Source organism: Pipistrellus hanaki (genome assembly GCF_964339955.1).
Source record: "Pipistrellus hanaki genome assembly, chromosome: 3".
NCBI classification, from domain to species: Eukaryota; Metazoa; Chordata; class Mammalia; order Chiroptera; family Vespertilionidae; genus Pipistrellus; species Pipistrellus hanaki.
This window is the reverse complement of record NC_140505.1, coordinates 83027914-83088861: the sequence shown is the minus strand read 5'-3', so window position 1 is coordinate 83088861 and position 60948 is coordinate 83027914. Positions and strand designations below refer to the sequence as shown.

General features: G+C 41.4%; 1 protein-coding gene and 1 pseudogene across 2 annotated transcripts in view; one reads left to right on the top strand and one right to left on the bottom strand.

Annotated features, from left to right (window-relative positions):
• Positions 1-8201: 8201 nt before the first annotated feature.
• On the bottom strand, positions 8202-54106 carry SUCLA2 (succinate-CoA ligase ADP-forming subunit beta). The gene is made up of 11 exons (XM_084879427.1): positions 53938-54106; positions 47662-47842; positions 39991-40090; positions 39650-39812; positions 31402-31530; positions 30400-30538; positions 22394-22555; positions 22156-22298; positions 14653-14773; positions 12777-12865; positions 8202-8342 (listed from the first exon to the last, which is right to left on the bottom strand). The coding sequence occupies exons 1-11, from the start codon at positions 54025-54027 to the stop codon at positions 8268-8270; spliced, it is 1392 nt and encodes a 463-aa protein (XP_084735553.1). The 5' UTR covers positions 54028-54106; the 3' UTR covers positions 8202-8267.
• Positions 54107-58743: 4637 nt separating this feature from the next.
• The window catches only part of LOC311619660 (putative E3 ubiquitin-protein ligase UBR7), an 11717-nt pseudogene continuing 9512 nt past the window's right edge, over positions 58744-60948 (top strand). The window contains exon 1 of the transcript in view: positions 58744-59616. The product of the transcript in view is annotated as a putative E3 ubiquitin-protein ligase UBR7 (transcript). The remainder of the gene's footprint in view (positions 59617-60948) is intronic.

Here is a 60948-nt window from a genome sequence, read left to right as displayed (position 1 = left end):
GTGGCCCAATATTTGGTCTACCTAAAAAATATTCTATGTGTGGTTGTAAAGAATGTATATTCTGATGATTTGTGATGAAATGCTCTAAAAATATCAATTAAATCTATCTGGTCTATGTGCTATTTAAGGCCACTGTTTCTTGTGGATTTTCTCTGAATGATCTATTCATATCAGTGGGGTATTAAATTCCCCTACAATTACTATAATACTATTGATTTATCTTTTTATGTTCATCAATATTTGCTTTATAAATTTAGGTGCTTCTACATTGGGTGTGTAAATGTTTACAAGGCTAATACCGGTTTTGTTAAAATGTTCTTCTTATCACTAAGCAGTGTCCTTTCCTATCTCTTGTTATAGCTTTTCTTTAAAATTTATTATTCTATATAATAAAACCCTAATATGCAAATCAACTGAACGGTGGAATGACTGGTCACTGTGATGCGTACTGACCACCAGGGGGCAGACACTCGATACAGGAGCTGCACCATGGTGGTCAGTGCATTCCCACAGAGGGAGCACCACTCAGCCAGAAGCCGGGCTCACAGCTGATGAGCACAGAGGTGGTGACAGGACCCTCTACCACCCTGAGGCAGTGCTAAGGACCCTTTTCGGGATGTCCACCTGCCAGCTTAAGCCAGCTCCCAAGGGGTCCCACATTGCAAGAGGGCACAGGCCTGGCTGACGGATGCCCCCTACACCAAGTGCACAAATGCTGTGCACCAGGTCTCTATCGTCTTATATAATTACAAGAGACCCTATGCATGAAATTCATGCACTGGTGGGTGTGTCCCATAGCCCAGCCTGCACCCTCTCTAATCTGGGATCCCTCTCACAATCCAGTACTGATTGCTCCCAACTGCTCACCTGCCTGCCTTCCTGATTGCCCCTAACCGCTTCTGATGGCAGCCTGATCAATTAACCACTACCCTGCCAGCCTGATTGCCCTTAACTGTCCTTCCCTGCAGGTCCAGTCATCCCCAACTTTCCTCCTCTGCCTGCCTGGTCACCCCTAACTGCCCTCTCCTGCAGCTTGATCACCCCCAACTGCCCTCCCTTGCAGGCCTGGTTGCTTCAAACTGCTCTCCTTTGCTACCCTGATCACCCACAACTGCCCTCTCTTGCAGGCCTGGTGCCTCCCAACTACATTCCCCTACTGGCCTAATGGCCCACAACTGCCCTCCTCTGCTGGCCATCTTGTAGTGGCCATCTTGCGTCCACATGGGGGCAGCCATCTCATGTGTTGAAGTGACAGTCAATTTGTATATTACTCTTTTATTAGATAGGATAGAGGCCTGGTTCACAGGTGGGGGACAGCTGGATTTCCCTCAAGGGTGTCCCAGATCAGGGTGGGGGTTCCCTTGGGGCGTGGGGCGGTCTGGGTGAGAGGCCTTAGTGGTAGAGGTGGTAGTTTGCAGGCTGGCCACGTCCCCTGGTGACTCAAACTGAGGCCCTGGTATCTGGGATTTATTTATCTTCTATAATTATAATTGAAACTTTGTAGCCTTGAGCGGAGGCCAGGGCCTGCCAGGCTGGGCAGGAAGCTTGGCTTCCTCCATTCCTGGTGAAACCCAAGCCTCCTGCTCGCTCAGTGGCCACAGCCATCTTGGTGGGGTTAATTTGAATGCTCACTCCAAATGGCTGGTGGGCATGGCTTCTGGGTGTAGCAGCGACCAGTAAGTACCCTGTTTCCACGAAAATAAAGCAACTTCTGAAAATAAGACCTACTTACAGGTTTCCTTCTGAGTGAAATATAAGGCATCCCCCGAAAATAAGCCCCTACCCCCTAGGTTAAACATGAGAGTTCTGGTCCACTGATTCTTTAAGAAACGGAGTCACAAGAAATTCACCAGGAAATTCAGGATTTGGATTGTTATGATGATGTTCCAGAAGATGTTGACGTGATTGTCATTGAATCACTGAGTAAATTTTTGATACTATAGAATTCAAAGTTTGTCTGGTTTGTGTTGACAACTACCGTACTACCGTACCATGTACAGGTAATAAATTCCCTTTATTTTCATTTAACAATAAATGTGTACCGTATTCTTCTTCATGGAAAAATAAGACAACCCCTGAAAATAAGACCTAGCGCATTTTTGGGAGCAAACATTAACATAAGACAATGTCTTATTTTCGGGAAAACAGGGACCCTCAGGAGGGGCGGGTCAGTGCCCCCAGAGTGGAAAGTGAATTTCTGGGACTTGACACAGCTCTCTCCCCGATGTCCAAGCCCATAGACAGAGCCCTGGGGGTCGCAGAACTCTCCCTTGCGAGATGCCCCGAGGTGGTGGCGATGGAGGGGGGCGGGGGGTCCGAGGCTCGTGGAGGCCCATGGCTGTCCAAAAGGGGGGCTGGTCTCCCCCTGCTTGTGGACCTGAGCCCTGGGTGGGAGGCAACCAGTGAGCAGAAGGCCCTCTGCCCTCAGGGCATTTAGGCACCAAACAACTCTTCCAGAGGTGGGGCAGTAGGCCCCCAGGTGAGGAGCAGGGCAGTCTGGCCAGTGCTGCTCACTCATTGGTCCAATGAATGAGGGGCGGGGTTTCTGGAACAAGGGGGCGTGGCTAGGCCCAGAGCTGAAGGTGCTCAAGTCAATGAGGGGCGGGGCCAGGTGAACAGCTGAAGCCAGTCATGTCAACAAGGGGGCGGGGATAGGTGAGGAGCAGGCAGTTGTGACCTAAGCAGGAGAAAGGCTGGTCGCCAGGGAAACGGGCCAGGTTGGGAGGGGGGGTAAGGCCTACTGGCAGTGAGGCCCACCGCCAGGCAGCAGTGACCCAAACAAGGAGGCTGGGGAATTTGGGGGCTGGCTCCATCATTAACCAGAGTGGCCAAGCCAAGAATGGATTGGGGCCAGAGGCAACAGCCGGAAGTGGTCCAGTGGCTAAGGCCTAGGGGCCCTGTGAATGAGGATGGGGGTCCCCAGTGGCCACAAAAGCCCCATCTTCCCGATTATTTTTTAAATTAAATAAATGGATCAAAATTAAATAATTCACCCCCTGCCTTATAATTGAAATTTTTTTTTAGTATTGTTTAGCAAAAAACAATAAAAACCCAATTTTTTTTAACCATCAAAATAAATAAATAAATAAATTTAAAAAATTAAAAAATACTAGTTTTATCAAACACATATATCAAAAACAGAATAAAAAGATGCTTATCTGCTTTTGGAAGTGATCATAGGAATAATTACTACCTATACAAGATTTGTCTCGTTTCTTCTAATGAAATGATCATCCCATCATTTTGATACTGTCACTCAGAAAGGGCCAGGAAAAATGCTTCCACCAAGCCTTCAAGACTTTTTGTAGATACTGCAGTTGATTTGTCAATCTCCCATTTTTCTTAGTATTTATACACTCTGATGATGGAGGATTAATAATAGCTATTTGTCTTCTTAGCAGAGACATGCTCAATTGCTTCAAATCCTGATATTCTAATGTCTACAAGTACATGTCCTTTTTCTATAGAAGTACTAGAAGTTGTTTCATTATGTATGCCTTAGTTTGGGATGATTTGGGTTATTTCAATCTTACACAGTATTTCTGCTTTTCTAAGACACAAATTGACATCTTAGCAGGAAACGTCTGTAAGTTTCTTTCAAGTTCATGATAAAGGATGCAGCTCAGGAACAGCCACGTGGAAGTGGGCAGAGGCTAGGGGTGGGGAAGGTACACGCTCTCTCCCGGTAGACACCATCTCAGCACCTTCACGTGCTCACCCCCAAGGAAGCATTCTTCTTTTTCTTTCTTTTCTTTTTTTTTTAAACTTTATTTTTATTTTTTTTATAATATATTTTTTTATTAAATTATTACATTCTTTGATACTGTCACTTTGAACTGCGCGACTGCAAGGTCTTGATGGGTGGTCAGTCCAACCTACCAGACATGCTGATGATGTTAGTGTTCAATTAGCAATACACCGGACATGAATCTCAAGCCACCTTGCCCCTTCAATGCCTCCCCCAAATTGCTGAACTGATTGATTTCTGTATTATCATCTAGACTCTGGAACATGCAACAGTCACGTGGCTTCTTAATTTAATGTTAATCTTTATTGTTGAATGTATGACCTATTTTCCCCCCATTGACCCATTCTAGCCCTTCACCACATGGCCTTTTTAGTGGCAACTGCTTCATAAATGTACAAAGCTGTGCGTACCATAATGTGAACTAGAAACTATTAATGCAGAGCCTCTCAGCCTTAGATGTTTGTTTACATCCTACTTCTAATTTGTGTGTTTACATTCTCACAAACTATGTGATGAAGCTATTCATAGCCCTACTCAAAATGTGATCTGTGGTCCAATGCCAACCCACAGTTCACAAACTTTCAAGACAATAAGTAGGTATTTAAGATAAAGCACTTAGAAACTTGTATAGCAAATTGAAAGATTAATTTTGTATTGTTAAAAAAACAAAAGAATTAGGCCTTATATTTCCTGTTTTAATTTCATTTTTCTAGTAATTGTTTTTACTGCATGCTATAAAAGAACCAGTCCCCCGGCCCCAAATAATCAGTCCCTGACAGAAGTTTTAAAATCTCTAAGTCTGTAAAATGGCTCTTCACCCGAGTTTCAGAGTTGGCTTCTATAACTCTTCTATAACTAACATACAAGAGTATGGATGTGTTAGTTAAGTTTCCCATTGCTGCCATAACAAATTATCACTGATTTAGCAGCTAGAAACAACACAAATTTACTAATCTCACAGTTTTTGGAGATCAGAAGTCCCATTAAGCTTATCTGGTTTCTCTGCTCAAGAGTCCCACAAAACCAAAAGGTATTAGCCAGCTATGATCAGGAGGCTCTGGAAAGAAATCTGCTACAATCCAGGCCTATGGCCAGTAGGACTGAGATTCCCCTTTCCTGGCTGGCTGTCAGCTGAGAGCCACCCTCAGCTAGTTTCTCCCTAGTCTTAACACATGTGTTCCCACATCTCAGCAGCACAGGGTGCACTGAATTCTCATGCTTGGAATTGCTCAACTGCCCCTTCTGTAGCACGTTTCTGCATCCAGCTGGAGTCAATTCTCTGCTTTTAAGGGCTTGTGATTAGACAGGATCTTGCTACGGACTTAATATTTGTACACTGCCCCTCCTCCCAATTCTTATGTTGAAACCCAATATCCAACACTGTATTTGAAGGTGGGGCTTTTGGGAGCTGGTAGATCGTAAGTGGAACCCTTATGATTAGGATTTGTGCTCTTTCTAAGACTCCAGAGAGCTCCCTTGCCTTTTCTACCACATGAGGACAGCAAGAAGGCCTTGTCTATGAACCAGGAAGTAGGCTCTTACTAGACACTGAATTGCTGGTGTCTTGACCTTAGATTTCTGAGCCTTCAGAACTATGAGAAGTAAATTTCTGTTGTCTATGGTGTTTTGGTACAGAAGCCCAGAGACGAACACAGGCTTACGCAGATAATACAAGATAATCCCCCTATTTTAAGGTCCACAGCTTTAATCTCATCTGCAAAGTCCCTCTGCCATGTAATATAACATATGCACAGGTTCCAGGGATTAGGGTGTGGACCTCCACAAAGGAGCCTTATTCCACCTACCACAAACAGAATGGCAAGCATGTCAAACTCAAAGGCTAACATGGGCCAAATAAACAAGGCTTAAGTTTATGTGGAACGCAACAAACAAAAGCTTTAATTCTGATAGAAATGTAGGTTTATTTCGATAAAGACATGCTAAATACAAAGGGTTGAAATCAATGAGTAGTCGTTAACATAAAATAGAACATTTTAATAAAAGTATTTTTGTTGAACATTAACTTACCAGACACTGAATAACTCTACAAATTAATAAGCATAACGCAAATAAACCTATTTTTGTTGTTCTCCGAAAGCGAAATATTTCCTGTTGCCCACACCAAACAAGTCAGTCCAATACTAATGATGTGGTTGCTAAAACATTTGCTGCTGGTATTAGTGGAGAGAAATGGTAAGCCTGTGCATAAGGTGTGTAAGGGAAATGAATGCAACATGATTATAGTAATCAGTCATTAGTGAATGTTGTAGTTCATTATTAATAATTATGTATAACAGGTATATATTGTAAAAATGTAGTTATGAAATTTTAATGAAAACGCTTCTTACATATCGTTATATTGGCTAGGCCACAAAAATAATTGCCGTGGGCCACAGGTGGCCGTGGGCCGTGAGCTGGACATGCTTGGAGTATGGTTAAGTCCAGGAGTCCTTGTGCTATTTTACAAATTGAGAATAACCTAAGTGTACAGTGATGTCCTAGGCCTTCACATTCATTCACCAATCACCCAGAGCAACTTCCAGTCCTGCAAGCTCCATTCATGGTAAGTGCCCTATACAGGTGTACAAGTTTTTAATCTTTATACCTTACTTTTACTGTACCTTTTCTATGTTTAGATACACAAATATTAGCCATTGTTTTACAACTGCCCACAGTATTCAACACCAATTTGTTGTACAGGTTGGTAGCAAATGAGCAATAGGCTGTACCATGGCAGGTATAGGTGGGTGTAAGTGCACTCTGATGTTGGCACAATGAAATCCCTTAAGCACACATTTCTTAGAATGTATCCTGTCATTAAGCGACTCATGACTGTATTATGCAAGAATAGATAAATAAAACACTAATGTCACCAACAGCATGTATTATATCCTCTCCGAAATACCATGCATTGTTTTTAATGCCTGACTAGATCCCGACTAATACAAATGCCAATCTTTTCTGAACTAATCATTCATTGTCTGGCATTCCTTGGCATGAATTTTTTTTTTTAATTTAAATTAAAAGGTAAAGGCTTAAACTTTTAATTATAACTTTATCACAATTTCAAATAGTTCAGTGATTCCATTTAGTCTTTAATATGGTAGAAAAAATAGGTAGGTAGGTAAATACGTGATCAAACTGGACAGATAATAATATTCGTGTAGAAGGTTTGAGTATATATTTTATATGTTCTCTTGAATAAGTTTCTCTCCCTCTCCCCATTAAATAATTCCAGAGATCGGGAAAGGGGATAAGGAAACAGAGGTACACTGAAATTTAGAACTTGCTTAAACTCATATAGCTAGTAAGCAGTGAAGCCAAGATTCAAGCCAGGTGGTCTACTTTCAAATTCTCTGCTCATAATCACTATGCTATGTACGACACCTCTCACAACAGGGATATCTGATCACACTTTATGACCATCCAAATAAGTAGAAGTTCTCAAATTCATCACTACTGCATTCATAGTCTACTGCTTGACTGATATTTCTTTCCATGGTATATATATACTGTTAATATCACCCAGTATTAACCCTATTAATAGTTATCACTGCTCCACACAGTGAAAAAAGATTATACACACACACATAGAGACACAAGACCAAAGTGTTATCTTTGGAGAAGGTACCAGATGGCACACATAAACAGAAATCAAGTGAAATATCCACAGGCAGCTTAATAATACGTAAGGTAATGCCATGCCTCAGTACATGATCTACAAAACCAGTTCCTAAAGGTTTTTGGTGCAATAATAAATACAACACCTTCCTTCTACTGTGTTTACCTAAAAAAAGAAAACATTAATCAATTATTTGTTAACATTATCCAGATTTTTATTAACTTAAATTGACATGATTAATTTAGTATGACAAGTCCTTAGTATATATGTCTTTATTTGGTGAAAACCTACAGATTCTTCTCAATACCACAAGATCATATAGACTTGCAGTTATTGGTGTTTTGTAACAATTAAGATAATGTTCAAATAATTAAGTTACTTCACTGAAATATTTAAAAGAATATTCTGAGGAGTGTTTGAAAGCTCTGTTTATAAATAGTGACTGATATATTTAGTTAGATATTTGGTGTTGAAGATAAGCACTTCTTACATAAAACATTATTTTATTACATTGCTCTACTAATAAGGCTAGTTATTAGATATATTTTTAATACTAAAGAATAAACCTTTATCTTTAGATTTATTTTATTCATAGGACTCATATTAATGAAGAATGTTATATCCAACAAAAATAAACTGGCATACTGCAAATGGCATTCTGTAGAAATGAAAAAGGAGGCTGCAACAAAAGAAAGATAACTGCATTACACATTCTCTATACAAACAGCCCACTCTCAATAGAATTAAATGCGGACCAAATGCTTTAAAAGTTTTTATGCCTAGATGGCAATTATAATCTTCACACATGAATGAGAAAAGGAACAATAACAACACAGAACACAGTATTTTTAATGATTATAGCACATTAAACCTTCAGCCATCCACTGGATTCTCAGATCAGATCGGCAACTGGAATTTCACATCCACCTGGGCTTGTTTGGCTAAGTTCACTATTTCAGAGAGCTTTACAACCTGAAAGAAAAAACAAAATGAAAAACCATCTTTGTCTCTATTTTCACTAGAACATAAAAATAAGAACTGCTGGTCAATTGACGCACATTCAATCTTTTTCATTTGAAATGTGAGCTATTCTGACATCAATCACTTCACATTCTTATAAGCATTTGCCATTCAAATCTAACCTTCTTATAACCCACACTTCAATGCTTTCAATAATATCTATAAAATTATAAAGTACTAAAAAAATGTACATACATCTGCTTTTTATTGCCTAATTTTATCTTTCTTAAATACAAAATTAGTATCTTTAAGTACTACACAGTGCAAACCACATATAAATAAGTTTGCCTTTTTTTTTTTTTTTTTAAGTATACAATCTTAACAATATTGGATAGGAGTTTGGTTCTAGAAGTTAGATTTTTTGTTGGTACCATACAAAATATTATACAATTAATGTTTAAAACCAAACAACGAATTCAGCTTCTCTCCTCTCCTGTAGAGTGGATAAGGTTTAGTTAGCCACTTGGTTTCAAATCCTTTCTCTAATACTTATGATCCTGAATAGGTTTATTTATCTAGCCTCTGTTCCCTCATATATAAAATTGAGATTATATCACCAAACATATTAAATAATATAATACTTGAAGAAAAGAAACTTAGCATTGCAAGCACAGTAAATACTTGATAAATGGTAACAGCTGCTAATATCATTACATTATTATTATAATTGTCATGACTTCCATAATCTCTTAGTCAGTAGAAAAAGATAGCAGTCACAACTTAAGCCAACTGTTCACTTTTATCTTTCATGGTCTATCTGAGTCTTCTCCTTTCTTTCCATGTCCACAAAGCTTTTCTTAATTCAGGCTCTCACTGAAAACAAGCATATTTTCAAAGACAAGTTATAACCTATCCATAACCTTCACCTCATATCACACCTAATTATTGCCCTCCAGACTCCTACTATCCTTCACTTTTCCCTTCAATAGTTTAAACGACATCTCAAAGTCAAAATAGGCTTTCTCCCTACCATTCCCTTGCTCAAAAATCTTAATTTAAACTTAGGATTGAGTATAAGACCCTCTGTCTCTAAACTGCAGTTGAATTACATTTACTAATGGGTAATTTCCTAGAGTATGTCCCAAAGAAAAACATAAGACTTTTATTATTCTTACAAAATGATATTATATTAACTTAGCAAATCTCAAAAGCCTATTACTGATTAAACCATACAGCTCTTCCATGAATTGTCCTTAAACATAGGTGGGAAAGAACAAATAGTTCTCATTTAGGAACATCTCTGTGTCTACTATGGACTGTGCACTAAGATATAATGTTAAATAAAATGAGGCAAAATATATGTGATAGTCATATAATAAGGGAAAGTGGACAAATATATGTGTGTGCATACAACACATACATATGTATTATACACATACACATACAATTTTCTTGAAGAATGAACCAAAATTCTTTTTTTTTAAAGATGGTTACCTATGGGGAAGGAAGAAACATATAGGTATAAAAGTTAGATTCTCTGAATACACTTGGCTTTATAGTTATGATTTTGGGACCATGTAAATATTTATATAATATAAAATAAAAATTGGTATTTTTTAAAGAGCAATTTCTTTTAAAAAAAATATTTTATTGATTTCCCACAGAGAGGAAGGGAGAGGGACAGAAAGTTAGAAACTACGATGAGATCGATCAGCTGCCTCCTGCACACCCCCCATCAAGGATGTGCCCGCAACCAAGACACATGCCCTTGACCGGAATCGAACCTGGGACCCTTCAGTCCGCAGGCCAACGCTCCATCCACTGAGCCAAACAGGTTTTGGCTAAAGAGCAATTTCTGAAAAAAATTAAATGATATTATAATTATATACCACGCTGGGATAAAACAGAACTATTTTATGTGAATTTTAAAATCTAATAAGTTATGAAAAATACTTCAAAGGACAGATAGAACTGCACATATCAATCTTAAAATGCGTTCAGTAATCATATTGTTGGTATTATTACTATACAATTATTTTATCTGTTTTGAGGGATAAAGTAAATAAATATTTATATGTATGTCAATATGACATGGGAGAGAGAAGAAAAGACCTATACTACTGGATTTGCTCTGGAAATATCAGTATATACTCATATACTTATCTCTTTAAAAAATACATATTTTCCTAGATTTACCATTTTAAAAGCCTGGAAACAACGAACAACCCTGAGTATCCTTGTGGTCTCTAAAAACCATTTTGCTGATTTCAGATCTTAAGGAAAAAAATGTAAGCCTAGGACATCTTATCAAACCAGAAAGCATATCACAGGACATGTGAGAAAGACTCAGGAGTCAACCTGAAGAGGTTCCCACTGACTAAAGATGGCATCATAGAGCTTCAGTAACAATTACTGAAATGGATTAAACCACATCAAATAAGTTTAAATCCACCGAGTGCAAAATAATATGTGCATATGTGCATACACAAACAACACAAACCTAAGAACAAACAAAAAGAGAAATAAAAAGCCTTTGTCATTTTTGTAGGACATTAATGGGAACAAACCCATTATTTTGAAAACTCATCAATAAAAACAAAACAATCAAGTCACTGTCCTGCTTTCCCTATGCAAAATTTACTTCATAATAATAAGTAGTTGATATAAAGGATTTTACTTTTTTTAAGTATTTCATCTAATAAATGACAGAATTAGATTATCACCACTTTGTATTTATGAAATTTTATACTTAAGCTATGACTGTCAATGACTGGCAGTATCACAAAAAGAGAAATAATCTGACATTAACTATATACTTCCTTATAGAATTACACAACAGCAACTATAAAATATTCTTGCTCCCCCAAATCAGATACATATATGATCAAGCCTACAGACCAAAACTACCAGTTTACAGGAAATACAGGTATAGAGGACACCCCAGGGATTAGAATAATTAATATTCTGACTACAGGAAACACTGTAAGACCATCAACTTGTCTTTTCAAAAATAAATTCCAGGAAAATAAACAAAGGTGAACCTGTAGGTTAACAGAAATTTAGTAACATATTAATCAACTGTAATACATAGAATTACTGTGATCCTAATACTAATGAAGAACCTAGACAAAATATATTTCAGAGAATCCCAAAAATGTCAACACTGACTAGACTCTTTTTTATAAAATAGAAACATCACTATCCCACCTGAAATACTTTCTTTTTATCATTATCAATATCACTACATTATCACTACTTTTATCTTTTATAGATACACTAGAGGCCCAGTGCATGGTTCCTGGGGTCTCTCTGCCTGGCCTGCACCTTCTCGCAATCAGGGATGTCAGATAGCCAGTTTTGGCTCGATTTCTGATTCTCGCAGGCCCAATCCAGATAGGAGGGAGCCTGATCCTGTGCTTTGAGCATCTGTCCCCTGGTGGTCAATGCGCATCATAGCAACCAGTCGACCAGTCATTCAGTCGCTTAGGCATATATATATATATATTTTTTTGAAGCAAACCCCAGACATTATATCATTTCACGCATGTCATCATATATGCGTGAAATGATATAATGTCTGGGGTTTGCTTCAAAATAATCATGGGCAAGGAAGGAAGTAGGCAAATGAAATAAGATTGATGACAAGATGGGTGATAGGTATAATCACATCTAAATAAATGAAAACCACATCTAAATAAGTATTTTTTTTTTAAAATACACAATCTCAATTTACAATATTGGGATAGGAGTTTGGGTCTAAGAGATAATACTTTATTTTCTATTACTAAATGATAGAAAGCAAATACTATTATTTATCTGAAACACATTTTTAGTGATATTAGATGGTTTGTTTTAGAATCTAAATGTTTACATTAGATAGGATGTTAGACATGAGCAGCTGGGGCGAGGCCTGCCCTGGGTCCTGAACAGGGATGGGCCAGCACTGCCTTCAGACCTCCTCTCTTCGGGCAAACCAGCCAGCAGTCCGCCAGGCAGGTTCAGACCCAGCCGGTTCTTGGCACAAGCTCAGAGGAAAATGACATGCCTTCAATGCCAATGTGACCATACTAGGGCCCTGGACTAATTGTAATAAAATTTGCATTGTGGTTTTTGACAGCCCCCTGGGGTTTTTCTGTATGCATTATGGGTAAGGGCATGTGCAGAAGAAATATAGTTATATAACCCGTTTCTGTCAATCATCCCTGAATGTAAATGAGTTTCCACCCAGAAAATCCCTCATTAAAACCCAGGAGTTTGGGGCCATTATCCTTGCTTGGAGTGTATCTCCTATAAGCCCCACTTTGCTTTACTCTCATCATTGTTGACCTTAAAATCTTTTCTTTGTCAATGAGAACTCAGGAACCAGCCAATAATCCCGATCAGGAACATTTATACATCATTTATACACTTTGCAAATTTGCTCTCAGATTAACATAGCCTGTTTACCATTTTAGCAGCTTCATCCAAGTCATCACAAGCAAGGATTTTAAGTCCACTGTCAGTTATCAGTGCCTTAGCATCATCCACTCGTGTACCTGAAAATGAGATATGCAAATATAAAGAAGTTTTAAATATTGACACAAAATCATACACAAGTAATTTCATAAGAATAGTTCATTATTTAGTATAATACATGCTCTAAACCAAGAAAATACAGTATGTAAAAACCTAGTTACCTCATGAAGTACCATGCCATACCTTATCAATGGCAATTCAGAATTCACAACAAAGCACAACAAATAATGTATCAGATCATATGAATCAAAACTATGAGCAATTGCCCGAATGTTAGAAAGTTTTTAATACCATTTAAAAAAAATTTCCTATTACATAATACTTTTGTGGACAAAAAGGAGCCACATGCTAACGTGATTCTAGCTCAGTGGAGGCCTGCATGATGGCCTTGCAAACTCAGAGACAGAAAGTATTAATAACTACAAATCATGGTCTAAAATTAAAACTTTTAAAAACTAAGAGCAGTGTGTATGGTGTGCAGTCATGTTCTAAGGCAATATTTTTCCTTAACGAAAGTTAATCTTCACATTAACTAAGCCTGATTTGTCTTTTGGCCTCTAGGATACTATGCCCTTGCAAAAACAAAGTAATTTTCCTTTTTCAGAGCCCTCTAAGTACAGAGTTGAGACCACAAATACTTTCATTATCACAGTTATCATTGCCATGTTAATTCTGACTGTTAACTATCCTGCACTCATCTAAGTAAAAGAAGTGTGTGCTTATCATTTCACTCTTTATCCAATCCTAGAGGTTTTTCTGCTTTGCTTTCTCCTGCCTCCCTAATCTATCAGCAATGGATTTCACAATAACCCACTTACACCAAACACCTCCTTTATTGTAATGTATAAAATAAGGCACAAAACTGCTATTCTCCTGAGCATTAACTCAATCCATTGAGATTCTGCTTCCCAGCATCGGTTGACGGTTTGGCTCAAATAAATTCACAAAAATTCTTCACAGGTTTGAATGTTTCTTATATTAACACTTTCAAATTTAAAAGATACAGCTATTTGAAAACTAATTTAAAATAACTAAACTCCTTGGAATTGTGGTAGGCAGTTAGACATGAGCAGAGCAAGGAAGATGGGCTGGATACAGAAGGTCACCAGGAAGGAAAGCCCCAGGTGCAAAGGACAATTGTAGGGTGGGGCCTCACCCGCAGAGGACCTTTCTCCCTTAGCAGTTTGCACACTGACCTTTCCTCCCCAGATAATACCCAGACCTCAGTAGTATTTCAGCTGATAGCCCAGAAAAGCAGCAAAACCAGACAAGCTGATCTCAGGACCAGATCCACTGGATAAAAACCCCTGCCCCGGCACCAACCAATCAATAGTGGAACTCCAACTCTGAAAGAACACACCGGAAAAGTGCTACATATTCATTGAGATCCTCCCCTGGGACCTCCCCTAAAATCGCCACCCTTAAAACCCTTAAGACAAGGACCCAGAGCGCTCTCCCTCCCAGGAGCATGCCTGCACCTTTCCCTCTCCCTCACCCAAGCACCTTCCCATTTGCTTCCCCACTTCCAAGCTCCAATGGCCCGCCCTTTATTTTCCTCTATAACTCATTTCCTCAACAAATATTACTTCTGTCTCTGCAATTTTAAAAATAAATGCTCTCTTATAGCTTGAGCCTTGGTTCTGAATTCTTCCACGGCTAGAACTCAAGTATGGAGGTTGCTGCACTCAGGTCTGGTCCGACCTGACTGATCTGTCACCTGGTGCCATTCCCACCGCCTACAGCAGAATCATGGACTTATAAGCAATTAGGGTTCATAAAACAATTGCAAGATATCTGTTACACTCACCTTGTAACCGTACCACAATAGGTATTTTAATTTCCAAATCCTTTACGGCCATGACTATACCCTGTGCAATAACATCACACCTCATGATTCCTCCAAAAATGTTGACGAGAATAGCCAGTACCTGTGAACAGAATGTTTTTTGTCGATTAAAATTTTAAAGAAATGAGCCGAAGCCGGTTTGGCTCAGTGGTAGAGCGTCCGTCTGCGGACTGAAAGGTCCCAGGTTCGATTCCGGTCAAGGGCATGTACATTGGTTGCAGGCACATCCCCGGTAGGGGGTGTGCAAGAGGCAGCTGGTCGATGTTTCTCTCTCATCGACATTTCTAGATCTCTATCTCTCTCCCTTCCTCTCTGTAAAAAATCAATAAAATATATTTTAAAAAAAATTTTTTTAAAGAAATGAGTATGTGTCCTTCCTTCCCAAGAAAATATTTGTATTTATACCTTATGATGAAATTTAATTCCATGGAACCATTTTCACTCAAAACAGCCATCACTGAAGTCTGTGCAGTCCACCACACACCAGAACTTACTTCCCCTCTTCGAGTAATTCCAACACCTGGCTCATATTCTCTTCTCTTCGGTCTCATATGAATAAGACCTGATTACTTTACTTGCTTCCTATTAAACACAGCCATTCACCAACATGATATCCCAGATCATGTTGTAAGACAATGTCACATACAAGAGCTCCAATTTATGTTCATTGACTATCATCTCTTCTTCACTTAGCCCCACCAGTTCAACAAACTCTTCACACAAACCAGGCCCTCAAAAATCACTGAATTTCTGTATGCCCACTACTAGCTATGCATCACATCCAAACCTCATGGTCTGTTTGGGTCACACTGATAATCTGAATCACTGTTTTTCTATCATTTACAATTTTTTTTTCACTTCTCATTTAAAAAAATATTTGTATTGATTTCAGAGGGAGGGAGGGAAGACTAAAGGGAGAGAGGGAGAGAAAAAAAGAGAGAGAGGGAGAGGGAAAGGGGGGGAAGGAGGGAGAAACATCAATGATGAGAATGATTGATTGGCTGCCTCCTGCACACCTGACACTGGAGATCCAGCCCGTAACCAGGTGGGGAATTTTACCGTGACCTCCTGGTTCATAGGATTATGCTCAACCACTGAGCCCCAATGGCCGGGCTACTTTTCATTTCTTAATGAACTTTACTCTGATGAAGTTCATTCACCTATACCAGAGTTTCTCAGCCAGTGCAATATAATAACTTATAGACACCAAGATATTGTTCCCCTCAATCCTTAGGAAGCTGGAAGGTTCTAGGATAGCTGTCATCTCTGGGCTAGTGGCCTCTGACCACAAGCAACCTTCTCTATCTACCTTTAGGCCCCATTGAAATACGCTCTCTGAATGCCATGACATGGAAAAGGTTGAGACACACTGAGCTATGCTACTATTCCTCATATTTACCACTATTATTTCTAGAAATTATAATGGACTAGAATTTATAGTGGACTCTGGCACTTTCTTAGCTCGCTTCCTCCCACCTCATTCTAGATAGCTACAATATGCACCATAGGGCATTATCTAACTCCCTAGCCTTAAAGTTACTATTACCTCCAGTCCATTTCAACTAATTATTACCAAGGACAAACCCTTGACCAGAAAGAGAATCTCTACAATATTGAATGTGTAAATCCCACTTTCTGTTCAGCCTCCTCTTTCACTACTAATTCCTTTTATCATTAACTCTATCAAACCCAATCTTTTCCTTTTAAAAGTCTCTGATCCCTCAACTCCTTTTTAACCACTGGATATATCAGCTCTATACGAACATGACTTTCTTCACTATACCAGGGGTGGGGAACTTTTTTTCTGCCAAGAGCCATTTGGATATTTATAACATCATTTGAGGTACATGCCCTTGACTGGAATCGAACCCGAAACCCTTCAGTCCGCAGGCCGACGCTCTATCCACTGAGCCAAACTGGTTTCGGCCATACTAAATTATCGGGTCTAGTAATAATTAATGTCGTTTTTAAACATTCGTTTAAAATCTTGCTTGGCGTTGACTTGTATTGACATAACCTTCAAACACGTGGTATCTACAGAACATGTGAAGTGCAATTAAGAAGTTTTGCTTGAAAAAGTTTGTGTTTGGTTTGGTTTTTGTTGCAAAACTAGGGCTAAGAAGATGGCGGATGAAGAGCATATTCGGCACTGCATGCTTTACGAGTTCCAATTAGGAAGAAAAGCAAGTGAGGCTGCAAAAAAACATCTGTAGTGCTCTTGGTCAAGATGCAGTTAGCGCCAGAAAATGCCAGCGTTGGTTTGAGAAATTTCGCGAGGGAAATTTTTCGTTAGATGACAAGAGTGGTCGAGGCCGTGTGTCCAATTTTGATCAAGAAGCTCTTCAAGCTCTTTTGGTGCAAAATCCTCAAATTACCCAACAAGAGCTTGCGACAACTTTAAATTGTTCACAAAAAACAATTTCCAATCAATTGCGTGCACTTGGCAAAGTCCAGAAGTTTGGAAAATGGGTTCCTCATGAGTTGACCGACAACAACCGAAATCAAAGAGTCACAATTTGCAGTTCGCTCCTCTCTCGTCAAAACCGTTTGCCGTTTTTAGAGCAAATTGTTACCGGAGATGAAGAATGGGTGCTGTATGTTAATTTGAAAAGGCAGCCTCAATGGTTGGACAAAAATGAGGCTCCGCAGCCCACGCCAAAACCTGACTTGCATGCGAAAAAAGTATGTTGTGTGTTTGGTGGAATTTTAAAGGAATTCTTCATTATGAACTTTTACCATCTAACCAAACCATTACAAGTGCAGTGTATAGTGCCCAATTGGAAAGGTTAGCCCAAGCTTTAAGAGAAAAAGAACCCGCGCTGATTAATCGGAAGGGCGTAATTCTTCACCACGATAACGCATGACCGCATACAGCAAGAATCACTGCTGAAAAACTGCGCCAGTTGGAATGGGAAGTTCTCCCTCAACCTGCATATTCTCCTGATATTGCCCCTTCCGATTACCATTTGTTTCGTTCTTTGCAAAACTTTCTTCTTGGAAAAAAATTTAATAATGAAGAATGCCTCAAAAATGCATTGACAGAATTTTTTGCATCAAAATCACAAGAATTTTACAACAGAGGGATTAAAATGCTTCCTGAGCGTTGGGCACAAGTAGTAGAAAACAACGGCAACTATACTGTTGATTAAATTTTGTTGTATTGTTTAAATAAATTCGATTTTAAAAAGTATTAGAAAACGACATTAATTATTACTAGACCTAATATTAACTTAAAAATTAGACTGCTATATTTGGTCAAACATTTAATTAACACACCCCTTAAGTTAGAGAGTGGGGATTTTTGAGCATGCTTCCTCTTAGTTGACTTGGCCATAAATCCCAGCTGCAACTAACAAAACAGCCTTACAGGACAAATTATTGTCAGTTTTCTTGAGAACAGGATGCCAGTAAGCCAAAGATCACTGTCAACTTTCCTGAGAACGGGATGCAGGACCTTTCAGTCCGCAGACCGACACTCTACCACTGAGCCAAACCGGCTTCGGCCAGCTCATCTTCTTAGTCTCCCCAGCAAGCAAACATATACCACACAGTTCTCTTCAACCCTACTTCTATTCAACCGCTAGCACTACGTCCTTCGGTGCCTTCATAAAAAAGGCCCTGAAAAAGTATCTCAACTCAGTCTATTACAGCCTGACGGAAGCTGGTCCCCTCTCCTATACTATTTTTACTAAGGTTTCTAATAATTTTGTTTAGTACTTACTGTACTTGATTGTCCCTACAACATCTGTCACTGTTGCCCATCCACTTAATTCTCAAAATTCTTCATCCAGGCCTTTAATGTCACCACTCTCACCTGTTCGGCAACTATCTCTGTCAGTTTGTTCTCTCCCTCTTATTATTCTACTAGGGGCCCAGTGCATGAATTCATGCACCTTGAAAGGAACTGTGGGCCACGAGGTTGCGGCCGACACAGGGGCAGGTTTCGGCCCATCCTCCACACCCTCGCCCAGCTCCTGCTGCTGTGGCCCCAGGTCCCCTCTCTGCTGGCAGCCCCGCTCCCGTTGTCCCCATTCCCATGTGCTGACAGCGCCAGCCCCACTCGCACCCGCTGACGGTGCAGAGCTATTGGGGCCAGCATCAGCAGCAGGTGTGAGTGGGGCCAGTGCCGACAGCGAATGCGAGTGGCAACTGCTGCCCCAATTGCCCCTCGGGAGCAGGGGTGGGTAGAGAAACCCTCAGGGATGATCGGGGCTGGCAGCTGCCACTCGCACCCGCTGAGGTCGACAAACAATGGGGGCTGGTGCCAGCAGCAGGTGCGAGAGCTGGGTGGGACCGCAGTACATGGGAACAAAGAATTTTCAGTGACCACCAGAGGCTCTCCCCGATGACAGCGACCAGCACCCTGCCTTGGTCTAGTGCCCCCGCTGACCTGCTCCACCATCCTGCTGCGGCCAGCACCTGCCATGTTCCACATGCACCCCCAGTGGTCAGCACACATCATAGCGACCAGTTGTTCTACCGTTCGGTTTATTTGCATATTAGGGTTTTATATATATAGATTTTATCTCCTGCTTTATTCAATCCTTCAACACAGAGGAAAGAGATAGGTAAAGAGCTAGGTTCCATTCTTGGTTTCCTCATTTGAGTCATCTCACCAACTCCTAACACTTCAACTTTTTTCAATATACTAAGGACTCTCAAATATATATCTAACAATTAGAGGAAATATATCTTTATAACCATCAACTAGATATAATCCCCACAGTGCAAAATTAACACAGTCAGAAATACATATTTCCCCATTTTGCCACTAATGGCACAAAGGGCATCATCACCACCCGGTGATTCTCTCCAGCCAAAAGTCCAATCCCTGGTTGGTTAATCTAACTAAGCTCTCTCCATGCCATCCCCCAGCTACCCAAAAAAGAAGTGGAATAAATTTAATGATTATATCTCAGAAATGCCTCTAAATATCTTTGCTTTATTCTTATTGACACTACCTTTGCCAGAACCTCTTTGTCTTTTTTATCAATGAGGAAAACAACCAAATTGATCTATCCTACCAGTGCCTCTGTACTCTACATTTCACAATCTACTAGCAAAGTTATCCTTTTTAGAAAATAAAAAGATAAGGAACACACACACACACACACACACACAGTAGAGTAGAGGGGTTCAATTCCAAACTCCTTAACTATAGGTACAGGGGTTTTCACAATATGGACTCAACATTATCTCATCATTCGCCCCCCAAAATGTTATTCTTATAATGTTATTCTTATTCCATGAACATAGTGGTTGTCTCTAAACTTCATGCCTTTAAATAACTTATTCAATTCTAGAGATAGCTCAAGGTATCATCCATTCAGTGAACACCATTGTGATTCTCCCAGTTACTGACTTGTATTCTCCCACAGAACACATTCAGTATCAGTCAGACTATAAATGCCTTGAGGGTATGGACCATGCATTCCCAAATCCAAGCACAGTGTCCATAGAGATATAATATGTATACAGCTACTTCAATGCTATCCACATTGTCTCCCTGGACTACGGGCCTGTTTCCAACTCCAATGCTCTTAATGTCAGTCCCTAACATTGGAATTCTTCATATGCATCTATCCATTCTTATACTAGGCCCTAAAAGCCATGCTTAAAAATATAACAAAAATTCCAGTTCACCTTCAAAAAGACTCAGCAGTTAATTACTCCACTTTTAGAGTTTATGCCAAAAAAAGCTATATAAATATAGTTCCAATAAAATTTGTTTTTCTTTTTAAAAAATGTTATTCAACAAGGAAAAGCAGTTTGTGTCTCATTTTAGTTTAATTCTTTTTATAAAATTGAAGATGGCAAATAAGTCTATAAGCTCAAAGTGAAAGAACAGTAAAATAATTTTTCAAACAATTCTAGAGTCTAACACAACAAAAATGTACTCTGTCAACATCATCAATAATAAGTATTTATTGCCGAAATGGGTTTGGCTCAATGGATAGAGCGTCGGCTTGGGGACTGAAGGGTCCCGGGTTCGATTCCGGTCAAGGGCATGTACCTTGGTTGCGGGCATATCCCCAGTAGGGGATGTGCAAAAGGCAGCTGCAGCTGATCGATGACTCTCTCCCATAGATGTTTCTAACTCTCTATCTCTCTCCCTTCTTCTCTGTACAAAATCAATAAAATATATTTTTAAAAAATAATAAGTATTTATTAATGACCTATCCATGTACTGTGCATTGTGCCAACCATTGCCAGAGGCAACAATAAGTAAGATATGATCCCTATTAATGAGGAATCCTCAGTCTTAATTCAGTAAGATTAGTTCCAGGGAGGCCACTATCTTATTTTTCCATAAGCCTTAAAACCCACATTGGTCACATAGTAGATATACTGCTTAAAAAATATCTGGTGACTGATAATCTGTATGTCTTTTGGATAATGATGCTTCACATCCCTTGTATACTGACAATAATTCACAAGTCTACATTATGGCATATCTGCATATGACAGATATGCAAACATTAAAAGTAAAGCTGTTTTAGAAGAGTACATTAGTAAATGCAAAAAAGTACTCATAATGTCAGCAAAAATAAAAGACTCAAAATATGTACATTAAAAGACATATACATGAATGGCTGAACTATGTAAGTTATCTATATTAATAAAAAGGTAATATGCTAATTAGACCAACATCATTCCAGACCTCCTTCCTGACAAAGCCAGGGCCAGAGGGAAGCCAGCTCAGGTCCTGGGTGCCAGAGGGAAGTCTACTGGCAACTAGGGGAAAAAGGCCTACTCTTGCACAAATTTTCATAAGGCCTTTAGTATCTTAACAAGCAGTATGTGTGAGTGTGTGCATGTGAAATCATTAAAAAGTCTTAAAGAGCCGAAACCGGTTTGGCTCAATGGATAGAGCGTCGGCTTGGGGACTGAAGAGTCCCGGGTTCGATTCCGGTCAAGGGCATGTACCTTGGTTGCGGGCATATCCCCAGTAGGGGGTGTGCAAGAGGCAGCTGATCGATGATTCTTTCTCATCGATGTTTCTAACTCTCTATCCCTCTTTCTTCCTCTCTGTAAAAAATCAATAAAATATATTTAAAAAATAAAATAAAAAGTCTTAAAGAAAACAGATCAAATCAATAGCAACAAAAGTTATCTCTGGATAAAATTAAAAAATATTTTTTATTTTCATCTTTTTAACTTTACAGACTTACCAGATTTTTGGGCTTCTGTGGTCAACTAACATCTTCATAATATTTTCCATAGTCATGTGCTCCTATATCAGATCACTACCATTTAAAATATTATCTAACATAATCTAGCATTTCATCTTGTTTTCTAAATCATAATGGGAAACTATCTTTTTGTAGTTAATTGTTATTGCATTGTTTTCATACAATGGAAGACTTTAAAATTTTAATGCTCACGTAGTGTAACAATAACATCTGCTAATTAATCAAGTTACTTCTCACCATTCAAATTCTAAAACATAAGCCCTGCCCTTACCTTTTTATCTGAAGTGATAAGCTTAAATGCTTCTGTTACTTGATGGACTGTGGCACCACCACCAACATCTAGAAAGTTGGCTGGAGTCCCTCCATGAAGTTTTATTATATCCATTGTGGCCATAGCCAAACCAGCACCGTTTACTATCAAGGGAGGAAAATGATTTGTATAAGTAACAAACACAAAGAAAATAAAGTAAGCTTAGCCAATCCAACTCTAACATAAAAACACATAGTACCTAGACAGCCTATATTCCCATCTAGGCCAATGTAGTTGATATCTGCCTTAGCTGCATCTTTGTCCCTTTCATCTTCCTGAGTCCAGTCCTGGAGATCAAAGATTTTCTTCTGGCGATAAGCTGAATTAGAATCAAAATTGATCTTCGCATCCATACACAGCACTTTGAAGAAGAAAAAAAAGAAAAAAGAAAATGATCTTAATTTCAAAATAGATATAGCAAACTAATAATCAAACATTCTTCATTTTAGGGGAAAAAGACATTTTGTTACTTTATTGAAAGCATTTCAATTTATGCTCACAATTAATTCAAACTGTTTCTTGAAAAAGAGAATTTGGGAATTGAAACTGAAGTGCTACCTGTTACTAATTCTAAATCTCTCCTAGGCAACAGATAATGAAGGGGGGAGAGGGATCGCTGAAAAACATTTAAATATTTTTAAAATTATTGATGTTCATAGCTAAACCTTTCACTTGGGCCCTCAATTCCATTCCCTCTCACCCACTCAATCACATTGTTCCAGTAACTCTGTTTTTCCTACATTATAAATCCTCCCCTTTTCTATTGGCTAAATCAAACTGACTTGCAAAATAAAAAAATGCTGTTCTTTCCTCCAACTTAATAAAAAGTATTTTAACCATTATATTCCCCTTATTCTTCTTTTTCTATACTGCAAAATTCATGAAGAGAGTTGTCTGTTTAAACTAGGAATCAGGAAACTGGCCAAGGGCCGGATTCAGCCTCTGCCTATTTTTTTTATGTCCTGTGAACTAATAATGGGTTTTACATTTTTAATAGGTTGGGAGGAATAAAGGGGAAAGAACAAAGGAAGAAGAACAAGAAGAAAAGCAGCAGCAACTGTGACCATACGTGCCCCACAAAGTTCAAGATTTTATTATCTCCCAACCCTGTGATTAAATTCATTATATCAAATTTTTCTTCTGCCTTCCTTTCTTTAATCCACTCTAATAAGGCTTTAAACCTCTAGTGCTCTACAAAACGACTCATATGAAGGTCACCTCTCAAACTTCATCTTTCAGTATTCTACCCCATTCTTTGCTCCAATCCAACTAATTATAACACCCTCCTTGCAGTTCGCAGTTCCTGCACAACAGAAGCTGAAAAAACTGGGCAGCTTAGCCAATGAAGGTCAGAAAGGTTGTTTACTCTGCAGCTCACATGCAGAGGCGGGACTGCCAGTGAGGGCCTGCCCTTGCCTCGAGCAGGTTCTTTGCCTCGAGCAGGTTCTTTGCCTCTCCCTTTCCTTCTCCCTCCAGCCCACTCTCTCTAAAAAGCAGTGAAGGAATATCCTCTGATGAGTATTAAAAAACAAAACACAGAATAACAGGCCTCCTCCTTGGAGATGCTGAATACCTGAAGTGGACAGTCTTGGTGTAGCCCTTTGTGGGCTGTGTGCAGCCTTGTTGTTAAGCCTTGCTTGTTGTTGGTATCACTGGGAAGCGTTGATCTCCAAGCCAGTTGGCTATGAGGATCTGAAGAATCTCAGCTAGGAGGGTTTCTGTATTCCGCTTGGATGGGACGGAGTCTCGGGTGGCACAGCCAAGCTTTGGTGAATCCGGCAAGATTGGTTGCAGGCCCGCGCACCTCTTTGGTATAGGCGCAGACAAGCTTTGGATTCCTGTCTGTCCCTCCCTAGGAGAGTCGTATTCACGGTGAGCGAGAAAGCCAGCCACTGGAAGGGCTTCTGTGCTCCGTTTGGATGGGGCGGAGTCTCGGGGTGGTTCAGACAAGTTTTGGTCAGCCCCTCCCTATGAGGGTCTGGTTTCTGAGTCCCGCAGTAATGGCCACTAGCTTCACACGCCTCCAAGAGATCTCTGCCCACTGCCTGACAGTCTGGCCTCTCCCTGTCTGGGGCCGTCTATCAGAGCAATAGGGTGGTTCTGTTTTCCTCCTGAACAAGAAAGCTAGCCGCGCATTAGCTGTCCGCCCTCTCTGCACGCAAGGAGTAAGCCAGCAGCGAACTCGGCCTGCTCTCTCCCTGCTCCACAAGCCAGCCGGCAGCGAACTCTGCAGCTGCCTTTTCGCGCGCACAGTTCACAGTTCCTGAGGTTCAGCGTGCCTTTTCTCTCCTTCCCAGATGGTAGAGCCTCCTCTCAGCGTCCGGTGCTTCAGGGCAATGTTTCCGTTGCTTTCCAGTTCTAAATTCAAATTTGTTCTGGTAGGCTGCATTCGGGTGTCTACTCTATGTTGCCATCTTGGTTTCTCCAGTTGACACATTTATTCTATGATTATCTTTTGATTGAAAGTATTTTAGGCAGTACGTAAGTGTCTTATTTTCTTATCCATTTGGCCACCCTATTTTTTTTTATTGAAATATTTAATCCATTTGCTGATAGGCAGTTATTGCCATTTTAATATTCACATTTTTAATCTCCCTCCCTTCTTTTTCTTAAAGAAATCCCTTTAAAACATTTCTTGTACTACTGGTTTGGGATAATGAACTTCAGCTGTTTGTCTGTGAAGCTCTTTATCTGTCCTTCGATTCTAGATGGCAGCTTTGCTGGGTAGAACAACCTAAAACAAGATATTTTGAATATATCATGCCAATCCGTTCTGGCCTGCCTAGTTTCTAAAATCAGCTGTCATATTGGGAACTCCCTGATAGATAACTACTTTTCTCTTGCTGCTTTTAGGAGTGCTCTTTGTCTTTAACCTTTGGCATTTTAATTATGTTGACTCTTGGTGTGGACCTCTTTGGACTTACTTTGTGTGGGACTCTCTGTACTTCCTGGACTTAGATATCTACTGACTTCACCAGGTTAGGGGGATTTTTCCATCATTATTTCTACAAATAGGCTTTCAATCCTTTGTGCTCTCTCTTCTCCTTCTGTACCTCTATGAATGTTGTTATGCTTGATGTTGTCCCAGAGGTCCCTTAAACTAGCCCTATTTTTAAAAATTCTTTGTCTTTTTGCTATTCTGATTGGGTGTTTCTGCTACCAAATTGTCCATTCAATCTATAGCTTCAGGTAATCTACAGTTGATTCCCTCTAATATATTCTTCATTTTAGTTATTGTATTCTTCATTTCTGCCTAGTTATTTTTCATCTTTCCTATTTCCATTTTTATGTTTTCTATATCTTTGCTGAAGTTCTCACTGAGATCATTGAGTATCCTTATAACCAGAGCTTAGAACTCTGCATCTGGCAGATTGTCTCCATTTTGTTTAGTTATTTTTCTGGAATTTTGTCCTGTTCTTCCATCTGGGACGTTTCTGTCTCATTTTGGCTGCCTCCTGTGTTTGTTTCTATTAGGTAGAGCTGCTATGTTTTCCAGTCTTGGTACAATGGCCTTACGTAGCAGGTGTCAATTGGGCCCAGTGGTTACCTGAACCAGGTGCTCTAGGTATGTCCCTTGCGTGGGTCATATGTGTCTTCCTGTTGTAGTTGAGCCTTGAATGCTGTTCAAATGTCAATGCCAAATGTCAATAAGAGACTTGACCCTCTGGTTGACTGGCTGTGAGGATTGGCAGAGATTATGATGAAGGTGCTGTTTTGCAGGGGCTAACCCTAAGGAGCTTTGGTACCAGCTGAGTCTGCCCTTTGGTTGTGTCATTTGTGGAGGCAGTGGGTAATGCTCTGGTGAGATTTAAGCTGGCAATCATGTATGTTAGTTCTGGGACCTCTTGACTCTGGTGCAGGCCAAGATCAAATGCTGCCTGTGCCCACTCTGGGCCATTTGGTATGAGCTACAAAATGATTTGCAGATGGTTGCCACTTGTGCTGGACTTAAGAGGTGCCTGGAGTGGCTAAGTTGCAAACTGAGGCTGGCTGCCACTAGTGCTGGGCTTGGGGCTGCTTAGCAGGAGGTATTGGGGCATACTGAGGTCAGATGCTGGTTTGGCATCTGTAAACCTTTGAGAGATTTTAGGAAAGTCCACAACATGAGACTAGACAAGGTACTTTGAAGGAAAAAGGTACTTGAAGTGATTTGGGTGGGCCAGCAAGCTAGTGAGGTGGGGCTTCAGAGAATCACTAGGGTGGAGTAATTGTGTTAGCAAGGTTGATGGAAACTCAGATATGGTGCCTGCCTGAGCATGCAGGTTGGGTTGTGAGAGGCTCAAAATAGGAAAAATGGCTTCTGATAGCATTTCTATCTGGAGAAAACTGCTCCTCCAGCCCTCACCCTGAAACCAGTCAATTCAATTTCTCCTGAAAGTCTCTGATGCCTTTCCAGCTGCATCCCTAGCACTGGAGTCCAGAAGGATTGCATCCAAGCATGGTTACCTTAAGAGGAATGCATGGGACAACGGGAGCCACAATCTCCACTGGTTTTCACCGACAAAAGTTATGGGGACTTCTCTTCCCAAAAGGGGAACCCCTTGCGCCTCAGGGGAGACTTTGACAACTGAGATATCCCTTCCAAGCTGAATCTGCCATAAATGAGTATGGACCAGCCCATTAAATTTATTTCCCTCCCACCAGTTGATACGACTTCTTTTGTATATCCTTAATTATAGGACTTCTGTCCAGCGAGACTTCAGGCAGTTCTCAATGATGGTTGTTCTATAGTTTAGTTATAATTTTCATGTGGTTTTGGGAGGTGAGAGCACAGTGTTTTTCTATTCTGCCATCTTGACTGGAAGCCCCTCAAAGTTGATCTTTGAAAAGTATAAGAAGCCCCAGCCGGCTTGGCACAGTGGATAGAGCATCGGCCTGTGGACAGCAAGGTCCTGGGTTCCATTCTGGTCAAGGACATTTGCCCAGATTTTGGGGGGCATGCAGGAGGTAACCAATCAATGATTCTCTCTCTTTTTTTTTTTTTTTTTTTTTTTTAATATATTTTATTGATTTTTTACAGAGAGGAAGAGAGAGGGATAGAGTTAGAAACATCGATGAGAGAGAATCATCGACCGGCTGCCTCTCGCACACCCCCTACTGGGGACGTGCACGCAACCAAGGTACATGCCCTTGACCGGAATCAAACCTGGGACCTTTCAGTCCGCAGACCGACGCTCTACCACTGAGCCAAACCGGTTTCGGCTCAATGATTCTCATTATTGATGTTTCTATCTATCTCTCCCTCTTCCCTCCTCTCTGAAATTAATAAAAATGTATTAAAAAAATTTTAAGAGAAAAGTATAAGAAAAAAAACACCTCCCAGTATAGAAGCAATGGAAGTTAAATCAAGACCTGACTAAATGAAAAACAAAAAGCTTCAGTATGTCCAAAAAAGCAAACCAAATTGAACAAAAACTTGGGGAAATATTCATAACAAATGCCAGTTAAGAGTCTAGCATCTCAGCTGCCTCCTGCACACCCCCCACCAGGGATGTGCCTGCAACCAATGTACATGCCCTTGGCCGGAATCGAACCTGGACCTTTCAGTCCGCAGACTGACGCTCTACCACTGAGCCAAACCAGCTTCGGCTGTAATCTTTATAATTGTTTGTAAAATTTATAATTTTTTAATTCGATGTTTCCATTTTTTTGTTGGTATTTTTTTCTATTTGTTTGTAATTTTATATCTTACTTTGTGCTTTATATATAAATAAACGGAAAAAAAAAGAGTCTAGCATCTACCAAGGAAAGCATGCCCGCCAAAATTAAAAATTCTTAATATCATTAGTAATAAAAAACTGAAAATATTATGAAATATTTCCTGATTATCAGTTTGACAGAGATTAAACCTAATGAAACACTCACTTTTGGCACAGGCAGGCAATGCAATGAACATGGTATGTTAGAACAACAATCTGGCAAAATACATTGCAAAATGTTATTCTGATTCAATAATCAAAAGATGTTAAAAATATTATTACTCTTCAACCCAAAATATCTAATTCTAAGTATATACATGAAAGATAATAATTTCTATTAAAGATTTATATATAAATAAAGGTCCTTAAAAACTCTATCTTTGAAAAATATTTTATATGAAAAAAACCTATTATAATACTTTTAAGTTTAAAAGGGAAAGATATAATTTGAATAGTCTATTATTCCAGTTACAAAAAAGATTATAATAATTTATATAAAATATTTAATATATTTTTATTGATTTCAGAGGAAGAGAGAGATGGAAACATCAATGATGAGAGAATCATTGATTGGTTGCCTCCTGTATGCCCCCTACTGGGGGTCGAACCCATAGCCTGAGCATGTGCTCTTGACTGGAATCAAACCCAGAACCCTTCAGTCCACAGGCTGACGCTCTATCCACTGAGCAGAACCAGCTCTATCCACTGAGCAGAACCAGCTATGTAAAATATTAAAAGGGTGCTGGATAATAAGTTATTTTTTCTAACCTGTATTTCCTAGCACTTTGGAAATTTTCTATAACACATATTCATGGCCTTTAGGGGGTAAAAACTGCTTAAAAACATATAAAAATGTACACAAAGAAAATTGAATACAAAAAAGTTACTAAATTAAGAGAACAAAGGCATTCCCTTAGCAATAGAATATAGCTGTAGAATTTCACAACTACAAAGAATTCAAGAGTCTTGCTTTCAATGTCATTAATTAATATAATGAAGAACATAATTCAAGAAATAGGTGTTTTATACAGGCAATTCTCCTTCATTGAATGTGTCATTTTAAAAATGTGCTTCAGCCTTCACCTTAAAAATTTACTTAGTTTTAGTTTTATAAACCACCTCTACTATCATAAGATAATTTACTCATTCTTCTTTATACAACCATATAAATGACTAACTAAAAAACTTGATTTCTGTCATAAAGAATATAGCTAATTAGAAGTATAAAGACGAAAGATAACCTACAAATGCTTAAAACTGAAAATGTCCAAAGAGACCTAAAACAAAATAAAATAAATCATAGCAACAGAAGCACTCAATATAAAATATCGACCAAAACTGAGACTAGAATAAAGCAACATAATTAAAAAACACACACACAAGTATATATGATTTCATTAGATGTCAAATATAACCAACAAATTATTGTGGTTGATAATAAAGATGGAAAGGCAATTAAAAAACAAAACACAACACAACTATACATGGAAGGCATAATTCAGAATCTGATTTACCTTTTAAACACATGTAAAAGCATCAAAGTGAAAAGCTAATTTACTTCTCTAGTGGCTAAAAATAAAGATCTATGATGTCTCAAAATCTAAAATTTGTTAAGAATAAGATGGTTACTCCTCCAGAGTTTCTACTACTTTTTTACTACCACGCTGTATACAACAAACAACACTGCCCAAAGAACTTTGTGCAATGATAAAAATGTTCTATATGTGTGCTATTATGGTAGCCATGTGGCTACTGATCACTCGAAATCTGAATAGTGTGACCAAGAAATATTTTAATTTTTATATCATTTTAATTAATTTTATTCCCAAATATACTGGTGGCCACCAAACTGGACAATTCAGTTTTAAGCCCTCTGTGTGTACCTAAGTATTATAAAAAATTATTATATATGCCCTGGCCTGTATGCCTCATTGGTTAGGCGTAGGGGTGTCGAACTCAATCAGAGAAGGGGCCAAAATCTAAAATCCAGCCTAAATTGCGGGCCGAATGGTTTACTGAACAGTCATAAACTGACAATGTCATAAACTGACAGTGGAGTGCAGTGATGACAGCGCGGTGCGGGCCACATTGCAAGGCCTGGCGGGCTGGATTTGGCCCGCGGGCCTTGTGTTTGACACATGTGGTAGGGCATCGGTCCACAGATTGAAGGGTCATGGGTTCGATTCCCAGTCAAAGGTGGTTTGCAGATTCACTAGCCCCAGTAAAAGCTCATGTGGGAGGCAACCAATTGGTGTTGCCTCTTTCACATCAATGTTTTTCTCTTTCCCTCTCTTCCTCTCTCTCTTCCACTCTCTAGAAATCAATAGAAAACATAATCTCAGGTGAGAATAAATAAATACATAAATAGATAGATAAATAAATAAATATTATAAAATAAGCTCTATACAGGAATGAGTTCACTTCCTTATGAGTTCAACTTCCTTAGTAAAGCACACAATAGGTGGGTAAATATGAAATCAATGTTTGATAAAACAAGATACTTTACCAGCTCCATCTGAATCCTCTACCATAGGATTTATTTCTACCATGGTTGCATCATATTTCAGAAAAAGGTTGTAAAGCTTGACCATGTTTTCTGCTGCAGAATCCACAACATTAGATGGAAATCCCATCTTCTGTGCAAGCTGAAAGCAATTTGTCTCTTTATTACAGGAATGCCACATATATCCAATCAATATTAAATTACTATAGATAAAAAACTTATTTAAATAAGCACAAATCATATGAAGTCAAACATTAATCAGTGAAGTAGCAGCTATTAATAAATGGTTAAAAAGTTTTTATCCAAAATCATAAGGCAGGTGGAAGCAGTACACAAAAACAGTACAGAAAACTAGTGAAATTGTAAACAGAATTATCATGTATGTATGTACACAGAGAAAGTCTATAACTTTCATCAGATTCTTGAAAGTGTCCATAAAAGTAAAACCACTGATCTATTTTGTTTATATAAGATAGTATCCCCACCATTACAATTTTCAGGGGGGTAAAAAAGAGAGGAACAGTTTAAGGCCACCAAAGGGATGTGATATCCACACTAGTTTACACAACTAAAGAAAAAAGACGGCAGAGTGAGGGAAAAGAAACCTATAAATTAGATGAGAACCTATGAAAAAACATTAACCAATACCAATGAAGGACCTTATATGGATCCTCACTCAAAGTGGAAAAGAAAAAGAAAAAAAAGAGATAATTAGGGAATTTGAATGATAGGATAAGTAGTAATGATATTAAGGACTTACTGTTAGTTCTACTAGTTATGGCAATTATCTTTTGAAGATACATATTGAAATATTTATAGAGGATATAAAGAAAAATATTGTAGATACTTCTTAAATTAATACCATTTCAAACAAGGTATTAATATGTCTTGACACTTAAAACATTTAAAAAAATTTTGTTAATCATTTCTCTTGTACAAAGTTGATTCTCTTTCTTCAAGTATTATAATGACTTAACCAAAAGCTAGAAATGGAATGCAACATACCCGGACAGCTTGTTCCTTTTTGATGCCTTCTACAATATCAATAGGTTCTTTAACTATGGCTTCAGGAGACTCTGCAGCAACATCTTCAATGTTGACACCACCTTGAGAACTTCCTATTAATACAGGACCCTAGGAGAGGAGGAAATAGCTAAAACATCAAGATTTTTATTTTTATTGGATCGGTCAATAAAACTTTAAAACCTCTATGTGCACACTATGAGGCTTATGCATCTATTACTCCCCGTTCCTATTTTTAAATTTCTGTGAGAATTTATCCTAATATCTCCTGCACAATGCCCCTTAATAATAAATGTTCAACTGAAATTATAGAAAAGAAATAAAAAGAGAAAAAAAAATAATTCTCTATGAGGGAAAAAGATTAAAAATATATACAAGGTTTATAACAAGTTAATATGAACATTTATATGTGAAATAGAACCTATGCATTTTCTGAAAAATCATAATGAATAAGTCTAATAAACTAAAGTTCCAGATTTTATAAGTTCCAGGCTTATAAGTCAGTAAAATAGAAAGCTACCTACCTTAAAGAATATCTCAGGCTACTATCATCCTATATAATAAAAGGGTAATATGCAAATAGACCAAATGGCAGAAAAACCAACCAATCAAAGCATAATCCTAGCCAATAAAATAATAATATGCAAATTGACCGTTACTCCAACACACAATATGGCCGCCCCCCAATGTCGTCAAAGATGGCTGCCCCAATGTGGACACAAGATGGTCGCCACAAGATGGCCAGCAGGGGAGGGCAGTTGGGGGGGACCCACACCAACAGAGGGCAGGTGGGAGAAACCAGGCCTGCAGGGGAGAGCAGGGGGAAAAAAAGAGAGAGGAACAGTTCAAGGACAGGGAGCTACCAGGCTGGCAAGGGAGGGCAGTTAGAGGCAACTAGGATGGCAGGGGAGGGAAGTTAGGGGTAATCCAGCTGGCAGAGGAGGGAAGTTAGGGCAATCGGGCTGGTAGGGTATCATCAGGTTGGCAGGCAGGTGAGCAGTTGGGAACCAGCAGTCCTGGATTGTGAGAGGGCAGTCGACATCCCTTGAGGAGTCCCAGATTGGAGAGGATGCAGGGTGGGCTGAGGTACCCCCCCACACACACACATGAATTTCATGCACCAGGCCTCTAGTCTATATAATTAAGAGGTAACATGCAAGTTGTCTGTTACGGTGTCAGAGTAACGACCAATTTGCATATTGACAGACCAGCAGGAGGCTGTGCGCAGCAGAGGGACTTGCGTGAGGCTCACTTCCCTGCTTCCCTGTTCCCAGCACCGGAGTCCTCTTTTTCTCCTGGTGCACGTGCCCAACAAACACCCCTGCAACACTGTGCCCCATCCGAGAGCACTCTGCCCAGGGACGCCACCAACCCCGAGGAGCAACACCCACATGGCAGAAGGCTGGTTCTTGGGGCAGAGTCGGCAGATGCCAACTGGGGGTTGTGCGTATCAGTAGTGACATCCAGGAGGGTCAGCCACGCAAATCGATAAGTTGTGGACCCAAGACTATGAAGGGCGGGCCCTGGCACAACAACAGAGAGTGCACAGATGACCCTCACACCACAGGGAAGCCACTGCAGCTTTCTCCAGCAGGCCAATCATTCATCTGCCCGGTCTCACCTGGATAGGGGCTCACATCCTGGGCGGAATGCATGCTGCCGACCCCCCTGCCCAGGACAAGCCAGGCCCAACTGTGCCTGTGCAAGCATGCCCATCACCTGCAAATTCAGGAGGGGAACAGATGGAGAGCCTCAAGGAGTGGGAGTGGGCGCGCTAGGGGGCAGGAAAGGCCTGTGTCCTTCCCCTTTCATCACTCAACGGAGAAACGCCTTGCGTGCATGTGCACGTGAGCACACGCGTGGGCCACAGTAGGCAAGACACAGCTGCATCATCACTTAGCCCCTCAAAGCTGGTGAGGGAAGTTAGGGGGATCAGGCAGGCAGGCAGATTGGTTAGGGCAGGCAGGCAGGTGAGCAGTTAGGAACCAGAGATCCTGGATTGTGAGAGGGACGTCCAACTGCAAGTTTAGGCCTGATCCCAGATTGAAGAGGGTGTAAGTCGAGCTGAGGAACCCCTCCACCATGAATTTCATGTACTGGGCCTCTAATTAATAATTAGAGTATTCTCCAAAGGTTGCCCTCTGGTGCAGAGAAGAGAGCATGACCTCAGGAAGTGCTAGAGCAACAGGAGGACATGCATTTGAACAATGGACACAGAGAGCAGATGTTGGATAGGAGACTTCAAAAGGAAGAAGGAATGAACTCTGAGCAGAAACTGCATTTGATACATTTTAGTCTAGAGCAGTGGTTCTCAACCTTTCTAACGCCGCAACCCACAGGTTTAGAACCGCTAGCAGGGTCACCTAAGACCATCAGAAAACACAGATATTTACATTACAACTTATAACACCTGTCAGAATAGCTATCATAAAAAAATCAACAAATGAGCAGAGAAAATGGCAACAGAATAGACAAACGTGTTCTGAGCCTTGTCCCGGAGCAGAAAGAAAAAAGAGATGAGTGTCACACTGGGAGTGTTTGTTAGCAAGCTAAGGGACAGCTGAACTCCAGGAGAAGGTGGGGGACTGCTGGACAGGGTTCCCCGACAGGGCAGCCCCCACGGCGGCTGGGTCCCCTCCTGGAGCTACAGGCTCGGATGGGGAAAACTCGCCATCTTGAAAGGAAAAGTAGATCTTGTCAGAGGCCTAAATATCCACAGCTGCTGTTGAACAAAAAGATAGATACAGAGGCAGTAAAGCATCAAACAGAATGTCAAATTACAGTGGGAAGGTTAGGGAGAGGTGGGAGAGATGAGCAATCAACTGAAAGACTTGTGTGCATATAAGCATAACCAATGGACACAAAACTCTGGGGGGGTGAGGGCGTGTATGGGAGTGGGGTGGGGGGGAGCAATGGTAAGATATGTACACATATAATACCTTATTTAAAAAAATGAAAAATAAATAATCAACAAACAACAAGTGCTGGCAAGGATGTGGAAAAGGGAACACTAGCTCACTGCTGGAAGGAATGCAGACTGCTGAAGTTAGTATGGAAAACAATATGGAGTTTCCTCAAAAATTTAAAAATGGATCTTCCATTTTACCCATTGATCCCATTTCTGGGAATATATCCTAAAAATTCCAAAACACCAATTAGAAAAAATGTATGCATCCTTATGTTCATAGCAGAGTTATTTACAATAGCTAAGATTTGGAAACAGTCCAAGTGCCCACTAGTAGATTAGTGGATAAAAATGCTATGGTTCATTTACACGATGAAATACTATGCAGCGGTAAAAAAGAGGGATCTCTTACCCTTTGAGACAACATGGATGGACCCGGAGAGTATTATGCTAAGTAAAATAAGTCAGTCTGAGAAAGACAAATATCTCATTATCTCACTTATTTGTGGAATCTAATGAACAAAATGAATTGACCAACAATGTAAGACATGAAGCTTGGAGGCATGGAACAAATTGACATATGTTGATGTGAAGATGGGGGAATGAGAAGAGGTAAACCAAAGAACTTATATACTTACTAGAGGCCCGCTGCACGATATTCATACAAGAATAGGCCCCTGGCTTCACTCCCAGCTGCCAGGGAGCCAACAAGTCCCTGCTCCCCACCCCAGCTGCCCAGAGGCCGGCAAGTCCCCACTCCATGGCCGCCTGGGAACCCGGAGCCGGCAAGTCCCTGTTCTGGCCGCCCAGGAGCCATCATGTCCCCCCTCCAGGGCCGCCTGGAGCCAGCAAGTCCTGCTTCTGTCTGGAGCACCACTCCAGTAGCTCACTCTAACATCCCCCTTCCCCTCGTAGCAGGTTTCACACTGCTCTGCTTGCATATGCAAATTAACCTCCATTTTTGTTGGGTTAATTTTCATACTCACTCTGATTGGCTGTGAACATAGCAGAGCGATGGTTAATTTGCATGGTTCTCTTTTATTAGGTAAGACTAGAGGCCCAATGCATGAAATTCATGCTCAGGGGTTGGGGAGGGTAGAGGGGATCCCCTCAGTCCAGTCTGCACCCTCTCCAATCTGGGACATCCCTCTCATAATCCTGGACCACTGGCTCCTAATCACTCACCTGCCTGCCTGCCTGATCGTACCTAACTGCCTCCCCCGCCCCTTGCCAGTCTGATCATCCCTCACTGGCCCCCCTGCCGGCCTGGCCACCCCTAACTTCCCCCTGCTGCCAGCCAGTCACCCCTAACTGCCCCCTGCTGCCAGCCAGGTCACCCCTAACTGCCCCCTCCCTACTGGCCTGGTTGCTCCTAAGTGCACCTCCCCTCCCCCCCTTGCCTGATCACCCCTTACTGCTCTCCCTGCCAGCCTGGTTTCCACCTACTGCCCCCTCTGCTGGCCTGGTCACCCCTAATTGCCCCCCTGCCAGCCTGGTTGTCCCCAATGGCCCCCCTTCACTACCCTCCCTGCCAGTCTAATTGCCCCCAACTGCCTTCCTGCTGGCCTGGTCACCGCCAACTGTACCCCCTCCCTCTGGCCTAGTTGCCCCTAACTGCCCACCCCCACCAGCTTGGTGGCCTCTTTCTGTCCCTCACCAGCCTGGTTACCTCCAACTGCCCCCTCTGCTGGCCTAGTTGCCCCTAACTGCCCCCCTGCCAGCCTGGTTGCCCCTCACAGCCGCCCTGCCAGCCTGGTCGCCCCATGCAGCATACTGTTCAGTCGTTTTGGTCATCCCTCACTAACCCCCCTGCCTGCCTGGTGGTAGGCAACTATCTTGTGAGGGCGTGAGGGTTAATTTGCATATTAGCCATTTATTATATAGGAGGATATGCATAGCCCATGGACAAGGGCAACAGGGTAGTGAAGACCTGAGAGTGTGTGTAGAGGCTGGAAGGAGGAGGGGGAAATAGAAGACATTTGTAATATTATCAACAATAATAATAACACACACACACATATATATATATATATATATATATATATATAGCAACACTTTTTAGGGGAAAAAAGATAATATAAATTCTCACTGAAGTAATGATTAGATCTCTAAGAGTTAACTGTAAGTTAAATAAAAAGCTAAACAAAATACATATGAAATAATATGTACATAAAAAAACCATGAATAAATAGGTTTTAATGTACTAATTCCCTGGCAAATTAGAAAGAAACCTCAAAATTTGTAGCCAGATGGTCAGAAGAAAGCTTATATGGGTTAAATACAGATCAGTTACAAAATTACTACAGTTTTGAATTTTATCATGACTGCTGAGTGAATATCCATTTTTGTTTAAACAATATGATTTTAAAATTTTAGTAATAAACTTTCAGAACAATCTAAGTTGAAGCAAAGAGCTATAATTTCAAATAAATTAACAATGCTATTTTCACCTTCTTATAGCTTGCAGAAAGGTTTGCCTTCTCTTTTAGCTTGCAGAAAGATTTGCCTTAAAATAAATTTGACTTTAAAATTATATAACAAAGAAGCCACTTAATAAAGATCTCTTTTAAAAAAAAGTAAAAACATTAAAAATATGTAATTCTTTTAACAGATTTAATATTTATTCCAAGCAAAATAAAAAATTGATATAGTACCACCAATTTACAGATTATAATGTTCAACCAGTAATATAAAGTAGCAAATGTGATTTTTTAAATTAGAAATGTCTACAAAGGCTCTGTGCAAATGTTAAGAAATCTGACTTTTTAAAAAATATATTTTATTGATTTTTTTACAAAGAGGAAGAGAGAGGGATAGAGAGTTAGAAACATCGATGAGAGAGAATCATCGATCAGCTGCCTCTTGCACACCCTCTACTGGGGATGTGCCCACAACCAAGGTACATGCCCTTGACCGGAATCGAACCCAGGACCTTTCATTCCGCAGGCTGACGCTCTATACACTGAGCCAAACTGGTTTCGGCAAGAAATCTGACTTTTAAAAAGTACGAAGATAGAGTAGGTACTTAAATTGATTTTTCTTAGAACATCAACTCTATGATAGTATCTGCCCCAGACTTCCTGACAGATACACACTAAAGAAACCTATGCTTCATCACCTAAAAACAGATAACAAAAGCAATTTTTAATAATCAGTTAACTCCTATGCACAGGAATTTTATTCAATAAAAAATGCTCTTTTTATCAATAGCTGACTAATTTTTTGTTCTTAAATACGGAGCTGTCCACAGGGATTCAAAAATGCAATTCACTATATCCCAAAAAGTAATACCAACCAGCTCCACATTAGTCTAACATCATAATATCTTTGGCCAAATGTTGTTATTAGTATGATGAAATTTTTAGTCTGAATTATTACAACTCTGTAATACTTTTGCAAATGAAATAAAAACATGTTTCCTTAATGAGATTCAAATAGTTCTCTGATTATTAAAGTTCTTAAAATGAATTCAAATTTCATCCTTTCCTCTTATGCTAATATATCTTTTTAAAAATATATTTTTTATTGATTTTTTATGAGAGGAAAAGAGAAGGATAGAGAGAAACATCGATCAGCTGCCTCCTGCACACCCCCTACTGGAGATGTGCCCGCAACCAAGGTACATGCCCTTGACCGGAATCGAACCCAGGACCTTTCAGTCCGCAGGCTGATACTCTATTCACTGAGCCAAACAAGTTTTGGCTATGCTAATATATCTTTAATAAAATATACTTAGAGCGTTATAATATATTTAATAATGCAGATTCAGTTTGCTACAGTTACTGCAATCAATATGAACTACTCTGAATGTACAACATAATGGGACTCATATCTCAAATTGTTCAAGTATTTATACTTAGTTTCTGGCTATAACCAAAAGTGAAAACATAATAAGTAACAAAATGATAGATGTTGATATAAAAAGGAAATAAAAATGTAGTGAATATAATTTTTGCAAATGTGTGTAATATATAAGGATATTATCATGAGATTTCTAAAATAACTAACAAAACTAAATTCTATGGTATAGAGACACTTACAAAAGTAAAGACATCAGTGCTTTTTATCTTATACTAGAGGCCTAGTGCACGAAATTCATTCACTTGGGGGTGGGGGAGAGAGTGTCCCTCAACCTGGCTTGTACCCTCTTGCAGTCTGGGAGCCCTTGGGGGATGTCTGATTGATGGCTTAGTGCTGCCAGAGGCAGGAGAGACTCCCACCACTGCCACTGCACTTGCCAACTGTGAGCCAGCTCAGGGCTTCTACCTGAGTGCACTGACCACCAGGGGGCAGCTCTTGCATTGAGTGTCTGCCCCTAGGAGGTCACTGTGTGTCATACCAGTTGTTCCACCCTTTGGTCCATTTGCATTTTAGCCTTTTATTATACCGAATCCTGAGTAGTTTTTACTACTCTCTAATGTTACCTTAAGAAATTTCTTATAAAACATAAAAAGTTACAAAAACACTTGAAAATATCATTGAAACATTAATAGGAGATTTAATTAACTATAGGAACAACTATTTTAGAAAAGGAACAACTATATAGAAAATAACTATTTTTAAAAAGCTGTTTTACAGATGAAAAATATTTTCATGACTTAAAATTCTGATTACAGCAAATCCTTATCAGGGCTTCCAAATACATATCCATCTTATTCCAGAAGACAAGCTAGTTACACAGACTCAGCTCATAAAACTTAACCAATGCATGCAAAAAGCCAAATATTTACAGTACAAAATGATTACCAATGTTTTCTCTAAGCACCAGGTCTATGAAAAGCTTTCTCTTCACCTGATGACTTAAGCTCACAACTAACACTTTAGGTTCCATTAAGAGAGGGAAGCATAACTAGGGTTATGCTCCTCAGAATCATATCGTTTGTTATTAAATGTTACCTTCCAACTTACCAAGTACCAAATTATCTAGTGAAAGAAACCCTAAACTATAAAAAATACCAACAGGATGAAAAAGAAGATGAAGCCAGAGATACACATTCTCTTACTAGGTTCAGAGACTTTCTCTTTGGTTAGAATATTTTACTCTGCTAGAAATTTTTCCTCAGTCTATAAAATCTAGGGATGATTTAAGTTGCTCTTAGCAAATTAACAATTTAAAAATCTTGTGGATTTTATTTCAGCAGGGTTTTGCCTGTAACTTTTTTTGCCACAATAATATATATTAAACTTTATAGCGGTAACCATGCTATTTTCAAAAAAATAACACTAAATAAGTATTATGCTTATGACACATATAAATAGAATCATCGACGTCTGAAACTGAATGGATTAAAATCATCTCAAATATATCATGACTACAGTACTCACTTGAAATGACCTTTCCATTGTTATTGCAAAGTAATATTCTCTCCTGGGATATCGTCGCTCACAAACCAACACTTGGTTGCAAATTCTGCCCTTTTCTCCTGTTTGCTTGGTAAACAACTTTTTCCCAATCATTTGTGAGGAAACAGCTTTTGCTTCTTCTGGACTGAAATAAGAATAACAACTCAAATTCTTTTTTCCTCCAAATGAGTAAAACAAAAGCACATGATAGACAAAATCTCATCTCATTTAATACTGAAATCTCAGTATTTCATCAATTCAATAAATAGAATTTTTTACAATGATTTCTTATTAATGGTTTTTCTTCAAAAAACATGACTTACGAGAAAACGATCTTCACTCCTCCTTTGAGACCACCTTCAAATGTTCCTTTTCCTCTACCACCAGCTAAAACCTGTGCCTTTATCACAACATCTTTTGAACCTGAAAGAAAAACACTTCTATTAGATAAAAAGCATGGGGAAACATGCAAGACACAATATTTTGTTATTTAAGCATATATATTAAGTGGTATTATTAAATGCAGTAAAGTCATTTATCCACAATGTAAAAAATAAGCATTCCATGTATGAGAATGCCTAACTCTTAGCTGAACAGAAGTTTTGTAACTAAGGATATGCAGACCCTGATCAAGTAGATCAGTTGGTTAGTGCGTTGTCTCCATACGCCAATGTTGTGGGTTTGATCTCCAGTCTATCAGGACACACTGAAGAAACAACTAATCCTCTATAATAAAAGGGTAATATGAAAATAGACTGAACGGCAGACCAACTGAACACCAATCAAAAGGTAATATGCTAATGATATGCTAAGGCTGCTCAACAGCTCACTATGATATGCACCGACCACTAGGGAGCAGTCAACTAGTTGACCAGTCGCTATGATGTACACTGACCACCAGGGAGCAGATGCTCTGACCGGTAGGTTAACTTGCTGCTGATGTCCGGCCAATCAGGACTGAGCGAGATGGGCTGGACAAGCCCTGGAGCCCTCCCTGGCCCAATCATGCATCAGTGTGGTCCTTCAGCCTGGCCTGTGCCCTCTTGCAATCAAGGACCCCCTTGGGGGATGTCAGAGAGCCAGTTTCAGCCCAATCCCACAGGCTACTCCCCTTGGGAGGGCACCAGACACAGGGTTCATGGCTAACAAGTGCTGCTGTGACAGCTCGAACCTCTCCAGATCGGGACTAATTGGGCGCAAGCCTGTGGCAGGCACAGTGGGGCCGGGATGAGCAGGAGCGACAGGTAGGTTCTGCAGGCAGCATTGGACTGCAGGTTTTGGTTTCATCCCTGCAGGCTACCCAGAGGGACCCCACCTGTGCATGAATTCGTCGAACAACAAAATCCATGTCTCTCTCTCTCAAATCAATTAATCAAATAAATAAATAATGGAAGGAAGGGAGGAATGGAGGAAGGAAGGAAGGAAGGGAGGGAGGGAGGGAGGGAGAGAGGGAGGGAGGGAGGGAGGGAGGGAGGGAGGGACAGAAGAAGCCACATGGAGACTGGTAGGAAGGGCAAAAAGATGGATCAGGAAGGCCCCACATCCATAGTGTGGTGGTTAAAAACCAGGAGGGATACCTTGGCTGCAGTCTCCTCACCACCCACATCATTGTTGAGGAGTCCTCACGTCCCCCACAAGGCTCCCCAGCCCAGGGCTCCACAGAGGGCTGCTGAATTCCCAGGCACAAGGATTATTTGCTGACGGACTCACTCATTATGAACTTCAGCAATGGGGCAGCAGCTCAAAAAGTGCCAGGGACATCCAGGTAAGAAATGAATTGTCTGGCTTCAAGGTGAGCCCTGGATTAACAGCTTTCTCCCAGACAGAAACGCTGACAGACACCATTGTTCCTAGGTAAGCCTTTCATCCACCTAGCCTGCAGGCACAGACAGGCACCAAATCTGAGTCTACATAAAGATTTAGACTGGCTAACACCACTTGCACTACCCTGCTGATTCTCAGACTCCATCCAACCCAACTTCCAGGCCTAACCAAGTAACTTCCAGCAACTTTTCCATACAAACCGTCTGTCTCCATTCTGCAGCATAATTTCCCAAAGCCTCTCAGATGTTCCCAACTCCAAACAAGCAGCACTGGCCATGGCATGCCCCATACCTCTTGCTAAGCAGCCCAAAGACCAGCACTAATGGCAGCTGGCCTCAGTTGGCAGCTTAACCTCTTCCAAGCACCTCCAAGAACAAGGCAATTATCTACAGATCATTTTGTAGCTCATACCAGGTGGCCCTGAGCCAGGCACAGGCAGTGGCTAACCTTAGATTGCACCAGAGCCCCTTCCAAGAGGCCCCAGAGCAAAGTCAAATGTCTAGAGCACCAACCCCCTCCCAGCTTCCACAGACAACACTCCCACAACGTGGACTCAGGAGATACCAAAGTCCCAAACAACAGCAAATTATATTCATGGCCAGTCCTCACAGCAAGTTAGCCTGAGGGTCAATCCAATCCACTGACATGACAACAGAAATCAAGGCTCAACAACAAGAGGGCCCAAGAACCCACACAAGAGACACTCCAGGGCACCCAGCCCAAGTGACCAGGCATATGGTGCCATTGGGCCACACAGGACACCTACTATAATACATAAGGCCAACCTGCCCAAATGAGGAGAAATGGCAGATCCACCTAATACATAAAAATAAAGACAGAGAAAGAGTTAAAATGAGGAGACAAATGAAAGCATAAAACAAAATTTCAGAAAAAGAACTAAACAAATCCAAAACAAGCAATCTATCAAATGCAGAGTTCAAATCAGTGGTCATAAGGATGCTCAATGACCTTAGGAGAAGAACAGATGAACTCAATGAAAACTTTAACAAAGAGACAGAAAATGTAAAAATGGAGATGAACATAAAAGAGCCAGTCAGAAATTAAGAATACAATAATTGAAATGAAGACTATATTAGATGGAATCAACAGATTATATGAAGCACAGAATCAAATCAATGACTTGGAAGACAAGGTTGCAGAAAACACCCACTCAGAATAGGAAAAAAAAAAAAAAAAAAGAGGATACTTTAAGGCAGCAGTTGCCAACTGGTGGTCTGCAGACCACTGGTAGTCCGGGGGGTCCAGAAGGTTGGCGACCACTGATTTAAATGCCTCTGGGACAACATTAAGTGTAACAACATTCATATAGGCGTATCAGAAGGAGGAGAGAGCTAAATGTTGAAAATGTATTTAAAGTAATAATGACAGAAAAGTTCCCTAACCTGGCAAAGTCAATAAACATACAAGCCAATCATGGTGGTAGAGGCCCATTGGGGGTGTGGTCTGTTGGGAGGTGGGGCTGCAGGAAGTTGGCTGGCCTGCCCCACCCCCTAGTGGGGTAGGTGGGGTGATTGGGGGTAGGAGTGGGGCTGGCTGGGGGGAGTGGCCAAGGGACTTGGCCCCCGGCCCCTCCCATAATTGAGCTGGTTCACTGACCTCAGTGGGCATCATAGCAACTGGTCATTCTGGTTGTTACAGTGTTCTGGTTGCTGGCTTTTATATATATAGATGCTGCAGTAAACATAGGGATGTATATATCTTTCTGAATCAGTGTTTTTGGTTTCTTTGGATAAATATCCAGAAGTGGAATTGCTGAGTCCTTCTTTGTCTCTTTCTATAGCTTATTTTGTAGTCTAATGTTTTCTAATGTAAATATTGCTCCTCCCCCTGGCTGGCCCCACTCCCAATCGCCCCTTACTCCAATAGGGAGCAGGGCCAGCTGGCCAACCTCCTGAAGCCCCTCCCCATACTGGGTCCCACCCCAGATGGGACCCTCCACACCCATTAGGGGCAAGGCCAGCCAGCCTGTGGCCCCTCCACCTGGCCTGCCCCCAATGGTCCACCACCACCCCAATAAGCCCACCGGACCCCCCCACCAGCCAGCTCTGCCCCCGTTAAACCCCCCCACTCCAATCAGGGGCAGGGCTGGCCGGCCAACTGCCTGCAGCCCCTCCCCCTGGCTGGCCCCACCCCCAATCAGCCCCCACCATCCTGATTGGCCCTTGGCCACTCCCCCCAGCCAGCTCCGCCCCTGGCCATCCCCACACACACACCAATCAGGAGTGGAACTAACTGGCCCACCACCCACAGCTTCTCCTCATGGTCGATCACCTGTGGACCCTCCTCCCTGGCCAGCCTGGACCTTATTGGGCCCTGATGGAGGGGCAGCCAGCCAACATCCTGCTGTCTCCTCCCAACAGACTAGGCCCCGATCTGCCCCAATTGGTGCCGGGCCAGCCAGACCCCACTCATGCATGAATTTGTGCACTGGGCCCCTAGTACTATATAATAAAGAGCTAATATGCAAATGGTCATCACGCCCTCACACCCTTGCCCTGGAACTGCTCAGACAACACTGGGGAGAGAGGAATGTGGAGCAGCCAGGCACAAATGAGTTCGCAAGAGAGGAATGGAGACCAGCCAGGCTGCGGCCTGGGAGAGGAACAAGCTGCCCACCCTGCGGTCCCCTGTGGCTGCAGCCAGCCCAGGTTTTGGGTGTTGGAGGCTGGCAGGAGGGAAGGAAGTCTGGGTCCCAGGTGTGGTGTGAAGCAGAGGCGGTAGGGGCGATCAGGCCAGCAGGGGAGGAATTAGGGACGATCAGGCCGATAGAGGAGCAGTTAGGGGCGCAGTTAGGGGCGATTAGTCAGGCAGACATAGGTGGTTGGGGTGATTAGGCAGGTAGGCAAGGGGTCAGCAGGCGAGGGGTTGGGGCGATCAGGCAGGCAAGTGGTTAGGAGCCAGCATTCCCAGATTGTGAGAGGCAGTCGGACATCCCCCAAGGGGTCCTGGATTGGAGAGGGTGCAAGCTGGGCTCAGGACCCCTCCCCCATGCACGAATTTCATGCACTGGGCCTCTAGTATATATATAAAAGCCTAAGCAACTATTATGACTGAATGACTGGTCAACCAGTCACTATGACGCACACTTACCACCAGGGGGCAGACGCTCAATGCAGGAGCTGCTCCCTGGTGGTCAGTGGCTCCCATAGCCAACCCACTGAAGCCAGCCAACCTCCCCTGGTCACTCCCCTACCCGGCCAGCTGGTCAACCTCGCATGGTCCTTCCTCCTGGCCAGCCAACCTCCTGCTCAGCCAGTCCCTTCCCCAGGCTGGCCGGCCCTGATCCACCCTGATCAGGGCTGGCCAACCTCTTACAGTCCCTTTCCCTGGCCAGCCACCCAACCTCCCACGGTCCCTACTCTGGCCAGCAGGCTGCGATCAGCCCAGCCCCAATCGGGACTGGGCGAGATGGCCCGATTGGCCCTGATCACTGACCAGGTGTAAGGATCCCACACATGCACGAATTCATGCACTGGACCTCTAGTTATTTATAATAGACAAGGTATAGAAGCAATCTTAATGTCCATCAATAGATAAATAGGCAAAGATGTGGTACATATGTACATGAAATATTACTCAGCCATAAAAAAACTAATGACATCTTGGCATTTTCTTTTTTCTTTTTTAACTTTTTTAATTAAATTATTATCTGTTTACATATACCATTGAGCCCCCGTCCCCAATCTTGGCATTTTCAATGCGGATGGACCTAGAGGGTATTATACTAAGTGAAATAAGTCAAAGACAGACAAATGCAATATAATGTTATTTACATATGGAAACTAAAAACAAAAAAACAAAATAGAAATGAATTCATAGAGAACATTTTGACAGTTGCCATATGGGAGGGAGGTGTAGGATGGGTAAAAAAGGAGAAGGCATTAAGATGTACATATTGCCAGTTATAAAAACAAGTCATGGGAATGTACAGGGAATACAGTCAATTTTGTTACAATTTAGTATAATGTCAGATGGGTGCTAGACTTATCAGGAAAATAATTTTGTAAGTTATATAAATGCACAATTACTATCCTATAAAGCTGAAACAAATATACTATTGTATGTCAACTGTAATTGAAAAGTTAAAAATTATTTTAAAAACAAGAAAAAAGAAGGCAAAGTCCTATTGTATGCTATTAAAAATATCTACCCTTAGCCCTGGCCAGTGTGGCTCAGTTGTTGGAGTGTCACCCCATACACAGAAAGGTGGAGGGTTCAATTTGATTCACCCAGGTTTCAGGTTCGATCCCGTCAGCGTGCATACAGGAGGCAACTGATTGATGTTTCTCTCTCTCACTCTCTCTTTCCTTTCTTCTCTCTCTCAAATCAAAAAAAACATCCTCAGGTGAGGATTACAAAAAAGTAGCTTCTGTTCCTCTACATTGAAAGGTCCTTATTAGTTATTAATCCCACTATAATCTTCATTTGTAGTGTTCTTTAACAAGAACTCACTTTCTAGCCCTAGCTGGCTTATTGGTTAGAGCGTCAGAACACACACCGATCCCTGGCCCAGGTGAGGCCAATTTGGGAAGCAACCAATTGATATGTCTCTCACATCAATAACTTTTACTGACTTCATTGTATATAAATCAGGACCTAGTTATATTGGTATGGAAAACATTCAGATTATGTAAGAAAACAGTGGTAAAACAACAACAAAATCATTCAAGAAATCAGACTAACAAAAATAGAAAAAGAAAGTCAAAACGATTCGAAATTCATCCTTAAGGACACAATTCATCCTTAGAATTAGAAAAACTTATACTTTTTCAATTACATTTCCAAGTTTTCCTTCCTTCTTAGCTAGTTTTTTTTTTTTTTTTTTAATATGTTTTATTGATCTTCTACAAAGAGGAATGGAAAGGGAGAGTTAGAAACATAGATGAGAAACATCGATCAGCTGCCTCCTGCACACCCCCTAATAGGGATGTGCTCGTAACCAAGGTACATGCCCTTGACTGGAATCGAACCAGGGACCCGTCAGTCCACAGGCTGACTCTCTATCCACTGAGCCAAACCGGTTACAGCAATGTCTTCTTCAGATATTAACATTTAGGTCATACATATAAGATTGAATCTCAAAATAGTTATTAAAAAGTAACCTTTGCAAGAAATACTATAGATATATGAAGTATAATCATTCGTTTTCTTTAAGCCTTGACCCTTAAGAGACTCATATATACACTAGAGGCCCGGTGCATGAAAATTCGTGCACTGGGGGTTTGGGGGAGGGGTGTCCCCTCAGCTCAGCCTGCCCCCTTCTTACAGTCCAAGAGCCCTCAGGAGATGTCCTACTGTCTGGCCTCCCTCTGTGAGAGGCGACAGGCCCATTAGGGGAAGGCACTATCCCCATTACCCCCTCACTGCTGCTGCCTCTGGCCTCCCTCTGCGGGAGGCAACTGGGCCAATCTGGGGAAGGTGACGCCCTGATCACACCATTGCTGCAGCCACTGCCGGTGGCCACAGCTGCCTGAGCCTCAGTCCTCACAGCCACAATGGCTGCCTAAGCTTCAGTCCGGCCCTCGCAGCAGCAGCCACCATCAGCAGCTTGCCTGAGCCTCTGCCCGGCTCTCACGGCTGTGGCTTTGTCTGGAAGGACATCCAGAAGACTCCGGTCTAATTAGCATTTACCCTTTTATTAGTATAGATTGTTTCAAAGGTAAAAATGAGATACATCACTTACCATGTTAAGTTCAAACTGCAGGTGACCATTAATTAATAAAAATTTCACCAAAATCAGTATGAACTTTTACAAGGCTTTTGCTAAATAAAAATTAGTTAGCTTGTAATATGAATATAAAGAATTTTTTCAGATTAAAAAAATACTGTAAATGAAAAATCATGCTTTCAAGTCAAGGAAATCACATTAAAAAAAGTTTATAATATATATTATAAACTTGTATGTGCCCTCACTTTTGAAAAGGACAAAACCCATTCTAGAAAAAAGCACAAACCTAGATAAAACATTAACTTTAAAAAAAATTTTTATTGTCCCACATCTTAAACCATTAATAAAAACAAAGTCTTCACCAAAGCACATTTAAAGCCATATTAATCTAAAACTAAAAGTTGTTATTAAATCAAAAGTACAGTTCACATCTTATCAGAGCTGCCATGTCAAGGTAGCATGAGTTTTTTAAATTTAGTACCTAATTTTTTGGCAATTGCATAAGCTTCATCTGGTGATTTAGCCACCTGTCCTTTGGGAATGGCGACTCCAGCTTCTTGCAACAATTCCATACTCATGTATTCATGTAGTGAGAGATTCCTTTGTTGTTGTTGTTGTACTTGGAGTCCATGGTTGTTAAACAATCCAGAACTTCCCAGAACCTAAAGAAATTGGGGATATAATTATATATGATACAAAATTGGCAATTATTATTGTTAAAAACACCTCAAAATTCTTTGTCTCTATATAGTACTTGGTTCTTTATAGCTGTAATAAACCTATTACACTAAATAAAATATAACATTCACAGTACGTAATTTACAATTTAAAATTAAAAGCTAATCTGCCAGCTAAATGTCAAATGTTACCCTTGTGGTTTTAACTATTTCCTCATCGTCTCTAGTCCTTATCTTTCATTTGAGCTTTCCTACCACATCTCTAGTGATATTCAAAGCATTGCTAACCTCAAGGCCAAATTCAGATGTAAAACCAATCTTATCTGCCCAACAAATCAAAAATCCTTCTCAACTTTCTTCTCTCCACCATTCCTTCAGCACCTAACAAATTGCCTGGCACATGCCCAAGTTGCAGGCTTGATCCCCAGTGTGGGGTGTGCAAGAGGCAGCAGATCCATGATTCTCTCTCATCATTGATGTTTCTCTCTCTCTCTCTCTCTTCCTCTCTGAAATCAGTAAAAAAAATAAAAATAAAAATGTGTTGTGTTTTGTTTTTAAGAGTCAAAGCCCTGTATTGGATATTGTGGTGTATTTATTGTCCAGATCCTCCGTTTAGCACGGAAGCTTTCACTGCCCTAGCTGCTGGGAGTATTGGTGGTGGCAGCTTTCTGATGAGTCCTGTCATTGGAGCATCCTAACCCAAAGTCACACCTCCTTTATATTGTCAGCAGCCTGCATCCAATCATTGGTCAATGGGGTTTAAAGGAGGGATATCAAAATCTGATACCTCACCCCAATTTGTGACAATTCAGAAAGAACATCTTAGTTGCAGATCTCCCATAAGAACAGCAGAGGCCCCTACTGCAACTGCACGGTTTTACTTCTTCCTCATTCAATTCTTTTTCTGCACTCTCCCAAAGGAATTGGCCCAGTAGACATTCTCCAAAGATCTAAAAGCCTACAAGTATCATATCAGAGAACTGATGTGCAACATCAACTGTAAGACATTCTTTCTAAATAATTCCCTTAACTGGCACAGGAGTCACCCCTTATCCATGATGGTTTCTTTCACCTTCTGTAGTTTCAGTAAAAAACTAATGGTCAAGCTCAGCCTGAAAATATTAAATGGCAAATTACAGAAATAAACAATTTTAAGTTTTAAATTGCTTGCCATTTAACCCTGGCTAGGTAGCTCAGCTGATTAGAGCATTGTCCGAATACACCAAGGTATCAAGTTCAATCCCCTGTCAGGGCACACAAGAATCAACCAATGAAAGCATAAGTTATTGGAACAACAAATTTATGTTTCTCTCTCCTTCCTCTCTCTCTCTAAAATAATAAAATAAAATAAATAAATTGCTCGCCATTCCAAGTAGCAAGATGAATCTCACACTGTCCAGCTCCATCCAGCCTGGGATGTGAATTCATCCCTTTGTCCAGCATATCCATGTTGCATACTGTGCCCACTCATTAGGAATTTAATAGACATCTTGGTTATCAAATCTGTCATGGTATCAGAGTGCTAACGTTCAAGTAACTCCTATTTTACTTAATAATGGCTTCAAAGCCTCTCACCTAACTGCTATTAAGTTTTTTTTTATAGCCGTTCTATTGTACTATTAGTTATTGTTGTCATTCTTACTGTGCCTATTTATAAATTAACTTTACCATAGGTATCTAGTCCTACCTAATAATACAATATGCAAAATAACCATCACTCCACTACAGCCACCAGAGTATGCAAATTAACCCAACAAAGATGGCAGTTAATTTGCATACATGGAGGGAGGAAAGGAGGGAGGGAGGGGTAACTGAAGACAGCATAGAGTAGGGGTGTCGAACTCAATCAGAGAAGGGGCCAAAATCTAAAATCCAGCCTAAATCGCGGGCCGAATGGTTTACTGAACAGTCATAAACTGACAATGTCATAAACTGACAGCGGAGTGCAGTGATGACAGCGCGGTGCGGGCCACATTGCAAGGCCTGGCGGGCTGGATTTGGCCCGCGGGCCTTGTGTTTGACACATGTGGCATAGAAGGAAGAGGGAGGGAAAGTGGAAAGCAAGGGGGCAGCAGCTGCTGAAGGGAAAGCACAGGCAGTGCCTTTGGGGCGGGGCGGGGCATGACATGCAGCAGTGGCCCACGTGGCCTTGAGGTGATGGGTGCCCCACCCGACCTGTCTCAGCGGCAGAGGTGGAGGGGGCAGGAGAGGTGGTGTTGGCAAGAGGGAAGCCTGCTGGAAGTCTTGCAGGAATATTCCTGCAACAGGTCCCGTGTGTGTGTGTGTGTGTGTGTGTACACATATATACATATATACATAAAAGCTTAGTGACAGTTACGGAGAATCCAAGATGGCTGCACAGGTAAATACCTAGCCGCAGCTTCACACAACAATTTCAATAAAATACAACTAAAATATAAAATGGACGTTACCCAGAACTACAGGAAAGTCGACTGACTAGAAATTCTACAACGAGAAGCAAAGAGAAAACCAGAAGGAAGCGCGGAGGAGCTGTAAAAGCCTAAGGTACGGAGACACGGGGAGAGGAGGGGCGGCTGATTGCCTGGCTGGCGTTCCTTAGCGGGAAGGAGATAAAAGCTCCGACTTGCTGGGCCCCAGTTCTAGGCCAGACCCTGACGACCCAGGCTCATCCATAGGGAGCTGGGCTGTAAGGCAGAAACCTGGGGGAGCGGCAAAAGGAGGTCCCAGAGGCGCGCACATTGCGCGCAGAGAAGGGACGGTTGGCTGTGCCGAGGGATTGCCCTGGCAGGAAGGAGACTGGGGCTCCAGACTGCTCTGAACGCCACCTCCAATCCCACTTCCAACTGAACTGAACCCCAGTTCCGGGCTCATTGGGGGAGAGCCTAGACTGTTTGGTAGCAGGCGAAAATCGAGGGCACCTTTCTCTCAGAGGTGCTTGAAGCGAGTACTGAAGGACCCTGAGACTCAGGAGCCGCATAGGGCAGGGCTGACGGAAGCCAAAGCTGTAGGCTCCACCCTGAAACCCCGCCCCATCAGGGAAGCTGCGAAAATGGGACAACGAAATAGATCACAAACAAAAGAAATGGAGGACAAAAAGCGACTGGATATAGAGTTCAAATCTACGCTTATAAGGTTTTTCAAAAATTTCCTAGAAAAGGTCGATAAGACCTATGAGGATATGAAAAGGGATCAACTAGAATTAATAAGGAATCAATGAGAAATGATAGGGATCAACAAGAAATAAAGAATACATTGTCTGAAATAAAAAATATTATACAGAGTCCTAAAAACAGAATGGAAGACTGCAAGAATCAAGTCAAAGATTTGGAACATAAAGAACCAGAAGACACTCCTCCGCAGAAGCAAGAAGGCAAGAGAATCCAGAAAATTGAAGATAATGTAAGAAACCTCTGGGACAACTTCAAGCGAACCAACATCAGACTTATGGGGGTCCCAGAAGATGAGAGAGAGCAAGATATCGAAAACATACTGAAAGAAATAGTGACAGAAAACTTCCCCCACCTGGTGAAAGAATTAGACTTACAAGTCCAGAAAGCACACAGAACCCCAAACAAAAGGAATCCAAAGAGGACCACACCTAGACAAATCATAATTAAAATTCCAAGAGCAAAAGACAAAGAGAGAATATTAAAAGCAGCAAGAGCAAAGCAGGTAGTTACCTATAAAGGAGCACCCATACGATTGTCAGCTGACTTCTCAACAGAAACCATGCAGGCCAGAAGGGAATGGCAATAAATATTCAAGGTGATGAATAGTAAGAACCTACAGCCAAAGATAATCTACCCAGCAAAGCTATCACTCAGAATCGAAGGCCAGATAAAGAGCTTCACTAATAAAAAAAAGCTAAAGGAGTTCATCACCACCAAACCAGAATTATATGAATTGCTGAAGGGGGTTCTTTCAGAAGAGAAAGTAAATAAAGATTAAAATTATGAACAACAAATACATAACTATCAACAAGTGAATCTAAAAACCAAGGAAATTAAAAAAAACAAACAAACCTGATGAACAATATTAACTGTTGAATATAATAGAATCAGAGGTATGAAAGGGGAGTGAACTGATGATTCTTGGGGAAAAGGGGAGAGGGGAATGTGGGAAGAGACTGAACATAAACTGTGCACCTATGGATGAGGACAATGGGGGGTGGGGAAAGGGCAGAGGGTGGGGTGGGAACCTGGTGGAGGAGAGCAATGGAGGGGTGGGGGGGAAGGAACATTTGTAATATAATAATATGAACAATAAAAATTTATTTAAAAAAAGGCTTAGTGACAGTTATGACCGAACCACTGGTCCACCAGTCACTATAGTGCACACTGAACTGACCACCAGGGGGCAGATGCTCAATGCAGGAGCTGCCCCCTGGTGGTCAGTGTGCTCCCACAACCAACCTCCTGAAGCCAGCCAACCTCCCCAGGTCCCTCCCCCCTGGCCAGCTGGCCAACCTCCCACAGTCCCTCCCCGCTCATCAGTCAGCCAGCTCCTGATCAGGACTGCCAAGATGGCCCAAATAGGCCCTGATCACCAGCCAGGCCTAGAGACATCATCACCCACGCATGAATTTCATGCACCAGGCCTCTAGTGTATGTATAAAAGAAAAACAATATATAAATAAGGGTTTGGTACTATCCATGGTTTTAGATGTCCAGTGAGGGTCCTGGAACGTATCATCCATGGATAAGAGGAGACTTCTGTAGATTTGTATGGTTTCTTTCAAACACTACAGAGAATTAGTAATAAACATAGAATACTGCTGATAGCTTTCATACCACTTTAAGTATTTATACCACTCTAAAATACTTTGATAATCCTTTCCAGCGAAATTCAATGTGTGATCTTGAAAAAGTTTTCTAAGACCCTGACTGCACCTCTGTGTCCTCATCTACAAAAGCAAGAGGACAGACTTCTGAGGTCCTTCCAAACTCTAAAGCTACATTACTTAATGTGAGGGTAGAAGAGATGTTATTAAGACAGTACGTTAGGTATCTCCATATGGAGACATAAAAGCTTACAAAGGAAATTCCAAAAGGCTAAAGATTATGATTAGGATGAAAACATATTCTAAAAAATAGAAAGCACCCTTTACAACTCATAAGGAAGTTCAAGGCCGAAAAAACAACACTTTTATTAGGAAGCAAGCTCATGGGATTCACTACCTGTAGATTGAAAGTGTGAATAGCTTTTAAAAGAAAATCAATTCATTTATGGCACGTCTGAGGAGTTACTTCAGAACATAACTGGCTTACAAAGCCAATTGTGCCCTTCCACAAGTTTGTCCTTGAGAAGAATCGGCCAATTCTTATGCTCTGGAAAACACTGAGGAGCAGATTCAAGCACACAAGCTCTGGAGCCATTCGGTTCTGGAATGAAACCTAAGCTTTGACCTTACCTACGTCCGGACCCAACCCAAATTACTTGTTCTCTTGGCAACAGTTTCTTCATCAATGATGCAAAGGTAGCTGACTCCCTTACTGTGTTGCTGAAAAGCCTAGACTGCCTGGCACCCGGTAAACACTCAAAGGAGCAAAGCAAAACCTGAGGCCATTATGCTATAATCTATTCAGAACTGAAGTGATCCAAATGACTTACTTCCCCATTTGGAAACCTCGTACACACCATCTTATTACCACTATTAACAAACAGAAAGGAACGCGGCTCCTGGGGGAAGGGAAGAAACTTGGCTGCCTCGGCCCAGAAAAGCCCTGTCAGCAGGCACCGCTGGCCCTGGCCACCGTCGGCGGCTCCCAAGGAACCCAAAGTTCGTCTGAAGGGCGTCCCCTCCCGCAGGGCCGGCGCCGGGGGCCCCGCGCAGGGAGGCTGCGGGGGAGCGGCCGCCGCCGGCCGCCGGGCTCCTCGCGGACTGAGGGCCCGGGCGAAGCGACGCCAACAAGAGCCGGCTCGCCGCCCGGGCAGCCAGCGCTCCCCGGCGGGCGCCCGCGTCGGCCAATGTCACTGCCGGAGAAGTGACCCCGAGTCCGGCCTCGGGTCCCTGCACGCCTCGCCCACGGGAGCCGAGTCGCCCGCCTCGCCCTCTCTTTTGCCGACCCTCAAAGCAACAGCAGGCCGGGGCTCAGTACCTGGGCGGCGGCCCGCAGCGCCGTCCGGGGCGGGCGGCTCCTCAGGGTGGCGGCGGCCAACAGCCGGCTGGAGAACATGGAGGCCGCCATTTCTGAGTCCGACCCGACCCCTCGGCGCCCGCGCAGGCGCAGTGAAGCGCGCCGGCAGGCGACGCAGCCGCTCGGGACGCGCTCCGCCCCCGGGCCGCCGGGGCGGGGCCTGCAGTTAACCCGCCCCTGGCCGCAGCCCTGCGCGGGGCACCGCAGAGCGGACCGGGCGGGCGGAAGCGCACTCCGATCCTTGGAACTGGGCACTGTCCGACCTGCGGCCAGAAAGCAGCTTTTTTTGCTTTTTTTTTTTAAATATATTTTATTGATTTTGTACAGAGAGGAAGGGAGAGAGATAGAGAGTTAGAAACATTGATGAGACATAGACATCGATCAGCTGCCTCTTGCACACCCTCTACTAGGGATATGCCCGCAACCAAGGTACATGCCCTTGACCGGAATCGAACCCGGGACCCTTCAGTCCCCAAGCCAACGCTCTATCCATTGAGCCAAACCGGTCTTGGCAGAAAGCAGCTTTTATTAACTAGAGAAATGTAGTGGAGGGACAACCAGCGTCTCCACCTGTGTAATCTTAACTAGAACTACTGGAGAGCTTTTAAAAATACCTTTGCATGGGCCCCACCATCAAAGAATATATGTAATTCTGTTGTCTGGGGTGGAACCTACAGCAGTATTTTGTAAAAGTTCCCCTGTTGTTGTTTCTTTGTTTGTTTTTAAATATTTTTTATTGATTTCAGAGAGGAAAGGAGAGGAAGAGAGAGAGAGAGAAACATCCATGATGAGAGAGAATCATGGATCGGCTGCCTCCTGCACGCCCCATACTGGGGATGGAGCCCACAACCCAGGCCTGTGCCCTGACCGGGAATGGAACCCTGACCTGTTCGTGGGTTGATGCTCAGCCCCTGAGCCACGCCGGCCGGAAAAGTCCCCCTGTTTTTAATGAGCACCCAAAGATGACAACTACTTACTCTTCCTACTGGCCTCTCTGTTTTAAGGGAGAGTGGGGTGGTTAGGGTGTGGGGTAAGTGGTAGTTCAGTAAGGGAGGAGGCAGCCACCGTGACTGGCCATTGGATTTAAAGTCAGTGAACCTGGATTTAAATTCTAGCTCTGCCACCTGCTGGCTGTATGGTCTGAAATTTCAGGTTCCACATTTGTAAAAATTGATGTCAAATTTGGTGGCTTTAAAAATCTCAGTTCTGGAGCCCGAAAATTGATGACCACATTCAAGGTATAAGTAGAGCTACACTCCTCTGGCAGCTTTATGGGGAAATCTGTTCCCTTCCTTTTCCAGCTTCTGGTGGCTACTGGCACTCCTTAGCCTGTGGCCACTTCACTCTAATTTCTTTAAAATGTATTTTATTGATTTTTTACAGAGAGGAAAGGAGAGGGATAGAGAGTTAGAAACATCGATCAGCTGCCTCCTGCACATCCCCTACTGGGGATATGCCCGCAACAAAGGTACATGCCCTTGACCAGAATCGAACCCGGGACCTCTCAGTCCACAGGCCGACGCTCTATCCACTGAGCCAAACCGGTTTCGGCCACTTCACTCTAATTTCTGCCTCCTTCTCTTCTCTGTCAAATCTTTTCTCTTATAAGGATACATGTACATTAAGAGTCCAACATAATCCAGAATAATCACCCCATCTCAAGGTCCTCGGTTTAATTACATCTACAAAGTTCTTTTGCTATCTAAGGTAACATTTACAGGTTCCAGGGATTAGGAACTAAATATCTTTCAGAGGGCCATTACTGAGCTAATAATGAATCACAATTCAGCTAATAATGAATCCCCTGACCATCTGATAGAGTTATAGTTAGGGACAAGTAAGGTAAGTAAGTGAAAGCACCTGAAAATGCTATACAAATGTAAGCTATAATCATCATTGCCACTTTCCATGACTCACCTATTAAAACCCCCAATGACATGTGCTGTAACCCTGGCAACCCTAGCAGCTTCCCATATGTTCTCCCAGAACATTTCCTCTGGGGCAGAGCCAGGGCTACCCTAAGTTTATAAAGGCCCTTGTGAGAATCAGAAAGGGAAGTGACTCTAACCTCAGCACACTTTACTTCTTTCTGTGGAATACTAACAAAATATATTCTACCATCTCTCAAAACCTTGTAAGAAATTTTGAACAGCCGAGACCGATTTGGCTCAATGGATAGAGCATCGGCTTGGGGACTGAAGGGTCCCGGGTTCGATTCCGGTCAAGGGATGTACCTTGGTTGCGGGCATATCCCCAGTAGGGGGTGTGCAAGAGGCAGCTGATCGATGACTCTCTCTCATCGATATTTCTTACTCTCTATCTCTCTCCCTTCCTCTCTGTACAAAATCAATAAAATATTAAAAAAAAAAAAAAGAAATTTTGAACAAATAAGTAAATATATTAAAAATAGTGGGAACTAGCCAAAACCGGTTTGGCTCAGTGGATAGAGCGTCGGTCTGCGGACCGAAGGGTTCCAGGTTCGATTCCGGTCAAGGGCATGTACTGTGGTTGCGGGCACATCCCCGGTGGAGGATGTGCAGGAGGCAGCTGGTCGATGTCTCTTGCTCTCTATCTCTGTCCTCTCCCTTCCTCTCTGTAAAAAATCAATAAAATATATTTAAAATAAATAGATAATAAAAAATAAAAATAGTGGGAACTAGATTTCTCTATATCAGGGAAGGAGTTAAAATATGAAAAAAAAAAAAGGGAATGTTAAATTTTTCTCTTAATTAGAATTAAGTACTGGTATAAAGTCATGGTTTTCAATATGTAGCGATAGATATGGAAATAATTTCTTAAGGAAGAGTGATGTCAGAGAAGGACACTGGAAATCTTATTCCCAGTGACTGTCAATGGGTGCCCTCCTCCCTCAGTCTTAGTGAAAGTCACATGGGGAGCCTGGACTTCTGCCCCAACCCAGAAATAATGAGGTAGTGTCAGGAGAGGCCTAATAGAGAGGCCTATTGTAGAGTGATAACAAAACCACCCGCTGTGGTGTCAGTGAGAGTGGGGACTCCCCAACCTGAATTAATGAGCTCTCCCACCTCGGGGGTTAATGAAGGCCAAGAGGGGAGCCTGGATTCCACCTCTACCTGACTGTACCTAAGCAGCACTTCCCCCTTTTCTTGTTAAAGCTGTGTAAAATAATAATAATAATAATAATAATAATAATAATCAGGCTGAAACAGACTCTCACAATATCATACAAAAATTCCAGGTTTCATTTAAAAAATATTCATCATACCGAGAACCAGAATCTCAAAGTAAATAAAAAAGAAAATCAATACCTGCCAACACAGAAGCCATACAAATGTTTGATTATCTGCCAAAGTCTTTAATGGTAAAATATGATAAATATATTTCAACAAGCAATTATGAACATGCTTGAAACAGAAAAATTGAAAGCCTCAGCAATAAAAAAAAACAAAAAAACCTCACCAAATAGACATTTGAGGACTGAAAAATATACAATAACTGAAATAAGAAAGCTCAGTGATGGGCTAAACAACAGAATGGAAACAGAGAAAAAAACTGGAAGACAGAAGAATAGAAATAAAGAGAGGAAATAAACTGAAAAGTAAAATAAACTCAGAAATCTATGGAACTATAACAAAAAGATTCAATATTCATGTCATCAGAATCCCAGAGAGAAGAAAGAGACAGGGCTGAAAGAGTTCTCAAATAATGGCTGAAAACTTTCCATTCTTGACAAAAGACATAAACTTATATATCAAGAAGTTGGGCAAACTACAAGCAGGTCAAACCCAAAGAAATTCACAGAAGACACCTGCCATGACCTTCGTGGCGAGGTTCAGGATCTGAAGGAGGGGCCAATGCTATACAAGAAATATGAATTTAGAAAGCATTGGGGCCAGGTGGAGCTTCTTTCTTGAAGAGACACGCCAAGACCTAGCCTTATCTGCTTTTTATTCAGTTTTAGATATATAACTTGCCCTCAGTAAAGCATGGCAACAGATAGCCGGACAGACCGCCTCAAAGGTCAGTAAAGATCAGTAATGTCCAGTAAACATTTACTTGGAGGCCATTAAATCAGGAAATTGCTTCGAGCCACTGCTATCGCAACACGAACAATCAGTGCCTAGCGTCAGCCCTGCTAACGTTCAAGGTCCATCGGACTCTAGAATTCCTTGGTGCACACTCATGACAGTGTTGGCAAGTGGTGGCTTCCTGCAGGCACATAACTAAATTTCTGAAAACCAAGACAAATAAAAAATCTTGAGGACAATCAAAGAACAATAACTTTTACCTGTAGGGGATAAAACATTCAAATGACCTAAATTTTATCATCAGTGATCTTTGAGGCCAGAAGAAAATAGCACAATAAATTTCAAGTCCTGAAAGAAAAGGACTGGCAACCCAGAATCTTAAATGTAGTGAAAATATTCTTCAAGAACAAGGAGAAATCCAGACATTTTCAAATGAATGAAAACTAAGAGAATTGGTCATCAGAGAACTTAATACCTAAAAGATGGTATCTAACGGAGGGAAAAGATCAAAGAAGAAACCTTGGAACATCAGGAAGGAAAGAAGACTATGGCAAACAAAACTATGGGTAAATACAATGTATATTTTGTGTACTGTTGGTGGGAACGCAGATTGATGCAGCCACTACAGTATGGAGATTCCTGAAAAAAAAAATTAAAATTAGAATTGCCGTATAGCCCACCACTTCTCCATATATATCAAAAGAAACCCAAAGCCACGCCTCTCGTGGCTGCTCTTCCTGCTGTCCCATGACAGCTGAGGATGGCTGGAGCGGAGGTCACTGGGCAGCAGTGGGAGCTGGAGCCCATGGTATTGCTGGCTGGTCGAGGAAGAGTTGGAAAATGAGGTGTGTGCCATACTGGGCAGCAGCGACCCCAAGAAGTGTTCCTATTTGCAGCACAATAAAGAGACAAGCACCATATACCTGTAGTTAGTACCTGCACCCCTGCAAGAGAAGAACCAGCAGGAATTTGCCTAGCTTGCAGTTTTGAATGTCATGGAAGTCATAAAGTATTTGAACTATACACAAAAAGAAATTTTCATTATGACCGAGGAAACAGCAAGTTTAAACATTTGGAATGCAAATTATTTCCTGACAATGCAGAGATAAATTCTGGCAATAATTATAATGACATCTTTTTTGGATTGTACTGCATTTGTAACAGACCTTACCCTGATCCTGAAAATGAAATTCCAGATGAGTTGATCCAGTATGTAGTGTAAGAAGACTGGTTCCATGGAAGTGCCATTCCCCCTGAGAGTGGGGATTTCTAAGAAATGGTATGCCAGGCCTGTATGAAGTGCTGCTCTTTCTCATGGGCTTATGCTGCACAATTGTCAGTAACCAAAGTATCTGCAGAGGATGGTGGGTTAGTGCTGAACGTCAGTGTAACAGGTGATCAGGAAGTTATCAAACCTGGAAATGAAGATCATCAAGATATTACCTTCAAAGAGGATGTTCCATAACATAAAAAGGATGCTGTGAAGGAAGTTAAAGCAGAGAAGATTAATAAACCATGAACCAGCTCTAGTTCTGAAGCTGACCACCAGACAGTGCTTAAGAATCAATGTCTTAACACAAAATCACAGGATGGCTGCAAACTTCAGGAGTTTAAAACTAATTTTTTAATTAACCAAAGAATTTATATATACATATGCATAGCCCATGGACAATAATGAGGTAAAGGCCTGGGATGCAGTGGGACCCAGATGAAGGGGAGCATAGAGTAGGGATAGGGAGAGGGACATCTGTAATACCCTCAACAATAAAAATAAAAAAACAACTGTAATGTTAGGCAAATGTGCATGGGAGTAAGTAAGGCACACCATTATTGTACTTTATTTTTTAAAAATAAATCTTTATTGTTAATATTATTACAGTTGGTCCTCTTTTTGTCCCCATAGCTCCCATCCACCCCGTTCCCCCCCCCCCCCCCGCCCTTAACCCCTTCACTGTTCTCAACCATAGGTGTACGATTTTTATCCAGCCTCTTCCCAAACGCCCCCATATCTCCTTCCCCCAGAAAATTGTCAGTCCTCTCCCTTTCTATGCCCCTGATTCTATTGTATTCACCAGTTTATTCTGTTCATTAGATTTTTTATTGACTTGATTTTTAGATTCACTTTTTGATAGATATATATTTGTTGTTCATAATTTTTATCTTTACCTTTTTCTTCTTCCTCTTCTTAAAGAATACTCTTCGGCATTTCATATGATACTGGTTTGGTGGTGATGAACTCTTTTAACTTTTTCTTGTCTGTGAAGCTCTTTATCTGACTTTTAATTCTGAATGATAGCTTTTCTGGGTAGAGTAATCTTGGTTGTAGGTTCTTGCTATTCATCACTTCGAATATTTCTTGCCACTCCCTTCTGGCCTGCATAGTTTCTGTTGAGAAATCAGCTGACAATCATATGGGTACTCTCTTGTAGGTAACTAATTGTTTTTCTCTTGCTGCTTTTAATAACCTCTCTTTATCTTTTGCTCTTGGAATTTTAATTATGATGTGCTTGGTGTGGTCCTCTTTGGATTCCTTTTGTATGGGGTTCTCTGTGCCTCCTGGACTTGTAAGTCTATTTCTTTCACCAGGTAGGGGAAGTTTTCTGTCATTATTTCTTCAAATATGTTTTCAATATCTTGCTCTTTCTCTTCTTCTGGCACCCCCATAATTCAGATGTTGGTATGCTTGAAGTTGTCGCAGAGGCTTCTTACACTATTTTCATATTTTTGGATTGTTTTTTCTTTTTTCTTTTCTGGTTGGGTGTTTTTTGCTTCCTTGTATTTCAAATCTTTGACTTGATTCTTGTGATCCTCTAGTCCAGTGCTGGCAAATTCATTAGTCAACAGAGCCAAAAATCAACAGTACAACAATTGAAATTTCTTTTGAGAGCCAAGTTTTTTTTGTTGTTGTTGTTTGTTTTTTGGTTGGGTATATATATATTTATTTATTTATTTATTTAATTTTTAA

Bases quoted from the DNA above. Each gene is read 5' to 3' on its own strand.
- SUCLA2 (XM_084879427.1), bottom strand. From the start codon at position 54,027: ATGGCGGCCTCCATGTTCTCCAGCCGGCTGTTGGCCGCCGCCACCCTG. The intron at 40,091-47,661 runs GTACTAAATTTA...TTTTTCTTTCAG, and splicing joins TGCAATTGCCAAAAAATTAG to GTTCAAAAGATGTTGTGATA. The intron at 31,531-39,649 runs GTGAGTACTGTA...CTCCTCTCCTAG, and splicing joins CAATGGAAAGGTCATTTCAA to GGTCCTGTATTAATAGGAAG.